The sequence below is a fragment of the Gastrolobium bilobum genome, unplaced genomic scaffold (genome assembly GCF_033153095.1).
Source record: "Gastrolobium bilobum isolate Gb01-03AN ecotype WA unplaced genomic scaffold, APGP_CSIRO_Gbil_v1 utg500, whole genome shotgun sequence".
In the NCBI taxonomy this organism is placed as follows: Eukaryota; Viridiplantae; Streptophyta; class Magnoliopsida; order Fabales; family Fabaceae; genus Gastrolobium; species Gastrolobium bilobum.
This window is the reverse complement of record NW_026896335.1, coordinates 1207590-1270706: the sequence shown is the minus strand read 5'-3', so window position 1 is coordinate 1270706 and position 63117 is coordinate 1207590. Positions and strand designations below refer to the sequence as shown.

The window sequence follows — 63117 nt, the reverse complement described above, 5'->3', positions numbered from 1 at the left end:
AAGGAAAGTAATTATCCGAATTATTTGCTCAAATCTACTAAGGTTATGTTTGGTTGGAGTACTTTTTTTAGTGCAACAGGCACACATACGACTTCCTTTTACTTTTTGACATTTGGATTATATCATTTTTTTAACTTTTCATCCATATGATTTGCATCCTCTCACTCCAATTTTAATTGGTGGGTCGCATCGAATGAATGGTGCGTACAATAAAAATTTCGTGTTTAGTTGATTGTCAAATATTATGATATTTTGAGCAAAATAACCCACCTTCGCTTCTTTCTTCAAGGACAATTCTTCTTCGATACGTCTGGAGATATCGCCTGCAATCTTTATTTGTGTTGATTCGTTTATTTAACACAAACTTATTTATCATTGTGAGTTTAAGGAAACCAAACATCCAAAATCAGAAACTAACACGTTCTTATCCCAATCATTCATCACCAAAACAGATTACTCCAATTCGAACATGCAAATTTCACCAATAGCTTCAACTGAAACAACAACACCAAACACACAAAAAGCAAAAATAATAATAATAATAATACCAACTTGAACGCTCAACAAAGAAAACCAATCTTCAATCCGATCATCCAAAAAAATTAAAAATTTCAACAATCGTCATCAAGCTTACTCAACGGTGACAACAATCTCAAAACGATTGTCGAAAAACATTCAATTTTTTTTAAAAAAAAAAAAAACAATAATCCAAACAAACACCAAAAGAAAAACAAAAACAAAAACCAAAACCAAACAAAGAACCCTCACAGGTCGAACCGGGCGAGCTTCGAAAAAGAAGGATCCGGAAGCGATTGGGTAAGTGATAAGTCTCCTAAATGAGACTTAAACTGTGTAAATTGGTGATCTTCAATTGAAAAGAAATGAGTGATTAAATCTTTAGTTGCAATGAAATTCATGATAAATTGGTTTTGATGTTTGCTTGTGTATAAAACTCTTGTACTTAGTTGGATTGTTTAATGCAGGACTTTTAAAAGCCCAAATGTGTCTATGTGAGATAAGGCCCAAGCAAGGAATGATGAGAAAAAAATCAAAGCCCAATGTTGCAAGACCCAATTCAGATGACAAAAGAAAGACAAAAATAAGGGAAGAGGGGAATCTTATTAAGACCATCAAAAAGGCATATCTCCTTAACAATCTCTCAGCAACTGAATCCTAGCCATTTCTCTCATTGGAAGCACCTTTGAACCACACCTCACACTAGCCATCAGTCCACACTGACCATCTTTTCATCTTGATTTTTCTTTACAAATCAAACCACAAGCCTTCCCAAAAAGTATGCTCGAACACAATTTTTCCACAAAAGTGTAACCCAAGTTAAATCCATTTTTCTACATGTGTAGAAGGCACACTATAGAAGGAGCAATTAGCACCATGTAGGGGACTTCTTCATCTTCTTCCTGGTCTTCTTCTTTTCTTTTCTTTCTGCAATTTTATTTTGATGAGTAGTTTTTGATTTTGTTTCTGAGCACTCTTGCAGAGCTATTTTGTGGTTATAGCTTCTACATGGAAATTTCCATTTGAGTTGTAATTTTTTTTTTAATTTTTGTTTACTGTTTATGTAGCTCAACCCTCGTGGATATGAGCTAAACATTTGAAGGTTGAGTCTAGGTTACCTGAACCTCAGTGTTGAATGCTTGTTTATTATTGTTGTTAAATTTGAATTCTCAGTTGTTTAATGACATACTTGTTGTTTAAACATTTTGCATTTAGACATGACGTTAGATGTTTAATTAGGAAGAAATTATCCAGAGGTAGCTGCTTTTAAAAAATGCATTAAGCACATGGGCTTGAATAAGAGATCATTCAAGGGCTGTCTCTTAGAGATAAGGGCATCCACCATGTAACTGTGGACTTGAAATACAAGAGTCCTCACTGCATTTAGCACAGAGATATGTGAATAGAGGTTGTGGATAAAATAATTTTAAGAGATTAAAATCAACAAGAATGATCCGTTAACTGAGAATTTGAATTGAGCAATTTGTAATTAGCATTTCTTTCAATGCTGTAGAAAGAATAACCGAAAGCTCAACATGATTTTTTTAAAAAATATTTTTATCCAGTCTTATCTCTTGCTATTTCTGATTTTAATCATCTAAAAATTTTCCTTAGAATAGCCCACAAAGCCAAAAAGAAATTTTAGATTGAAGTTATTTTTGTATCTTTATTTTCTTTAAACATAAGTCAACAGTTTACAAGTAACTTACAAATATTCAAAAAGAAGTTTATACGTTACATTTCTGTTATTTTTCTTTTTTTTCCTCTTGTGGACAATTTTTATTTTCTTCAATTTAGCATTTATAATATTTGCAATTATTTCACATTGCCAAGAGTCTTGTGAAAATGATATCTCGGACTCAAAAACCTTATATTACTTGTACTTAGGTATACTTGTGAATAACTTACATATTCTTTAGCAAGACCAAGAGTAAGCAAACAAAAGAGAGAGTGTTGGAAATTTAATAAAAAAACAGAATAATAGAAGAAAACACTACTTGTACGATAAACTTGACAAACTTCACTTTCTAGACCCACACAGCGCTTCAACGATTTTATGGCCCACACTATTGAATAATTTTGTGCTCCCTTTCACACTTATTTTTCATTTTACCCCTCTATAATACCAAGGGACCACATATGAAAATGAATCTCCAAGCTGACATTGGAGAAACCAACTAACCAAGCCATATGGGACCCACATATAAACTAAATAAGTTTGGTATGGTTTAAGACTTAGAATAAGACTTATAATTAGATTGATTTATTACCATATTATTCATGATGCATTTTATCAACCAGACGAAGTAAACAAACAGATGAGTACAAATTTTATTATTATTGCAGATTTAAAACAAGGGAAAATGTAAAATACTAAATTATAAGAAACCCTTCGTAAACTAGAAGGACGACAATGGAAGTTTTTTTCACTGGTGAAGAAAATCAGCCACGATTTTTATCAATCTTTTGGCTTGCTCAGTTTCCGGATTGAACATATAATAAACATGCTCCCCTTCTTCCTGTTCAAACTGTTCCAGTTGCCCTTCCCACTCACTCGTTTTCACAGCCTCACAATACAATACTGTTCTGTCCCTAAAGCGATCCTACCAGCAATAGTAACAAGCATTTTAGAACACCCAAGTGTAGCCAAGCTGGGTGCCCCAGGAGCCGTTGGATTGATCATGGGGTTATCTAACCCACCAGGCGCTGAAGGGTACGAGAATTTCCAACCCAGAGACGCCACGGTATCGTCGAACCCAGTAACAGGTTCAGACCCAATTGGCTTTGAACCCCAGAAGTAGGGGTGATTAAGATAAGCACCAGATAGTTTGACACCACCAGGTAAAGTTTCAACCCCAGCACGCATGGCAATGTTATGAACAATATTACCACCACTGCTGTCACCCCCTATGAAAACTTTTCTGAAATCACCATGATTCATCAGCCATGTGTCTCTGTTGTTGAAGTTTTCGGTGGCATGCGAGACAACCCATTGAAGACCAGCCCAGCAATCATCATACGCTGCAGGGAGAAAATGCTCCGGAGCTTTCCTGTGCTCTATGGAAACAATCAAAACATTTCCTTGAGAAGCTATGAGGTTGCAGTATTTGTGGTGGTGCGATGCAAAGGCTGATTCACAGCAGAATACACCGCCATGAAAGTAGACTAAGATGGAGAATTTTTTGTTGTGATTGGATTGTGTTAATTGTGGAAGGAAAAGTCGAGCAGAGAGGTGAGGATCGTTAGAGAAGACAACGTCTTTGGATGAGACACCAGTTGCAGGATCTTCTGGTGAGGGTGGAATTCTCGGTTGGTCTCTTGGGCGTTCTATGGTGCCATCATTGTAGACATATATGAAGGAGGGAATCTGTGAGACTATCTCCTTCTTGGTGCCTTCATTGGAAGCCATTTTATTTTACCTCTGCAATTGCAAAATGTGGATGCAAATGTGTTGTCCAAGAACCAATTTTAATGGCCCTCAAGGCTCACGGGGGAGTTATATATATGAATTCATACAGTATTATTGTATGACTCAAGAAAATGTTTCAAAAAGACGAGAATCATTACATGGTTTTTTAATGGGTTTTATTTTTCTCATGAGACAAATTGTTTCGTGCAACACACGAAAACATTGTTTCGTGCAACACACAAAAAGATAAAGATGAGACCCATTAAAAAAAATAAAAAAATAAGTCTCATCCACTTTTCTATGTGTTGCAATAGACAATTTGTCCGTGCAACATAAGAAAAATAAACCCTTTTTTAATACAATTATTGAATGATGGTTTTTCAATAAAACAAGAAGAATAATGGCAACGAGATTACAGATTTAACGTGCAAATGCTGGACTAGTCCACCATTTAAAATAGCCAATATCATTAAGAAATCATAAGACAAGTCGCATGGGAAAGGAAAGTGGTATCCTATGTAGCTACCAATATTCTTCTCCAATTCCTACAACTTATTTACATAGTGGCTTCCTTCGCACCCTCGCGGAGACGGCTCCGAGCATCTTTCATTGAAATGCAGCAAGACTGCTACTATTGGGGACCAGAACTAAAGAATGGTACGGAAGGTATGACTGTATTACACTCTGGTTACATGCCAAATTTTGATGATTTAGTTGATAACGTCATAGAACTTTATACAAAAATTGTAAAGCAATGCTTGTGGTGAGAGAGTTGCCCCGATTTATGTGGGGGCAGTCAATGGGTGGAACAATTTATCTAAAAGTTCATTTGAAGGAACCTGATAATTGGGATGGAGTAGTACTAATGTGTAAAATTGCAAAGTGCATATTACCATCAATTACGGTTTTGAAACTATTAAATTGATCTTGAATTATCCCACGCCCGATATAAGACTCAATTCATAAATGGTTAACAAGTCCAACAATCGAGACTTTGAGGTTAAGGAAACATGTTGTATCATGGATTGACTCGCATGTCAACTTGCAAAAAAAAATTTGTCCAAAAAATAAATAAATAAAATTGAAACTCTGGTGATTTTGACACAGCCTGCATATTTTATTCGGTTTTTCTCTTCTATTTTTATTTTTTTAAAACAAAATCAAATTTTAAACTTTTACAGGTCAACCTGTGTAACCTACTACCCACGGAGGGTCATTCCGGGTTTCAATTTTCGATCATTAACCTGTGGGTCAAACTTAAACACGATATGAATTCAACCCACCAACACGTTTTACCACCCTATAATAAAATGGTTATGACTTGTTATGTCTAAATGGTGTAAGATGATGAACCTATTGTTTATCCATGTACATCTTGACGCTTGTAATTTACTAAGTTATACTTATTAATTAATTATTAATTATTATTAAAATTATAGTTGTCAAATGCACTTAGAACAATGTGTATTGTCAAGACTTCAACTTCTGAAATACTTTTCTATTCATCCATATCATTCATTTACAGAGAATGAGTATTTATACACTTTATCTTCAAAACTAATTCCTAAAAATATTCTAACAACTTCTTAAACAAGAATTTGTTGTAAACAGAAACATAAACAAAAAGATAATCTAAATCTTTACAACAGTAATTCAATTTCAAATATCTCCTAATCTAACACTCCCCCTCAAGTTGGTGCATGGATGTCACACATGCCTAACTTGCCACTTGTATTATCCAGAGCTTTTCCTGAGACTGCTTTAGTCAAGATATCTGCTAGTTGACTTTCTGATCTAACAAACGGTGTAGTGATGATTTTCTGATCAAGCTTCTCCTTTATAAAATGCCTATCCACTTCAACATGTTTTGTTCTATCATGTTGGACTCGATTATGAGCAATCTCAATAGAAGCCTTGTTATCACAGTAAAGGCTCATGGGAAGTTCATAATTAACTCCCAAATCACTTAAAACATTTGTTATCCATAGAAGCTCACAGATACAATAAGCCATACCTCTGAATTCTGCCTCGGCACTTGATCTTGCAACAACCTTTTGTTTTTTACTTCTCCATGTGACTAGGTTGCCTTCTACAAATGTGAAATAACCTGAGGTAGATTGTCTAGTAGTTTTATCCCCAGCCCAATCTGAATCAGTGTATCCTTCAATGTTCTTTTTGCTGTTTTTCGAGAAGAGGATACATTTTCCAGGTGTTCCCTTGAGATATCTCAAAATACGATATACAGCTTTCATGTGATCTTCACTGGGAGAGTGCATGAATCTGCTTACCACACCAACTTCATAGGCAATGTTTGTCTGAGTATGTGACAAATATATTAGCCTCCCTACTAGCCTTTGATATCTTCCAATGTCTGCTTCTACTTGATTCGGATATATACCAAGTGAGTGGTTCATTTCAATGGGATTCTCAGCTGGTTTGCAAGCCAACATTCCTGTTTCTGATAAGAGATCTAGAGTATATTTTCTTTGAGTTAGAAAGATGCCTTTCTTTGATCTTGCAATTTCTATCCCAAGAAAATATTTTAGAGGTCCTAGATCCTTCATTTCAAATTCTGCTGCTAAATTTTGTTCCAGAGACTTCATTTCATCAAGATCATCTCCTGTTAATACCATATCATCTACATACACTATTAAAATGGTTACCTTTTGTGCTCTGTGTTTATAGAACAGAGTATGGTCAGAATTACTCTGTTTGTATCCGAATCTCTTCATTGCCACAGATAAACGCCCAAACCATGCTCTTGGTGATTGCTTGAGTCCATATAATGCCTTTCTTAGTTTGCAGACCAGATTTTCATTGGACTGGGTTAGTTGTACCCCTGGTGGTATGTCCATATAAGCTTCTTCCTCCAAATCGCCATTTAGGAATGCATTTTTAACATCAAATTGTTTCAAAGGCCAACCCCTATTGGCTGCCAAGGAGATTAGAATCCTTATAGTGTTGAGTTTAGCCACCGGAGCAAATGTTTGCTGATAGTTGATCCCATACTTCTGTGTATATCCCTTGGCCACCAGTCTTGCTTTGTATCGGTCTATGCTTCCATCTGCCTTTAATTTGACTGTGAACACCCATTTGCACCCAATTGGTTTTTTTCCATTTGGCAAAGATGTTAATTCCCATGTTGAATTGCTTTAGAGTGCTTCCATTTCCACATTCATTGCTTTCTTCCAATTTGGATCATCCAGTGCTTCCTGTACACTATTTGGAATTAACACACTAGATAATTGATTAATAGATAATGCATATGATTCGGACAATTGTTGAGTGGATACATAATTGCTGAGAGGATATTTAGCTTTGACTTGTCGGTCAGGTTCATACAATTGTTTCGGAATACCTTTGTTTATTCGAGAGGATTTTCTGATGTGTGTGTCAGGAGGTGAAACAGAAGGAGGAATAAGATTTACCTCGGTATTATGTTGAATTTCTGGGGCAGCCAGAGAAAATCCTTCGGTTATATGTGTTAGATGAGGCATCTCACTTTGTGGACCATCATTTACTGCAGTGGAAACTGCTTCTGGTTGGTCATGTGGGGCTGCTTCAGGCTGAAAATTCTGGACAGCCACGGACTGATTATGTTCTGGTGTAGCTGGTTGTTCATTTGCGGCAGGAAGCAAGTTGTTAAGTGGTACGATGTAAGTAGAAAGCCAAGCTTCTTCTTCTCTATTAATTACTGGTAATGGATGCTCCCCTTGAGAAGGAGAAGTGGAGGCTCCCCCTAAGTAGTATGGTTCATCTTCTCTGAAAGTGACTTCCAATGTGACATAGAATTTATGAGAGGAGGGATCAAGGCACCTGTAACCTTTTTGAACATCTGAGTAACCAACAAAAATACATTTTCTGACACATGGATCTAACTTGGATCTCTGGTTTTTGGGAATATGGACATATGTGGTGCAGCCAAATATCCTAGGTTCAAGATTAGAGGGGTGAGGGATAGAGAAGTGAGAGAGAAGTGTTTGGTAGGGGGTTTTGAAGTTGAGGACACTAGAGGGGGTCCTATTGATGATGTAGGCAGCAGAGGTAACAGCCTCTCCCCAATACGAAGAAGGTACATTCATGCCAAACAGGGATGCTCGAATCACTTCCAATAGAGTACGATTCATTCTTTCAGCCAAACCGTTCTGTTGAGGAGTGTAGGAGCACGAAGTCTGATGTTTGATTCCATGAGAAGATAAAAAATCATTAAAACCTCCATCCATACATTCCATTCCATTGTCAGCCTGAAGAACCTGAATTGTGTTGTTGAACTGCGTTTGAACCATATAAAAAAAATTCTTAAACGCAGAAAACACATCTCCTTTGTGTTTTAAAAGACTCAACCAGCACATACGAGAGCATTCATCAATAAACGTTACATAGTAATAGGATTTAGAAAGGGAAGGGACCTTTGCAGGACCTCATACATCTTAGTGGATAACTTGAAATGGAATAGTGCTTTTATTAAAACTTGGAAAAAAAGGAATTCTGTGGCTTTTAGCTAATGCACAGACTGAACAATGGAAATCACTAACATTTATCCTTGGGAAACAACTTATGAAGATATCGGAATGAAAGATGCCCCAGTCTGCGATGCCATAACCAGATTTTTTCTTTTGCTTTGTCCACAGCAGAGGTAGTAGATGCACGAGGAGAGAGTTCGTTGCTACAGGAAGAGACATCCAAGAAGTAGAGCTTGCCTTTTCTAACACCATAACCAAGGATCTTCTGCCTTTGGTTGTCCTGGAAAATACATGAGGTAGGGAAAAAATGCACAGAGCAATTAAGATGAAACGTAATCTGACTAACATAGAGGAGATTAAATTCGAGTGAGGGAACAACAAACACAGATTTAAGATGTAACAAAGGAGAAAGGGATATAGAACCTTGACCAATTATGGCGGATGAACCACCATTAGCAGTTGAAATCTCAGTCTTAGGGGAAGGGGGAAAATCAGTCAGCAATGTATGATTTTTAATCATTTGATCAGATGCACCACTATCTATTATCCAGGAATCAAAATCAGATAATGTAAGGAGCGCATTGGACTTACCAGGAACTCCTTCATAAACAGCATTGGCAGAAGGGAGAGGAGAGTTACCAAGGACTCCTTCGTACACAACATAGGCAGAAGAGGAATTAGAAGTCATATCCAGTGAGGGTGTGGGAGCTTTGTGCAGAATTTTCCGGCGAGGCTTTTTAGTAAAATCTCACCAATCAGGATACCCAATGATCTCATAGCATCGAGCTTTGGGGTGACCAACATCTCCACAGTGAGAGCAGAGTGGTTTCGTAGGAAAAGAATCTTTGCGAAGCTTTGGAGGACCAGATGATGGACGGCCGCCTTTGGCCACCATGGCTGAGGACTCAGAGGAAGGAGTTGGACGATTCATAGTGACGCGTTGCTGGTATTCCCTACGGACGTAAGCATAAGACCCCTCAAGATCCAATTTTGGGTCTTTGCGGAGGATTTCACCGCGAACCTGATCAAACTCAGCATCAAGACCGCTGAGAAAGATGTGAACACGTAATCGAACGATAGAGGACTGCATGTGGACAACCCCAGCAACGGTGTCAGCCTGAGAGGAGGTACGATGATCTATATCTTGAAATATGGAAAGGAGTTCATTGTAATAGACAGAGAGTGGGCGTCCATGCTGTTTCGTTGTGAAGGAACGTTGATTCAACTCAAACAAGCAAGTTTCATCGGAAGCATCAAAGAAGGTTCTTCGTGCGGCATCCCAAATGGCCGCTGCCGTTTCGAGGCGCAGGAAATGCTGCATCAAAGAGGGAGTCATGGAGTCTATGAGCCAGCTCTTGACTCTCTTGTTGTCAGTAACCCATGAATCGTACGAAGGGTCACCAACCGGTGGTTTCAGGGACGTTCCGGTGAGAAATCCGGACTTATTACGCGCTCCAATGCGCATTTCTAGCAACTGGGACCAAAGAGGGTAATTGTTGTCATCTAGAACAACGGTGATGGGGAAAGATGAGATATCTTGTTGGATAATGATGTTGGAGGGTGGAGGAGCAACAGGGGAAGACGCGGCGGTGGGGTTGGTTTCAGGGGATGAATTCGTTGTGTCCATTGAAATGGATTAGGGATTTGGAATGGGAAAGGGAAACTGGTTTGGGTTCGAGTAAAAAAAATGGGTCTGGGTTAGGGGAAAGTAAAAAGACGATGGAATAATTGGGTTCGGGTTTAAAAAAGAAAATAGGTCTGGGTAAAGGTAAGAAACGATGGAATAATTAATGGAAGATAAAAATTCCCTTGGATCAGAACACAACTGATACCATGTCAAGACTTTAACTTCTGAAATACTTTTCTATTCATTCATATCATTCATTTACAGAGAATGAGTATTTATACACTTTATCTTCAAAACTAATTCCTAAAAATATTCTAACAACTTCTTAAACAAGAATTTGTTGTAAACAGAAACATAAACAGAAAGATAATCTAAATCTTTACAACAGTAATTCAATTTCAAATATCTCCTAATCTAACATGTATGATAAAGTGTAAGATTTATTATTCGTACATCGACATGAGAATAAAAAAATTTACATTCATTATTTTTTCATTGATCAAGTCATATCCAATGGTTCATATAATTAAAAAATGAGTTTAATGTTTCTTATTTTGTAGGAAATAAGATTATCTCCTACAAATACGTAAAAGTGTTTGAGAGTATATTAAAAAATAAGAGTCATTAAATATAAGTGGAATCATCGGTCAAAATTCAGAATTTATGTTACGTTAATATAAAATGATCATGACATGAACCCCAAGGGCTGACAGTGACACAGTTGGTAAGTTGTTTATACCCAAGGAACGTTGTGGCTTAAAGGTCACTACTTCGATTTCTATGCAAAGCATCTTAGGGCTAGTAGTAAAAAATTTCACGCTCAGTACTTGAAGGGGAAAAATATAATACAAATGGATGGAAATACTCTTGGGAAACAAAAAAAAATAAAAAATAAAAATGATCATAATGTATATATAAAGTAAAGTATATAGCTAATTATTTTATAAATAAATTATTTCACAGTAATTTTAAATATGGGTGTTCTCTTATACATCATAAGATTGTAAATATATATGTTTATATTACTAAAGTTTTCAGCGAAAATTTTTCTATTAAATATTCGGATGGAAGAGGTTATATTTACCATATTTTTTTATCACCTCTCATCATCAATTTCATAATCATTGGATAAAAATCAAATCAACAGTTATAAATAATATCAAATAAGAACTATTAATTTAAATTTGAATCAACAATAACAAACTTGATAATAAGATCTGATAAGAAAAAAGAGATAACTATAACCTATTACTCTATTCTTCTGATAATGTTTTTTTTTTAAATTATTAATCAAATCATATGTTAAATATTTATTTATTAAATAAAAATATTATTATAACTGATAAATTATAAAAGCCACGGATGTCTACCGAAAAAATAAAAAAAAAGCCACGTATGGATGACCTAGCTAGTGGTATCAAAATAATTCTTGATTTAATAAAAAAATAATACGGGTAAATTGCATTATATAATCTTTGGGTCATGCAACGTGGACTCAGAAAGAGAGATCCCGCCTACTGAACCTCGTGGGTGATGTTTTCGAAGCCACCAACTCGTTGACGGGAATCGGGGAGATAAGTTTGTCCTACCATATTTTTTTTTTTTTTTGATAACATTAAGGGGCGAAGCCCCAATGTCCTACCATATTTTTCTCGGTAATATGCTATCAAATATGGACAATGTGATTCGGTGGAGTCTGGTTAATTTGCAACCGCCGCAAGCAAAAAAATTTCCGCAATTCCGTGGAGCGCATATTTAGCATAGCACTAGTACTATTGTAATTTAAAATGAGACACTTATATTGTTTTTCTCTTTTTTTTTTTTTTTTTTTTTTTATAGCCTATTGTTTTTCTCTTGTAGATAGCATTAAAAATACCCTTTTTTGTGGTAAACAATTAAAAATACTCTTATTTTATTAATGTCTCTGTGGTTTGCTTCAGCATCACCTATACCCCTGTGGTTTCTATCACATATGCCCCTGTGTTTTGTAAAAAATAAAAAATCATAGGGGCATATGTGATAGAAAAAACAACAGGAGCATAAGTGATTCTGAAACAAATCACAAGAGCATTGGTGAACTTTTCCCTTGATTTTAACTTTAAAAAAAACAGCAAAAGTGTGAAACTTTTTCGCGCTACGCCGGCACGCCGCCTCCAAGGAATTAGAGCCTGTTTGGATAAGCTTTTTTTTCTTCAAAAGTTACTTTTTTAAAAAAAAAACACTTATCGAAAAAAGTCTGTTTGGATGCCTGCTTTTAAAAAAAACAAAAGTCATAAAAAAGTCAAAAATCTACTTTTTTCATAAGCTAAAAATTTTAGCTTTTAAAAAAAGCAGAAGTCAAAAGTCAAATATTTTTTTCAAAAATCAAATATTTTTTAAAAAATCTAAATAGCTATAACTTTTATAAAAAATACTTTTAAAATAAGAAAGTGATAAAAAAGACTTTTTTGAAAAGTCAATACAAACGCACCCTTAGTCTCTTACTCTAAGAAAATAAAATACGAATAAATAAAAAAATAAAAAATCTACTTACTAACTGGATTAACTTCTATATGAGCCGTGTTTACAACCACTGCACTGAATAAATTTCTCCCCATACTCATCGACCTCCAAAGCTTTGTTTTCGGCCTTCACCTTTTTTCTTTGCAATGGCTGCTGCGAACAACAAAGAGATAACCATGGATATTCCGAACCTTGTCCGAGTTTACAATGATGGCACCATTGAGCGCCTCCAAAACTCTCCAATTGTGCCACCCACGCTTGAAGATCCAACCACAGGAGTATCATCCAAAGACGTTGTCATCTCTATCAACCCTCCTATCTCCGCTCGTCTATACCTTCCAAAATCGATCCTTTCCCAGAACCATAAAGTCCCCATCTTGGTCTACTTTCATGGCGGTGGATTTTTCTTTGAATCTGCCTTCAACCAACTCCACCATAACTATTTCAACTTGTTTGTCTCCAACGCACATGTTCTGGTCATTTCTGTTGAGTACAGGCTCGCCCCAGAGGTTCCTCTTCCTGCAGCTTATGATGATTGCTGGGATGCTCTTAAATGGGTAGCCACCAATTCTGAGCCATGGCTTATCAAACATGGTGATTTTGACAGAGTTTTCATTGGTGGTGACAGTGCTGGTGGTAATATTGTCCATAATATTGCCATGCGTGCTGGGGTTGAGGTTTTACCTCGTTCTGTCAAAGTCTTAGGTGCTTTTCTTTCTCATTCTTATTTCTTCAGCTCAAAGCCAATCGGATCTGAACCTGTTGAAGGGCATGAACAGAGCGTGCCCCTTTTGGTATGGGGTTTGGTTTATCCATCTGCGCCTGGTGGCATTGACAACCCTATGATCAATCCATTGGCTCATGGGGCACCTAGCTTGGCTGGGCTTGGGTGTTCTAAGATTCTTGTTTGTGTTGCTGAATGGGATCCGATTAGGGATAGAGGGGTTTGGTACTCTGAGGCTGTGAAGAAGAGTGGTTGGAAAGGTCAACTGGAGCTGTTTGAAGTCGAAGGCGAGGGACATGCTTTTCATATTCACAATCCAGAATCGGCAAATACTAAGAAAATGCTGAAACGCGTTGCTGATTTTCTCCTCCAGTAAAAAAAAGAATTTCCATTAAGCATTCTGTTGAAGTTGATTTGAAGTGAACACAAATGGTTTTTCCTCCGTACACTTGTATTTTACATCTGTACGTTATCAAGTTTTTTTTTTTTTTTTTTTTTTGATAACATACGTTATCAAGTTTTTTAACTGAGTGATCGATAAAAAAAATTAGAAATTTGCTATGAGTTGTTTTTTTCTTTTTCAATATTGAACAATCAAATAAAGTATAATGTAATGTTTTGTGTTGTATACATTTTCTTTTCTGTATTGTCACTTTCTTTTGTGCATTAAGCATTTTTTTGTGATTAATTGATTTATTATGCGAGTCAAACGGATATGAGGTGCTGTTTTGTTTATATTATCTCATGATGAAATTAGCTTATTATATAGTAAGCCAGAAACCACGTTAACTAGCCACGTTTGTGCCGCTACAATGTTCTGCTTATTATACAATGAGGGGAAAAAAAAAATTAATTTATTGTTTTTTTAATAAAAAATTATGAAAATATAGTCATTTTGAAATTAATTAAGAAAATATAGCAGTCAAACACGCCCACATGGGACGTGTTCCAATAAAGGGAAACACGCCCATGTGGGGCGTGATCTAAGCGTGAGTCACGCCCACATGAAGCGTGACCAAGTTGAAGAGAGACACATCTCATCCGGGCATGACCGAGGAGAGAGACACGTCTCATCTAGGTGTGTTTCACCAAGTGCTGCCACGTGTCCCAAAAGTCAATAATTTGACCGTAAAACTTTGGAAGTCCATAATTTTTGACTCGGGTATCCGAATTAGGTAATTTTTTTTTGATTCCACATAACTTTTTGAGATCTACGTAAGGACACCTCATTTGACATATTTTATCTCACAAAAGGAATTGAATTTACAACAATGATACCATAATTATTAAAAATGACATGACTTTGTTACCTTATAATTATTACTAAAAATAATCTAACATTTTTATAATCATGAACAAAAACTTAAAAATCAAAATAAAACGAAAAGCACTCACTTGACTTTTTAATATAAATTATTCGATATTCTGTCACCGACAGATGTTAACCGAATAAAATTATAAATTTCATAAAATTCTTCATTCAAATTTTTAATATATATCTCAATAACATACATAATTAACCTTATCATAACTTACCATAATCATAACGATCTTTATTATGAATGTTTCTAATCATAACAGTAGTTTTCTGCTTATTAATTTGAGTTTAAACGTTCTTATGATATCATTATTGTAAATTCAATTTTTTTTGTGAGAGACAAAATATGCCAAATGAGGTGTCATTACGTAGATCTCGAAAAGTTATGTGAAATAAAAAAAAATTACCTAATTCGGATACCCAAGTCAAAAGTTATGGACTTCCAAAGTTTTACGGTCAAACTGTTGATTTTTGTGCCACGTGGCAGCACCTGGTGAAACACGCCCAGATGGGACGTGTCTCTCTCCTCGGTCACGCCCTTATGGGACATGTTTGACTGCTATATTTTCGTAATTAATTTCCAAACATCTACTTATTCATAATTTTTTATTAAAAAAATAATAAATTAATTTTTTCTCCGACAATGAGAAGCTATTATTGACAGTTTGACACGTCATGATGACATCTCTTATCAAGAAAGGTATCTTATTTTCTGTCGATAAAAAAAGAAGGGTATACGTAATACATTCTATTTAATAATTATCCTGACTATTTCAGATTAAGATTTTAATACTAAGCAACTTATAATTAAAGCAATAATAGTTTCCAAATTTCAATAGTTTATTTCATAATAAGAGTTTGATATAAATTTTATAGTTGTTTTTATGAATTAGCAGTAACTTTAAAAGTAAACTTTATTTTGAGAATAAATTTATTTGAAATTCAAAATAGAATAATACTATATGGTATGGATTGTTTTTAATCATTACATTAAAGATTAATAATCATCTATTCATGTTAAAAGAAATTATTTTCCTTAATCAGAAATGTCAAGTTTAAATTATGATAACAAAAATATAATATTAAAGGTGCTCAAATCAAATTTGACCGGTTTGGATAAAAATAAAAATAAATACACTAAGTAAAAAAAAATTCAAATAGCGTGGCTCATTCTGGTTATATAAATATAATTTCTCAGCCATTTCCTCGTTGGAACAGTTGTTCCGACCCTGCTTCTTGGAGAAAAATTAATTTGGTGGTCTTTCTCTCTTTTTTCTCTCTCTCCTCTCTCCTTTTTCTTCTTCTTTTTTCTACAAGGACTTATGTGATTGTGAACCGAGTTCACCAAATATTCACTGCTCCCGGAGGATTCCATTTCTATTGTTTAGTTAATATACTTTTCTTATTTAAAAAATGAAAATTGTTTTCCTTATGTAATATAAGGTAAAAAAAATTTCCTACACTTACATATAAAGAGATAGGATTTATTTATTTTTTTTTCTCTCTTATATTCTCTTTTCTCTCTCCTCTATATGTGTCTATAAAAAATAAATTTTATCCTATGTCATATAAGAAAACAATTTCCCTTAAAAAATATATATTATTGCCATTCGTTTAGTCATTATCCAAATATACTTTTCTGTTTGTTCTAGTCATATTTTCTATCTACTGAAAAAAAAAAAAAAAAAAAAACCCGCTAAAACTTGACTATAGATACATTGGACACGTACAAAGCGCCAATTAGGCCTGGCCAATAGTTCATTGGATCCAGTACAGTACAATTTATTTTCTTGGATCTATAATAGAGAGGAGAGTTTTTCGAGGTAAAGTTTGTACTTTCCTTTGTTTTTATATACCAATCATAATTAATATTTTAGGTAAGTAAGCTCCTCTTAATATACCTACAACCTATAATTTTTTTAACCGTTTATAAAATTAATTTTGTATCCAAAATTAAGATTTTATGTTCTTCAAAAAGATGCTACTGATGAGCGGACAGTGACTAAAGTATTATGTTTGGATAAAAAAATTATCAGAGACTGCTACGTTAACAGTAAATCTTGTTAAAATACTACGTTGTATAATTTGTTACACAGTGTAGCGAATTATGCATGCAAGTAATTCGCTACACAGTATAGCGAAATATGTCACGTCAGAATGCACAGAAACAAAAATACCACATGTCAAATTTTGAAAAATTCGTTACATAGGGTAGCGAATTTCTCAAAATTTGACATGTGACATTTTTGATTCTGACGTGGCATATTTCGTTACATGTGTAACAAATTACTTGCATGCATAATTCGCTACATTGTGTAACGAATCATGTTGCATAACATTTTGACAAAATTTACTGTTGACGTGACAGTTTGTTAATTTTTTCGTCCAAACGTGACAAAATGATCACTGTTCCACAACGATGAGAATGAAACTCAGGTTCTTCCACCCAATTTGTACTTTCCTTGTTTCATCATATTCTGCTATGCTCTGTAGCAATCCTCCCGTGTGCTTCCATTGCTCTTGTTCTTCAAACCCTTCGATGGCTAACGCAACTCCCAGGTTGGCAACACTTGGGGTGCTCGAAGCTTCTTGTTTGTGTTGCTGGCAAAGATAAGATTAGAGACAGAGGAGTTTGGTACTACGAGGCTGTGAAGAATAGTGAGTGGCAAGGTCATGCGGAATTGTTTGAGGTTGAAGAGGAAGATCATGCTTTTCACATTTACAATTAATACTGAAACTGAGAATGCCAATAATATGATCACACGCTTGGCTTCTTTCCTCCTTTGACTAAGAAACACTTTGGATTTTATACCGTAGGCTTGTTCTTGCAAATTTTATTCCTGAAATGCTCCTGTTGTACGTCTTAATCTTAATCTTATGATGACTGGTGAGGCTTAATTGGAGTGCTATTAGCCATGTTATGAGTTTTATCTTAAAGTTTGTTTTGAGAACATGTTTGTTTAAATTTCCAATATCCTAGCTAGCTAAAAAGATATCATTTCTCAACAAATAAAGGGACTAACATAGCACTTAGGAACATAAGAATATAAGAATGCAAGTTATGTTGTTGTAGGAGAGCTGCAGCTTCTGGTATGCAAGGGCTTAGTTCCGGAATCATTTGGTAAATTGGTTGCAAGAAGGACTTGGTTAAGGAATCATAGCTCTTAGTCCAAAATGTAGCATTTATAGTAGTACTACTCAATCACGGAAAAGATCTTTACAATTTTTTTTTACAAATTTTTTTACAACTTACATTGTGTATTTTTGGAAGTACCTAGTGTAACTTACTGAACTTTCAGATATAGTTTGTAAACAAAAAAATATAAATAAACAACTAAAAAACCTTGATCACGTTTCTATGAAAGGGAAATTATCACATTATCTTAGACCATTACAATTTACTCCATTTATATTTTAGTATTTTATTATAGTAAAGTCTTTTTTAGGTCTCTAACAAAAAATATGATCCTCCACTTTCATCTTTTATAAAAAAAAAATTAATTTTTGGTCTCTCTACAATTCTAGTTCTTTGAAAATATAATTCCTCGAAAATTCAATAAAGATGATTCAATTTTTTTTTTTTTATAACAAGATGATTCAATTTAGTTCCTAAAAAAGGATTAATATGATTTTTTTTAAGGAACGAATGGAGATCATATTTTTTTTGGGAGAATTTTATTATTAATCAACGATGAAACCTACTATTACTTACATATTTATTTTTAATTTCTAAAAAATAAAGCTGAAATAAACATGTAAATGAGTAATAGACGTTTTTTATTAATGAAAGCATTAAATATCAAAATATCGATACAGTAACTACAATCTTAAGGAACACTTCAATAAATAGAATAACTTTTAACACTATAGTCCTACAATCCAATCTTAAGGGCCATGTTTGTAGTAGGTATGATTTGATGGCCGTGTATTCCAAAATAGGTATGAGTATGACTTGCACCAAAAGCAATCGTAGGTACCGACTCACATAGGAATCGGCAAGGAAAGCAACGGGCGTAAATTTAAAGGTGGCAAAGTGGGGGCCGTGTCTCGTTCTGCCCCACTTTGTCATCAACTTGTTAAAAAATGAGTTTTCGTCCTGTTTTTGAAAGTGAACTGAAAAATTCAGCCCGTCCCACCCCGTCTGGCGGGTTGGGCGGGTTGGTCCGCCAGCCCGAGTCTATTTTATACTGACCCACCTCGATCCGTCTATGCTAGTCATCAACCTGCTAAAAAAATGAGTACGTCCCACTTTTGAGATGAGTTGAAAAACTCAGCTCGCCTTACCCCGTTTGATAAATTGGGTGGGTTAGTCCGCTAAGTCGAACCCGTTTTGCCGACTCTAGGCGTAATAGCCGCTTGTCCGATTTATTTGAATCCACGTGAAATAGAAATGAATCGGTTATTGCATATATCCAAACTAATTTAATAATATCAAAACTGAATTATATCCAAAATATATAATCTGGTTCGGTTTCAAAAACCAGTTCTTATAAAATGGTTTGATTCGGTTTTTCAAATTTTGACCTGATTATATATCTTTGGGGGAGGAAAAGGTGTAAGAGATTTAAATATGGCTAAGTTTCGATTCAAAATTAATCCTATAGCCAATTTAAAGGATTAAAGCTTGTGAAAATATCTTGTGATCAATTTGTTTCAAAAAGATAATTATGATTAATATAAAAAAAAATTACTCGATTCTACTATTTTTATTCGAGGTTTTTTCTTTTTTTCTTTTTTGGCGATTAGTTTAGTCAGCAGAGATAAGTTGTATAATGTATTGCTTAGGCCTGGCCAATAGCTCAGTGAATCCAAGAAAACAAGTTTTGAAATTTAAAGTTGGTTTGAAATCTGTTTCAAAAAATAAATTTTTCATTTTTTTTATAAAAAACTCATTTAATAAAGCCTATTTTGTAAGAAAAATATATATAAAATTAATTTTTTTATTTATTAAATCAAATTTAGAGAATATTTCTGTAATATAATTATATAAATCCTATTTTTATTTTGTAAAAATATTTCTGTTATTTTTGTTTGTGTTTTGATTTTTAACTTTCAAAATAAAAAAGTGTAAAAAATATCTATTAATTAATTATTCTATAAAATAATTTTAAAAATAAAAAAATTAAAATACAATCAAACACACCCTAAATCACCTATATTGAACTATTTTTAGGTCATTACTTATTTTGGACATTTGAATGTAAATCAATGCTTCGGTAATACAATGATTTAGTACTATATTGAGTTTGTAAGATAAGACACTGGGGGCATCCATCAATAGTTTCGTTTATCGTCGTTGAAAATAGAATCAGCAAGAGTTAACAAGCTAGTCGGTAGGCTTGCTTCGAATGTAGTCAAATGTCTCCTAGGCACTAAGTAAAGAATCAGAAGTAGCAGAGCACTTTCGGTACCATGGGATACTGATTTTATTGGATGTGACAAGAGATTTTATATTATAATATAAGAGAAGAATGTTTCTCATTTTAAATAATATAAAGTTATCTTATTTTAAAAAAGAAATAGACATAAAAAATATTTTTTATTTAAAATATAAATAAAAAAATTACTCACTTTCTCTTCCATGATTTTCATTTCTTGTGTTTATCTCTTTCTTAAACATAACTTATGTCATTTAAAATGACAAACACTAAATTCATAATATAAAATACTAAAATCATTTTTTTTGTTCAAAAAGAAATATCAATTAATGTGAACTCCGATATAACCTACGATAGTACTATAAATTATTCCCAGATGTTGGATGACCCATAATTTTAGGGGTAGGAAAGTCTCCATATTGACAACATTGTGACAACACATCTGTATTTTTCTCTGTTAAATCAATATTCAAAACAAAAAGTGTGTGTCATTTTAAAGAATGTAAAATTGTGTCATTTTAAGAGAGAGAAAGAAATAGATAAAGAAGGAGAGAGAGTTGACAAAAAAATAAAGGTGTAGATAAAGAAGGAGAGAGAGAGTTGACAAAAAAATAAAAATATAAGTCTCATGTCTTTGTGAAAATGAAAAGATATAACTGTTATTTAAAAAGATAAACATTTTTTTTCATATTCAAATGCCGTCCACAATACGGATTACTGTATCCACCACTCTTAAAATATAAAATTGGAGGAGAGATACTGTATCAGGTTTCATGCTTCCATCAAAGAGTGGACCAGTTTGGATTTGTGACCAAAAATGTAACATTTTATCAAAAAAATTATTTAAATGCTACGTGAACAATATTTTTTATCAAATTGTCATGTATCATAATTAGCTACCACTGATAGTGAATTTTGTGATCAATGATTTCGTGACACATGTTCGTATTGCAGACCAAATTCGCTACCAGTGATAACGAATTATGACACGTCAGTTTTTTCCTGCGAAAATGTGCCACGTCTCATAAAATCATTGGCGAACATAATATACTATAAGTCGTAGCCAATTTTGATCATTGTTCCCGAGTTTTTGGATTTTATTCATTAAAAATTATTTTGACCCCGCATCAGCTAACTATTTGAAAAATAATTGTTATAAAAATTACTGCATGCTATATTAGTTTCTTATTTAAATAAAATAATTAAAATTTTATTGAAAGAATTTTAAAAGTGTGTTTTTATTAAATTAAAAATCAAACATATACTATACTTATTGCTTATTGGATTTAGTTTATTTTAAAGGCAAACAATTTTTGGACAGCTCCACAGAATAATATTTTTAAAAAAGTAAAAAATTTCTCTAAAATAAATTGTTACCAAACATGTCATAAGTCACATGTTTATGAGAGATAAATGTTACTTGCATTATTTTCTTTCACACACACGGTAAAGGTTTAGTTTTCACACTTTATTATTTTTATTTTTTCTTCTCATAGATGTAAGATATTTGAAATGAATTAGTAAATGTTTATTAGTTATTAGTTTTTGTCATAAATATCTAAAAAATAACGAATAATAAACATTTGACAATTTACTTATAATAACAATATTTCTTGAAAAGTAAATAACAAGGGGATTTCCTTTTTGAGTAGGAGCGCGCAATCTTCTATTTTTTTTAATATTTTTTATGTAATAGAAGATAAATTTATCTTATATACTAATAAAAATATGTGTGATCTATATTTTATTTGTATCGTTCTTCTATTTATATGAATTCATGTGAATTTTATATATGTATAAGAGAGATCAGAATTATTTTTTAAGGTAGGATATTCTTATTATTTCATTTTTCACTACTAATCTACTACAACTTTTCAGCGGTTGGATCTCATTTAACTGACAATTTCTTAAAAGTTTTTCAAAAGAGAAAAATGAAAAATAACTTTTAAAATATTCTTTCATAATACATAATTATATTAGGATGGTAATATATTGGTAATGAAAAAATTGGGTAGGAAGAATAATTTTTTTTATTTTTTGTTTTTACTGTGAAGTGTGATGAACTATAACCTATAAAATACAGACACGCACTTTTTTGTGAATTGTGCATGTCGGACACGTGTCCGACACGGATACGTTCGTACACGCGGTTAATATTTTGAGACACGTGGTCAACTCTTCGACAAGTTCCGACACGTTTTTTCGACACGCGGTCAATTTTTTCGGACACGTGGTCAACAATTGGACACGCTGGGACACCTTTTTTTTGTCTTAATTTTATTTTATTAACTAAAATAAAATCATTTATAAATCAATTTTTTTCTGTTATGAAATTTGAATTGAAAAATTAACAAAGTACGAAAAATAATTTTTTTTTATATTTATGTTATGAAATTTTAATATTTGATTGATTATATGACTTATTATGGACTGTTATATCTATTAAATATAAAATATATTATATATTGAAAATATTATTTAATTTCAAAACGTGTCTCAATGTATCAAAATATACTATTTTTTAAAATTAACGTGGTAACGTATCGTATCTCGTGTGTTCTCCGTGCATCATAAACTATAACTATAAGGCGGAAAGTCAGGGTTAGGTAGTGTTCGTTGGCCGCTAAAGTCTCTGGGGCGACGCGTTTGAACACATGTATAAAATGACAATCGTGTCCTATAAGACTTGTAGGAAGCAACCATGTTTTTAACTTGTTTGGCAATAAGTGAGTGCATAATAATGAAAGTGTTTTATGTCCGCTTCAACTTGTTTAACATGTCTGCTTTTTAGCTTTCTTTTTCTGTCCTTTTTCTATTTTTGTTGGGGCTATGCCCATGCTCGTACAAAAATAAAATAAAAAATATGGCTGTGACTGTGACTCCGTGAGGATTATGAAAGTCACTCTGTGCGGGGATGCTATTGACCGGGAATAGATGTTTTCATGTTAAAGTTTTACATAATTTGATTATATAAATTTTTTGTATTTATTTTTTATTAATGATAATTGGATTCTATTTATTTAATATATGTAAAGAAAAAGATAAATATAAAAATTTCATATAACTATATTATGTGAAATTTTAAAATGAGAGAGAGGATTCACTCCCCTAAATGACCTGAAGAAACTAAAATCAATGTGGTTAGGCTGAATTTTAAAAAATAAAATAAATTTTGATATAATTTTATTATAGATTTAAATCATATTTTAGTTGGATTAAATTTAATTTCAAGTCATAAAATCTTGTAAGAAAATTTATCTAAAAAGAGTGATAAATTATACATTTATCTAAATTTTTGAAAAACCGAAATAAAATATCAAATTATGTTTGGACAATTTAAATAATTAAAGAAAAAAAATATGTATTCAGTTATGTCATTTCATACACGGGAAAAAAGTTTTCGATGTTATTTTAGATAAATTTATTTAATGTTCATCGAAACGACGTTGTTTTGGAGTTGAAAAATTAAAAAATTAGAGTGATAAAGACTAGTATAACCTTGAAATAAACTAAAATTATAAAAATACCATGATTTTTGTCTCAAAACGACGTCATTTTGATAAATATTAGATAAAATTATCAAAAGTAACATCAGACAAAACAAACCTTTCATGTACACCCAAAAATATAAATTTCATTAAAAAGAAAAAGAAAAAGCAAAGATAAAATAACACAACTATGTATGCTTTTCCCATAATTAAAAGCATAAAAGCGCAATTATCTAACTACCCCGACACGGTTCACGATTCCACTTGCATATTCCCGCGCGTCCAGCCAATTGGAGTAGTGCTCTTCGACGACTTGAAGGATATGATTATAACGAGGGTAAAGTATCTCAGACACTGATCAATGTGTCACGCTTTGACAAACAAATTATCAGAATGTCACGCGAACAGTAAAAATTTTCAAATTGTCATGCGGGATAATTCGCTACTTAGTGTAGCGAATTACGTTTGAAAATAATTCGCTACACTGTGCAGCGAATTATGCCAGGTCAGATTGCTCCGTCAGTAAGAATGCCATGTGTCATCCCAGGAGTAATTCGCTGGGGTATATAGCGAATTACAGTGAGCAGGAGTCATTCATGGCAGTCTCTTGTCGGACACATGTCACAACTCCTGTAATTCGCTGTACCTTGCAGCGAATTATGTGTCAGTTTGCCAGTCCTGTCCAGTCATTGTCAGGACACGTGTCAATACCCCAATAATTCGTTGTACTGCCTAGCGAATTATGTACTAATTTTGCCATGACTCATAGCGAAATAGGGACCACTCTGATTGATAATGGACAGGTGTCAGCCCCCTAGTAATTCGCTAGGGGGCATAGCGAATTATGTTGCATAAAGTACAACCTCATGTAGCGAACTTTGTTACTATAAATCAGCTCAATTCCATTTCAGGAACGGACTCTGAGTGCGAAAATTTGCCATTTATATACAAACATTACTACTTTTGTGTTATCTTTTGTGAATGTTAGTTTATTTTCTACTTTGGTAAGATGAGTGAGGGTAGGAATGATGTAATCGCCACAGTTTATTATAATGGGAGAAGATATTTGGGGCCAAACGGGCAAGTTTTTGAAGGTGATGCAAAAATGTTTCGCATGAGCCCAACATGCAATCTTCACGAGCTTAAGAAGATAATCTACAAGAAGTTGAGATTACAACGTGGTCAAACTCTTGCTCGATTGACCGCTAGGTGTGCCTCTGGTAACCACGTGCAATGGGTTGGCGTCAAAATTGTTGAAGATGACGATGTAACATTAGTAGTAGATGCAAGCACTTCAGAACACGGCGAGTCAAGATTTATTAAATTTTATGCAGAAGTCAACTATGGTGGACAATCAAGCAGTCAACTTTCTCCACCATCCACTGACATCATCGACATAAACATGGTTCCAGTGGTTAATCCGGAAGATGAGGACGCGTCCCCCGCGCTTGCACCACAAACTCAACAACTGTTTGATGAAAGCTTGCCGGTCCACGACATGTACGATCCATCATGGCGTACCGATAGTTCGGAGGAAGAGGTTGATGAAGGTCTTGTTCCGGACAGTGAGTCCTCGGATACAGATGTCGATGGTGATTTTGATTGTTGTCCGTCCACTGCAGTTGGTCTACCAATTCCGTCGCCTGGCATTGTAGGAATGCAAGACCCTCCAGTTGCAGGTATGTAGAATCGATTAATAACCGTGTTAGTGGTGTATGTTATGTCATATAAACAAATTATATGATTTTGGGGTTTTGGATATGTTATTGAACAGGAAATGATAATGTACCATTTTGGGATGGAATCAGCCATTTCACGAATGTTAATTGAGAATATCCAGATCAAGAATTAGAAGATATGCGTGGAGCACAAATACCTAACTGGTAGAGAATGAACCTTAAATAATACTTTAAATATAAAACTAAACTAACTTAACTTTATATGAAAGAGAATGAACCTTAAATAATACTTTAACTAACCTAATGTTTGAAATATCTACATTAACTAACCTAATGTTTAAAATATCTACACTAACTAACATTAAACATTAAATAATGCATTAAATAATACATTAAATAAAATGAATTCAACCAAAACTAACCCAAATAACTACATTAACTAACCTAATGTTTCAAAAATCTATACTAACTACTATTAAACATTAAATAATGCATTAAATAATAAATTAAATACAATATTGAAACAACATAAACTAATCAAACAAAAACATTAACCCAAATAACTACATTAACTACTACTAAACATTAAATAATAACTTAAATAAAATTTTAAAACAAAAACAACTAAAGAAAAAATAAAACTAACCTTTAGAGAGAGAGACCACACTTTGAGAGAGAAGGGTGAGGATGGAGAGGTGGGGAAGGGGTGGGGGGCAGAGGGGATTTATAGAAATTTTTTGAGGGAAGTTCGCTGGGGTGTCTAGCGAATTTGTGTATGATTGACACGTGTCCAGCATGCTGCTGTGCATCAGGTTTCCGTTTAGAGTAATTCGCTACATACCCTAGCGAATTACTCCTGAGATGACACGTGGCAGTGATGCTGACGGGGCAACTTGACCTGACATAATTCGCTGCACAGTGTAGCGAATTATTTGCAAACGTAATTCGCGTAGCATTTTGGTAATTTGTTTGCCAAAGCGTGGCACATTAGTCACTGTCCCAGAGTATCTCTTATCTTGAAAGACGTGAAGTTATCTGATTTTAAGAAAGAGAAAGAGATAAATAAAAGAGGAGAGAGAATTGACAAAAAATAAAATAAAAGTGTGGATCACACTTCTTTGTAAGAATGAAATGATATAAGTTATGTCATTTAAAAGGATAAACACATTTTCCTTATATTAAACATGTTATATATACATATGGTTGATTCATCATATTATTCTTGTTTTAATTTAGAGGGACAGTAGTGATATATAATTTAAAAATGAGATAAAATAATAAATTAATTTAGAAAAGAGGGCATCAACGTAGAAATATCCACTTTTGACAATGACAAACTAATAACGCACATTAAGCACCAAACCCAATTATTAATTATACTTTGACAGCTTAATATTAATTAGTATATAGCCCTCTCTCAAGTCTCAACACAAAACCGCACCTTCCATTCCACCCCATAGCCCCATCCTCTCTGTTTCCTTCAATTTATTCTATCTGTACCTTCAATGGCTTCTTCCATTTCCACCGACAAAGAGATAGAAAAAGAGCTTCTTCCCCTTATCAGAGTCTACAAGGATGGCACCGTGGAACGTCTCCTAGGCTCTCCAATTGTGCCACCTTCCCCTCAAGACCCTGAAACTGGGGTCTCATCCAAAGACATTATTATCTCAGATAACCCTTACCTCTCTGCTCGCGTTTTCCTTCCAAAATCCGATCAAAATCAGAGCCAGAAACTTCCCATCTTTGTCTACTTTCACGGTGGTGGTTTTTGCGTTGAATCAGCCTTCTCTTTATACTGTCACCGCTACCTTAACATCTTAGTTTCTCAAGCAAATATAATAGCTGTGTCTGTGGATTATAGACTCCTTCCACACCACCCTCTTCCAGCAGCTTATGAAGATGGTTGGAGTACTCTCCAATGGGTTGCTTCCCATTCAACCAATAACCCCACAAACACTGAGCCATGGTTACTCAACCATGGTGATTTCGACAAACTCTATATTGGGGGTGACACCAACGGTGCAAACCTTGCACATAACTTAGCTATGCGTGCTGGCACTGAAACCTTGCCTGGGAATATTAAGATATTGGGTGCGTTACTCTGCAACCCATTTTTCTGGGGTTCGAAGCCAATTGGATCTGAACCTGTTGAGGAGCACCCTACGAGTTTGGCCATTAAAGTTTGGAACTTCGTATACCCAGATGCACCAGGTGGAATCGATAACCCTATGGTCAACCCTTGTGGTCCTGAAGCCCCTGGCTTGGCTACACTTGGTTGTTCTGAGATTCTGGTTTGTATTACTGGGAAGGATGAGTTTAGAGACAGAGATATTTTGTACTACGAGTCTGTGAAGAAAAGTGGATGGCAAGGTGAAGTGGAACTGTTTGATGCTGGAGATGAGCTACATGGTTTCCAGATCTTCAATCCTGAAACTGATAAAGCTAGAGTCATGATCAAACGCTTGGCTTCTTTTCTCTCATGAGTTAGGATTGATTTTCATCTGTTGTAATAATTAATTCATGGATTAGGATTGATTTTCATCTGTTGGAATAATTACATGAAAGATATTGGACACAATATTTCAGTTTCGAAAAACAAAAATGTTGTACTCTCTAGTTTGAGATTTTAGTTATTGCTACATCATTTACTCTTTTATTGTTTGGGAAAAATGTGTATTCTTTTACACTTATATTCTTTTAGGAGAGATAAAGAAAGTAATTTGGAGAAGAGAGAATGCAGAAAAAAATTTATAATTTAAAATTTGAAAAAACATACTTCATTTATCTAAAAGGACCATTCTTTTGAAGGACAAACAATAAACCCTTATTATTTTTTGTCTTGTGTGCTTATTATTGAAGGAAACCCGAATACCCCCCTCTGCTTTCTCTCTCTTGCTCTAAGTTGTTTTAGGTTAGCAGCTTGGATCCCCAAATGTCTTTTTCTAGTTACAATTCCAGCCCAAATTTGTGATAGCATCAAGAGTTGGTACAGACATGTTTGACTTCTAATTTGGGATAGAAATTACATGTGGTCATTTATTCCATATCAAATTTATCAAAAGTACTTCATACTCATAAAATAAAATTGTATTAAATATAAGGTACTCTGAATGTGACTAAGAGTCTTTCTACTTTGAATCCGACAAAAAAAAAAAAAAAATCTTTCTACTTTGCGTAGAATTTTGTTACCTTTTGTTATATTTGAAAAATAAAAACTAGCATCAGTAAGGTTAGCCTAGTGGTGTTGGGTGTGTATTAAGTTTGCAGTTTGATTTCTATGTAATATAAAAAAGAAAAAGAGAAAAAAAAGCTGGAATTTGATATTGAATTTTCAGTTAAAATGGTTTTATTTATAATTACAAAAATGTTATTTTATTTCATATTTTTGCAGTGTTATAAAGAAGATGATAAAAATTACCTTTGTATCATTTTTTTTTTTACAAAATTTTAAAACAGAATTAAAATAATATTTTTATAATGAGATAGATGTTTGTCCTTTTAAAGAATATATAATTGTATCATTTTAAGTGAGAGAAAAATACACAATAAAAAATATGGGAAGAGAAAGTAAAAGATTTTTTTTAAGGGAAAAATATTTATCCTTTTAAAGGACACAACTTATATCCTTTCACTCTCACAAAGAAGTAAGACCACACTTTTATTTTTTTTTTGTCAACTTTCTCTCCTTCTTTATCTATCTCTTTCTCTCTCTTAAAATGACACAATTTTATATCTTTTAAAATGACACACACTTTACCCTTTTTTTTAATTTAAATTTTAAATAAAAAATATTAATTTTAACTAAAATAAATATTCTTTTAAAAGAATAAATATTTTTTTATTTGTAATTGGGGAATAACTAAAAATACATCAAAATATTATATTAAAAAAGAAAAAAAAAAGAAAAAAGCGCTAAAACACTTCGTGTAAAGTAAACTTGGGTAGGAGTAAGAGTTCACCGAATCTTAGTAATCATCTTCAAATCTTATTAGAGTTGCATCATTTTAAGATTTTCCCTCCACAGAGACATTCTCTCACACAGAACAATCGTTTAAATTCAAGAATCAAGATTGTGCTAACTGCACAGTGCCCATTCTCAGTTTCAGATCAAGATCAAGATCAAGAGGTACACTTTTCTTCTTTCTAGGGTTTCCCTTGTACTTTATTTCTGTTTCAATTCTTCTCTATTTCATTTTATGGTTTCCACGGTTCATTGCGCTTCCGACCCTATCTTCTCCCCTTTCAAAGTTCAAATTTTTCTGAATCCCTTTATATCTCATTTCAAGTTTGTAGCTTTGCACTGTCTCAGATCTGTTGCATTTTTCGCTTAAGCTAAGATTTTTGCGATAGATTTGTGGGTTTTCACCGAGGAAACAATCCCGAATTTTCTTGACTTGTTGGCACCCTTGCTTTTATAAACTTATTTTCTTTTTTAATGTCATCTAAAATGGAAATGCGTCTTTCCCCGTGCTTCGTGTGACTGAATCGATGCTATTTTATCAGTATATCTGGGTCTGAAGTTTGTTCTTGTGTTTGTGGGTTTACCTTGGTCCTATATATTCCATGACATTGTATTAGGAATGAATATATATACGCTGTTGGGACAAATTTGTTATTTTACTTTAGACTGAAATGTAGGAGTGCGAGTGACATTGGTTGATTGTACTGCACATTAGAGCGGATAATTAACTTCAGAGCAAGTATGTATATATGATTGTCTTTGCATTTTTAGGAAAGTAAAGGGAAAGTGGATATATTTTGGAAAAAAAAACAAAGATAAAAAGAGAATGGAGATGCCAACAGATAGATCTTTAGCCTGTATTGGGTCATTCATTGGTAGATATTTTGAAAGATAGGTTTATTGACATTAAATAATCTCGTATGCTTTTTCTAGTTTTGATAGCAATTTTAACAAAATCTTCTTGTAATACCAATTTCTGTACTTGGTCATGTTATTCATAAATTAGTGGGATAAGGCTTGGTTGTTGATGATGTCTTTCATAATCTAATCATTGAATAGAAGTGTTTAAGGCTTATTTGCATGGTGAGAACTTTTGACAAGCTCCATGTAGATCTTATTCTGGTTCTTCATAAATAGTAGAATCGGAAAGATGACAAAGGTAGATTTATATGAAATAAAATACATGGAAGAAAAGTCAAATTATGTGCTATGCATAATTTTGGGGCAAATACTTAAGTCTTGCCTGCATATTAACTGTTGTTTTTGTTATAGTTGTGCGTTAGAGGCCTGGACATGGGCACCTTCAATTTCCCCCCCCCCCCCCCTCTCTTTCTTCTCTTGTAAAATATCCAACATATTGAAACTACTTACATAAGCACTTCTTGTAGGTTTCATTGCAATGGATGCTATGGAGCTGAACTCGCAACATAGACAATTTTCTATTAAGTTATGGCCTCCAAGTCAGAACACCAGACAGATGCTTGTGGAGCGAATGACCAACAACCTAGTGACTAAATCTATTTTCACGCAGAAGTATGGGACTTTGGATAAGGCAGAGGCGGAAGAGAATGCGAAAGGAATTGAGGATGCAGCTTTTGCCACAGCAAACCTTCATTATGAGAAAGAGCCAGATGGTGACGGAGTTTCTGCAGTCCAGCTTTATGCCAAAGAATGTAGTAAGCTCCTCCTAGAGGTTCTTAAAAGAGGACCTGGTAAAATGGATACCAAAGAAATGGTGACACCTGATAATACCACTGCTCTTCATGAATCTGTTTTTGATATATCTAAAGGCCAACGGGCCTTCATTGAAGCAGATGAGGCTGAGGAACTCTTAAGGCCATTAAAGGAGCCAGGAAATTCTTTCACTAAAATATGCTTTAGCAATAGAAGTTTTGGATTAGGAGCAGCACAAGTTGCTGAGCCCATTCTCGTTTCCCTCAAGAACCAGTTGAAAGTAGTAGATCTATCGGATTTTATTGCTGGAAGATCAGAAGCAGAAGCTCTTGATGTCATGAATATATTTTCAGCGGCTCTAGAGGGTAGTGTGTTGAAATCTTTAAACCTTTCTGAAAATGCTTTAGGTGAGAAAGGTGTTAGAGCATTTGGAGCACTCTTGAAATCTCAAAACAGCTTGGAGGAGCTTTATCTGATGAATGATGGAATCTCAGAGGAAGCTGCTCGAGCAGTTTGTGAGTTGATTCCTTCCACAGAAAAGCTCATAGTTCTTCAATTTCATAATAATATGACTGGAGATGAAGGGGCACTAGCTATAGCTGACATTGTGAAGCGTTCTCCTTCATTAGAGGAATTTCGTTGTTCCTCTACAAGGATAGGTCCTGAAGGTGGAGTTGCCTTGTCTGATGCTCTAGGGAATTGTACCCATCTGAAAAAGCTTGATTTGCGAGACAACATGTTTGGGGTAGAAGGTGGAGTTTCTCTTAGTAAAGCTCTGATCAACCATGCAGGGTTAAGAGAGATATACCTGAGCGAACTAAACTTGGAAGATGATAGCGCAATTGCTATAGTCAGTGCTCTTCAGGAATCAGCACCTCACCTTGAAGTTTTGGAGATGAGTGGAAATGAGATTACTGCTGATGCTGCTCCTGCAATAGCAGCTTGCCTAGCAGCAAAGGAATTTCTTACCAGGTTGAACCTCTCCGAGAATGAACTCAAGGATGAAGGTGCCATCCAGGTAAGCAAGGCAGTTGAAGGTCATGTCCACATGAAGGAAATTGATCTAAGTTCCAACCAAATAACAAGGATTGGAGCTCGACAATTGGCTCTGACTGTTGTGCAAAAGGCTGATTTCAAGTTTCTGAACATTAATGGAAACCACATTTCTGATGAAGGCATTGATGAGGTGAAGGATATATTTAAACAATCTCCTGACTTGCTTGGGCCATTAGATGAAAATGACCCTGATGGAAGAGACGATGATGAAGATTCTGCTGAAGGAAGAGGTAGTGAGGCCGAACTGGAATCCAAAATGAAGAACCTTGAAGTCATTTAAATGAACTGGAGGAGTGATTCTGTTGTGTTAGTTTTTTTAATTTTATTATTATTTCTCTTTAAAGAGTAAACTTCTATTTCGATATAAAATTCGTGTCTGAAAATTTCAAGCCTAAAGATTCATTACGCAGCCTCCAATTTTCTTGTTTATGATCGAAGGTATTTATTAGGAAATAAATGGCTAACCTTTTACGATATGAGTGTGTTCTTCACAAAAGACCGAAATGTCAATAACAGTCTTTCATCATCCCTTCCTACCTTTATTTTCATTGTTTATACAGTTGAACTTAGTTTTGATAATTAGATGATGTAGCTAGCCCTCCAAACCTTCGGCGGTGTGTGGTAAAATATGGAGCAATGCTACGTCCATAATTAATCACCAAAACAGATTTGAAGACAACATTCGCCATCCGACATCTGCACTTCCTTTGGGTAAAAGAGGCATACATAAGTTTGTGTATTCACGCAAAGGAAAATATTTTGGTGAAAGACGCCCCTCTTGTCCATGGGATTCGTGTATTCGTCGTATACAGGAAACAAAATCCTGTGTAAGCAGACTGAATTTTGCGTCCTTTTACCCAATCGCGTTAATTTTACTAATAATTTTTCTGTCAGTTTTTTGTTTCGTTTAGGTAATTTCGTTGAGAAGTGTTCGCCCACAACTGTTATCCACGGAAATCCATTGCTTAACCATCCAGACGGAAGCATGGACACGAACCAGGGAAATATGCTTCATCAATTGATTGATTTTACATTAATGCATATAAACATGTTACAACAGCCCGAAGGAATTTGCTGGTATCTTCATTTGTTGATCGAGTGCAATCTACCGGTAACTCGTTCGTGACAAACTCACAGAATTAAAAGCAGAATTACAGTTCAAATGTTGGGAAAGTTTCTGGTGTCCATGACTAAACTGAAACTCCGATCAGTTCAAGTTCTGCCCTCTAGTATCAGATAATGAACCCTGGCTAAGATAGCTCGATCTCTTCTTTCTGTGAGTATTCCAGGAAAACACATGCTCGTTCAAACCACTTACTCTGACATCCTCGTTTTCGTGTTTCTGGGAATTTATTTCTTCAGGCTTGAGTCTCTTAGAGGCAGGGGTCACATTGAAAGTATCTTCACTTGATCCCTCATTGGCCATGGGGACACTTTCACTCCTTAACTCTAATACCCTTTCTTCTGCCCCCATGTCATCACTGGCTTGTGCATGATTGTCTACAGGGAGGTGGTCTCTTCTTTTCCCTTTAATTGAAAGCTTAGATATGTCTTGTCCGTTCTCCATAGCCTTCATCCATTGTAGATCACTTAATGTATCTGCATATACCACTTCTTTTCTTTTCCGCTTTCCAGTAACACTACCGCTGTCAAAAGCTTTGACCTTATCATCCTTATTTAGTGGAGAGTATACCCAATCTGGCAGTTCATGCTCTTCCAAGAGTCGAGATCTGTAATTCTCCTTTTGCCTTCTCTCTTCATCCATTTTCTCGAATAGCCAAAATTCCTCATCAGATCGGGCTGCAAGGCGGTTAATTTCTCTCTCACTTGGCACATCTGTCCCAAGTGAGCTTGAACCTCTACGCATAATCTCCTCCAACATTTCTCTTCTGTCCTGGGCTGTACAAATAAAAATACCACTGATTCAAATGTTAATTTTTAGTAAGTCTTAGAAAGCTCAACACAGGAGACTGACATGGTGGCACAGTTATGTTCTAAAGTCGAATACGACTTCTTTCTAAAGTGTCCATGCTTCATAGATATGAAAGACATTGATTCTTAACTCTTAAATCTCTAAAATAATACTCAAAATCATACGAGAAAGTCATATACAATTAGGACTGCAATATTAATCTTAACCAACTTATTATTCTCTAACATTGCTCAAATCCTCGACCAAAAAAAAAAAAAAAAAAGCTCAAATGAGAAGATAAGATGAAAACGCAGGTAAACATTCCGGATGCATGTTATGCCTGTAAGGATGTAACTTTCATATAGATGTGGCATTGGGTGAGATTCTCACAAACAATGTATAAGAAGAAGATTTAAGTGTATAAAAACTTGCTAGGTTCAGTATAAAAGGACATCAAATCCATGACTATCAGTTTGGATCAAGTATCGACATGTCATGAATAATACTGTGGATACCACTTCTGTATTTTGATAATAGCTGCTGTAGCAGTTTGACGCATGATGCATATTACATAAGAAGAGTTGTTCAGGGAAGGTTATACAAAGAATAAGCAGCAATTTGCAAGCATAATGCTTGCTCTTAAGTCCGAAACAGTGAACACAAGAAACCTCCTCTCCCTCATATTTTACAACCTGCAAAGAAATGCTTTCCTCCACCCAAAAAATAGCTACTGATAGATATTCAAAGGATATAGCAAAAGTATCAAGAACAAACCTGTTGAAGTTGTGTTGAAAAGCCCTGCCTGGATGACTTTGGCATCAATGCCCATCTTTTGTTTAGCGCGCTCTAAAATCACCTCTTCAATAGATCCCACACTAACTAACACAAAAACTCTAACTTCCTTTTTTTGCCCAATGCGATGGGCTCGATCCTCCGCTTGTTGATCCATTTGTGGGTTCCAATCGCTGTCAAAAATTATAACAGTATCTGCTGTTTGCAAGTTCAAACCAAGACCTCCAGCGCGGGTGCTCAAGAGAAACATAAAGTATGGAGAGTCAGGAGCATTGAATTCCCGTAGTAGGGAACCTCTTTCCTCAGTTTTTGTTGAGCCATCAAGCCTAAGAAATTTATAATCATGAAGTCGCAAATAAATTTCAAGAATGTCCATGAGACGAGTCATTTGTGAAAAAAGGAGGACTCTATGACCAGCTCTGCGAAGTTTTGGAAGTAGACGGTCAAGAAGTTCAAACTTCCCTGATGCTCTGACAATCTCCTCACGTTTATACACATCATAGTCTCCAACAAAGAGGTAGGGATGGTTACAACACTTTCTGAGTTGCATTGTCAAGTTCTGTAGACTTTTTGATTTTCCAGAACCTACAGATTGTCCTCTATTTAGTAAAAAGTTTGTAACTCAAGTTCCCAAGAAATCAGATAAGCAGAGAAGGCTGTAAAAATTAACTAATGTTACGGGGGTTAATTTTATTTCTGTTTTTTGTTTTTTTGGGAACAAAACAGGGGTGGAAGTTTTTCTTTTGATAAAAGAAAGACAGAATAACACCAGCACCAGGTGATTGGAAATCACATTTACATAGAACTAACAAAATAATCTTATTTCACCAATTTATTAGAGCTGCAACTAGTAAAAATGGCAAAAAGCTTCCCAAAAGATGGGAAGAGCTGATTCATAAGCATATTGAAAATATAACTATAGTCATGGGAAAAACATTTGTTTTTTATGACGTTAAGAGAAGTGGGTTAGCTGGAAAACAATTGAGATACAAACCATTGTCTAAGCCAACTCTGCCCACGTCTGTGACTTGTTGATAATATACTTTCTGCCAGGCTGACATATCACATTTGAGTATGACCTGAGATTTCCCGGGAAGATATTTTTCCACCTCATCCTTTTTCCTTCTTAATATGAAGGGCCTTATTACCTAAAATAGTGAATGATATATATCAGAAAGAAGTTGACAAGAGCAAGAGAATAAGAAACAAGAAGCGAGAAACCCACTTGATGCAGACGCCGAATGATCAATAACTGTTCTTCATCAGTTAGAGAGACATCAACTCGGTCTGCAAAGGGAGCATTAAACCAGTCCTCAAAATTCTGAACTGAATTGAAAATGTTTGGAAGGAGGAAATTGAGCAGGGACCACAATTCCTGCAAACTGTTCTGAATTGGGGTACCAGTCAACAGAAGTCTTCGTTGAATGTGATAGCTGCACAGGAGTAAAAATTAAATTAGAAAAGTCATCTATATTAGAGTATAGTAGTTTAATCCTAATAAAAATTGTTTTAAACAAACCAAGAAAGTCAACAAGATATATTGCAGAACCTAAGCAGCTCTATAAGAAACATATGACAGTGATGTAGCAGACAAAAAAATAATACTTCTAAGTGAAATTCTGCAAAGAAGATGGTTGACCACATTTGTGTTTTGACTAAGCAATTTATCTAAAGACTTATTGAAGCTGAATAACCATCGCACAGGCCAGTCTCAAAATTCAGGTTTTGGCCAGGGTTGAGGTCAAATTGAGTCCAACCAACCCATGTCCCTTTACAGAGATTAAGATTAAGGAATTAAATGAAATTTCTGTGGACATATAAATCCAAACAAACATGGAAACATGAAATAAAAGTGGGGAGCTAAATTGGCACCACACTGACAGGTAATAAACAGTGTTGTTGACTGCTTTGACAATGCTATGCACAATTTTGAAAGCTATATTCTACTTTGATTTCAGCATATATATATTTTTCTTCAGTCTGGTAGAGTATCAGGCTGCTTAGTATTTTTCTAAAGAAAATAAAAGAACAGCATAACCAAGAATTTAGGGAAGTAAACATATTAAACATCCTCGTAAAACCAATATTGGTGAACATATTAAAAATCACCATAACACCAATACTGAACACGTAGAATCATACCCAGAGTCCAGGGTTCTTGCTAGAGCACACTCATGATTCTTCAAACGATGCCCTTCATCCACAATCAAGTACTTCCAATGAATTTTCTTGAGAAATGCTTTGTCTCGTATTATAAGATCATAGTGCGTTATCAAAACATTAAATTTCCCCTCCCCTGACAACTCTTCCTTCATTGCTTTCCTCTCATCCAGCCGTCCATCATAAAGAATAGTTGTGATGCTGAATCAGAAAGAAAATGCACAAGTGATTTGAAAATGAACAATGTTGTGAAGAAGCCAGAATATTTTACCCTCTCCCCACCAGGAGAACAGGTTAGGAAATAATTTTTCAATGTCTGCCTTGGACATACCTAGGAGCCCATGTTGAGAATTCACTGATCCAATTTGGCAGAACAGCCTTTGGCGCCACAATCAAGTAAGGACCAGTCACACCCTTGTGTTGCAAAAGATACGCTATCAACGAAATGGTTTGTATAGTCTTCCCAAGCCCCATTTCATCGGCTAAAATTCCATTCAAGTTGTTATTAAACAAAGAAAGCATCCACTGGAGCCCTTCTAGCTGGTATGGTCTTAATTCCCCACCTTGAAGACTAGATGGCTGCTCCGTTACCTGTAAAAAAAATTAAGCTGGTTAGAATTCCAGTGTACTACAATTTCTTTGAATTTTGAATGTATGACAGAATTACAATAAAGTAATTCACAGATACCTACCTTTTCTTGAATTGAATGTATGGCAGAATTGTATTGCCGCTGACCTTCAAGTAAATCACTAGTGTCACCATTATGATCAGAATCTATCAACTCCACATCTTCCTCAAGAGGTGATTCCTTAAAAATTTCATTCTTCAAAGCAACTGATTCTGATAATTCAGCTACTGAATCTTCCAAGGGTTCAATACCATCTGATTGTTTTAAGTCCTTTTGACGTTGAACGGCTGCTCCCAAATTTACAAGTAGTTTATTTGTTTCTTCAAGAAGAATAGTTAATCTTTCATTCTTACTCTCTTTCACCATTTGCATGTAAGCTTCCTGATCATCAGCCTTTAAGGCTTGGAATCTCAATTTCTCAGCCCGCGTTGCACGTTGTCTTTGCCTTCCATGCCATGCCTGCAATATTATTTATGAGAATTCATAATCCATATTGAACCAATGAAAAATGATCTTTCAACCGACAAGACTAGCAAAAATGACATCTAAAATCACATAGAAATGTCACAAGAACCAAAAAAGATGCTATCAAAGTCAAACAGTCCTCTTCAACATATTGACATATTTGAACATAAACAAAGTTCTCTTTCTTGTATAACCTAAATTATCGAAAGCACATACACACTCTGATTACATTCTCTGCCAATGCATCTAATTATCATAAGAAGAGTAGTTCACATATATTTCTAATCCCAATAGGCCAAAAAGTTATATCCAAAATTTATATATAAGTTTCCCATATATACATACATGCTTTGCAACAACATGGGGGAAGAAAGAGTGTACCTGGACACCGTCATTCCTCTGTTTTCTCCTCTTCAAAGAAGCTTGAATTTGTAATTGGAACTCACGGACAGCATTCAGTATTTCTGCAAAAAATCTTCTCTTTCTGGTCTCTACGTGATTTTTTGCCTGCACTTCTAATCTTGATAGTCTCTGCATTTGAGGTTCTATTTATGAGAAAAGCAATATAAATAAATTTCATTCCATGTCCATACACTCCTTGCATCAATGAAGCCTCATTATCAACAGATGTAAATTGTAACCGATGATATCCATGCATGATATGAAAAATGAATTTAAACCAACCAGGGGGTTACGACCAGTAAAATAGAAAATCACCTCAGCATCCCGTTTCTTCCTTATTTGATCATCAGCATCCATGGCAAATGGATCTCCAACGCCATAAAGTGGACGACGCAACCGCATCATGCCCCAGTCAAACAGTTGCCTGTCAGGATATGCACATATAACATTGAGCCAGTATTCAGAACTTACGTCAGTCCGAACCTTCCTCTGCAACTCTGCTAGCTGCCAGTAAAAAGGTCCTTGGCAGACAAGGACACAATTGTTGTCATTTATCGGTTCCAGTTGATACAAGCAAATATAGATATAATAATTTCTTCACTGGAAATAATAACAAGTAAGCTACATACATATTATTTCGCCTATCAGAACCTAAGCACTAAAAATGCCAAACTATAAACAATTTGATAGCTAATTAGCCAAAGTTACACAAGATTCACAATACACTAAGCTAGGAAGAAAGATTAAAGAATAAATTTTACATTTAGTCCATAAAGCTCAAGCAGGCACTTGGTCTGTAGGTCTTCTCCCCTGCTTGAAGGCAATCCTGGTTGAAAACAGTAATCAACACTTTTATTAAGGATCACTTCAAATTAATCCATATGAAAACACAGCATACTAGTGAAATAGTGAACCTTCAAGTTGAGCTAAGCGATGCTGAATCTGAGTTTGAAAACGGCTTTCGATTGCTTTGTTTAATGTAGAACTGGAGACACCATTAGGGCGTTGCTTCAACAGTGCATCTTGAAGGTCTGCCAATGTGGAATCCCGTGCATCGGCCTGCATAAGAATAATCTAGAATCAAAGAAAACACACAGAATTAACGAGAGAAAATGAAGCAAAGAGTAATGGTGAAATAGGTAGCGTACGAAGGAGTTGAGGTGGTTAGATCCGTGATAGATAGAAGAAACGGCGTCAAAGAGATCGGAAGGAAGAGGGAGGTTGCGAGAAACGAGGTTGAGGGCACCGATCAGTGTTTGCTCCATCGCTCCCTCTTTCTGCTGGCGGGAACACTCCTCTCCTTTTTATTTCATTACCCAATATTTGAATTCATCTGTGTGAGTGCCAATTGCCAAACAAAAACACACACTCTCTCACTTCCCTTCCGCGATATATAGATAGATAGATATCTTACAACCCTCTCTTCGCCGCTTTCTCTCTCTTAACTCTTCGCTATGCGTAACATAGTTATTACGAATTACGGAACCAATTATTTTATATTCTTTGATGCTTTCTAAATAACATACAACTTATATACAAGTCATAAATTTATAAAGACTATTGAATCTTATCTCACATGATCATATTATGTGAAAATATTTTAATTATTTATGTGCAAATTAATGATGATGAAAAATGAGAAAGAAAAATATTAGAATAAGAAAATGATAAGATTACTACTATTGATTTACTCATGAATAATTATTTAATTAACATATGAGAGGATTTGCTCTCATTCCACTTACTTAATGTTAATTATTTGAAGTTAACAATGATAATTTTTTTATTAAAACACATAGTAATATTATTTAAATTTAAAATATATTATAAAAACAAAGTTAAATATATAAGCTCATGATAATATTGTAATTACATACATTATATTAACCAATCATAATATATTCTTGTATTTTTTAGAAAAAAATCACTATAAATTATCTTAAACTTGATTTTTTTGTAAATAAATATTATAGATTTTTTTTTTATGAATTATCTCTTAAAATATAATTATTTTTATGATACAGTAAACTACAACCGTACATTTTTATTAAATCTCAATTATATTAATTAATTATTAAAAATCATGTTTTTTAATTATTATTATTTTTATGATAGAGTAAACTTGAACCGTACATTTTTATTAAATCTCAACTATTAATTAATATTAAAAAATTATTATTATTTTTATGATAAAGTAAACTTGAACCGTACATTTTTTATTAAATCTCAACTATTAATTAATATTAAAAAAGTATTTTTTTGATTATTATTATTTTTTGAATTTTTTTTTTATATCTCTCTCCCTCCTCCAACAGACCGAATGATAGAGGAATACACGTGCATCGTCTTGTCCTAGATTAAGAAGAGAATTTATTCAGTCACGTATCAGTGGTGTAGCCACATTGAAACCAGAGCAAGTGCTTTGGCACTGGTTGATTTTCAAAATTAGAAATTTTTTTTGATCTTCAATGATGGTAAATGATTTGCTTCCTCTATAGCTGCTGGTTTTGACATTTTTTCATGGTTAGCTGATTTTTGGCACTAACTTTCAAATTTTTCTGGGTCCCGAGTGTCACGTATATCTTGCAAAGTATTGGAAAGGCATTCTTTCTATTAGGTGCTAGCATGCATGGTACTTCTCGATGGAAATACTAAATTATATTAGAAGCATTCTTTATATTAGATTGCGTTTTGCTCTTAGCAGTTGGGAAGTAGTATTAATGTTCATGTTGGACGATCATGTAGGTTAATAAAAGTAGAATCTTGGATCATCTTATTGTCCATCAATGGATATATAATTTAATTTCAACGAGTACCAATTTCTCCAAGCTGCCTAGAGCCCTAGACCATTTACCATCAACTTTTTGAATGTGTTTCTTTGCAACATATAGTCAGCTATTCAAAATGAAGTGCTTGATTTGTGGTTCGTATCCAACAGAGCTTATGATTGAACAAGTTCTCCTCTTTGTTGTGTTTCCCTATGTGATTCGTCACGTTTACTCAAAGAGGAAGAGGATGTAGCAAGATTTTTTTTTTTTTTAATTTACGAAATTCAAATAATCAGAAAGCATTATTTTTTAATAATAAATTAATTAACGGCTAACATTTAACAAAATTTCCCAGTTGAGATTTATTTACCGTTATGAGTTAATAATTATTTAATAGAAAAACCTATTAAAGCAATTACTAGACTTTAAAGAATAATTGAAACAAGCCATTGTATTTGTTTGCAAAAGAAATAAAGTTTAAGATAACATAGTGATAGTATACTTTCTTCAAAATATATATATATATATTGAAATGGTAGTCCCCTGTGTTAAAAGCTTAAAAAAATTATTAGCTAATATTTATTAATGAAACTTAATTCATAATTACTATTCTACAAAAAAAAAAAAAAAACTCAATATAACTTAAAGCAAAGATTAAATTGAGATGATCTAGTTTATATAACTATACGTCTATACCAATAATTTTTTTTTCCAAGAAATGCAAATAAAACGAGAGTGAGGTAATAATTATTGTCAATTAATTTTACTAAAAAATTTACATCTTAAATATAAACAAATCCGTGCTACTCAGAGGCACTATAGTAGAATAGTAATTAGATGAAATATTTTCTGTCCTAACATATATAGTGATTCAATGATATTTTTATGTAAGCTATTAAGAATCAAGGTAACACTTTCGATAAGCGTAGGTGCTGGGTTATAAATTTGTAATCTACATTTTCTACTACCTCTTATAATGATGGAACCGTGCCTTAACTTACATGGGAAAGAGGTTTTTGGCTACATATTCAGCTTTAAAACATAAGTTACACAAAACAACGACGCTATTCTCTATCGAATATTGTATTTTTTATTTTATTTTACCTATTTTACGTTTACTTTTTTCAAAATTTATGAACCCACACAAAGTGTTTTACATTAATAATGGAAATTTCAGGCGTGCTTTGGTGTTTTTCTTTATTTTTTATTTGATTCCATGAGGTGAGCCCGAGAAGAACAGAAAAAGGATCGAGTTCGAGATAACAACAATTATATATTACCATAACTGTAACACTATTCCTAATTCATACTAGGATTCAACTTTACAAGAGAATCTGTTAAAGGTATCAAAATCTAAGAAAATTACAGAGGTATTATCCTTTGTTTTGAGTGTTTTAGCCTCACTCAACAACAAACTAGCAATCTTTTCTGCTGTATTCTCTCTCTCTGTATAATATCTCTCCCTCATCTGTGCAGTTGAGAAAGCAGACTGTCAGAGCAAGTTGGTAGGAAATAGAACAAAATAAACTACAACAAGAACAAAGTTTTTTTTATATATAACCTGGAGCACTAGCTGAATTGCCTTCTTGACGCTGATGACATCCCATAAACCATCACTGAAAATTTTGTAGATGCCAAAGTTATATTCAGCATGGTCAAAAGCAAAACGTGAATTTCAAACAAATAAACTAACAGTTCCTAAAGACTGAACGGTTCAAGAAAAGAAAAAAAACACCAAGTATTTTGCAAAATGAAACCAGTAATTTCACCAACTATCTCTATAGAAGGGACAGGCTCTTCTAAAGTAAGCAAGTAAGGATATGTTCACCCTTCATTTAGTTTAAAGTGCATTGTAATTTTAATCCAGTAAAATTTAAGGGTGAAAACACTAAAGCTTACTTTCGAAACAAACTCACTTTAGAAAGAAATTTTTTCTTCTAGAATGAAATTGAAAGACAGTGAATGATAATTTTCAAAAGATACATTTTGCCATGAAAAATTATATATGTCAGAAGCAAAATCACCTAGCTAGAACAGCAAAAGCGCTGTTTGATTGATCAATGTGCACGACTTCACTTATATAAGGTTCTGAACTGAACCGAGAATCCTGCTGTTTCAGGAATTTATCCCCAAGCATCCTTGCAAGATTTAAACCTGTATCAAGGTCAGAACCAGAATCAGCAATTGCCAAGTCAATATTGTAACTCAGGAACATGAAATTTCCTCTTTCTGAGTGAATAATTTTTTTCCAGTCATACCATATAGACGTGTTTCCCCATCTTTCAATGGTTCACCTGTCCCTTCAATCCTGAGTCTTTCAGAATAATTTGCTATCTTGTGATCTTCTGTCATCTTGATTTGTTTCCCATTGACACTGCCAAAAATAATTAATAGTGAGTTTCATAAAGGCATAAAAAAGTATACTACAAGAATTCCAGTATATTTAAGTGAACATATCCACATGCAGCAATTTAAAGTCAATCGCTACAATTAAAGTCACTCGTAAGAATTGGAGATCTATTATTCTGCTTCTGACAGCTCAGTTGTCATCTTGCCTCCTCATGAAGCATTCAAAATTCAAACAAGCCATCCCAATCATTCCAGTTGGTTAGAATAACAGACCTCATAACACACGCGGAGTCTCCAACATTTGCACATTGTGCAAAGAAATTTTCATCGCCATCAGCCCACACCAAAAGCACTGTTGCTGTACATCCCTGCAAAGAGTTTGTTACTAAATTTTACAAAGGGTTATATTTATCTCACTCATTTAACATGAGATAAATCAAATTCCTACACACACATAACAAAGGTGGATCTCACTTCTATTTTTTTTCTCTCCAATTATTTGTGGGTCCCACTTATAATTTTATTTCACTAACATAAGATAACTCATCTCCAACAACATAAGAAAAACATTTCCCTTTTACAAAACATCAACATCTTTATCCCAAACTAATTGGGGCCGGTGTAGATGAACCAAAATGAAAAGTTCGAAAAGATTGAAAAAAAAACATAAAAATAAAATTTAAAATATATATATATGATATGAGCTTATCGTTTCTCAAGCTGCTTAAGATAACTTTATCTCCGGCCACTAAATCATAACTGTACAAAGATGGATCAATGGTGATAAAGGAAAAGATAAAAAAAAAAGAATCATAATCATTCAAAGGTAAATCAATTAATATAAGGAAATAAATAAACAAAACGACGTAGTTTTGGAATAACCGAAGATAAATATATCTCAAGCAGCTTGAGAAATATATATTTTTTCTCTCTCTCTCTATATATATATAACATTATCCAAAAAAAATAAGCAACAAACAATTAAAAAGGAAAAATAAATTAAAATAAAGTTATATAAAAGGATCAACAAGAATAAGAAAGTAAAAAAAAAAAAAATACATAAATAAATAAATAAGAGAAAAAAGATTGAAAGGAAAAAAGAAATAAAAGAAAAGAAGGAAACAAATTAAAAAGAGAGAGAGAGAGAAGGTAGAGAAAGAAAAAGAGGGAGATGAAGAGAAAAATGACTAAAAAGGGACCATCTAGAATATAGGAAGAAAAACGGGTCAAACCCTCCATCAAGCTAATAGCTTTGCTCCAGTACGTCCTAAGATACTCGTTAGCCAATATATGTCTCACTCCATTAAGTTTTGTTTTACTACCTTTTCCCAAGTAAGTTTTGGTTTACCTCTTCCTCTCTGTGTCAAACTCTTGTTAACAAACTTTAGTTCTTATGGGAGCACCTAGGTGTCTTCTCATTACGTGACCAAACCACCTCAATCTATGTTCTCTCATCTTTTCAGCCATCGGTGCTACTCCTATCTTTTGTCCAATATTTTCGTTTCTTATCTTATCCATCCTCGTATGACCACACACCCACCTTAACATCCTCATCTCTGCTACTCCCATCTTGTGCTCATATTGCTTATGTGTTGGCCAACATTCATTGGAGGCTTTAATGTTGTTCTATAAAAAATTCCTTTTAGCCTAAGAGGAATTTTGCAGTCACCTAAAAACCCTGATGCACTACGTCATTTCATCCACCCTGCTTTGGTTTTATGATTTACATCCTCATCAATCTCTCCACATTTTTGCAAATTGATCCCAGATATCTAAAAGCATCTTTCTTGAGTAACTCTTGTCCAAGTAGATATACGTAATCTTGATCTCCATCTCTTACCAGAAAAAACTTACACTTCATATACTAAGTCTTGCTCCAGCTTAACGTAAATTCTTTAGACTCCAACATGCTTCTCCACAATTCTAGTTTTCTATTAACATCAGCCTTGGTCTCAACAATAAGCACAATATCATCTGCAAAAAGCATACACCATGGCACTTTCTCTTCAATATCTCTTGTTAGTTCATCAATAACTAGGGCAAAGAGGTAAAGACTTAGAGAAGAAACTTAGTGTACACCTACCGTTGTAGGAAAATAACTTGATGTGCCATTATGAACTTTCACACATGTAGTAACACCATCATACATAGAGGTGGCAAAGTGGGCGGCCCGCCACACCCCGCTATCAACCCGCCAAAAAAGAGCCAGCCCGCCCCACCCTAATTTTGAAAGTGGGCTAAAAAACTTGGCACGCCGGTCCAAACATGTTCTACATTGCCCCGCCCCGCTTTTGAAAGTGGGTTGTAAAACTTAGTCCACCCCGCTCGGTTTGGTGGCAGGGGCGCCGACCCGAGCCCGTTTTGCAGGCTCTAATCATGCATATCCTTGATTGTATCTACATACTTTGATGATATTTTTTTCTTCTCAAAAACCCACCATAGAACCTTTCTTGGAACCCTATCGTATGCCTTCTCAAGATCTGTAAACACTAGTAAGTCCTTCTTGTTTTCTAGATATCTTTCCATTAATTGTCGCATTAAGAAAATGGCTTTCATGATAAATCTTTCTAGCATAAACCCAAATTGATTTACAGAGACCTTGGTCTCTCTCCTCAAGTGATGTTCAATAACTCTCTTCCACAACTTCATAGGATGGCTTATAAGCTTAATATTTCTATAGTTAGAACAATTCTAAATATCTCCCTTGTTTTTGTAAATAGACACAAGTAAATTTTTCCTCCATACATTAGGCATCTTATTTATTTGAAGAATCTCATTGAAAAGATTGGTCAACCAATTTATTACCACATCCCCCAGACCTCTCCACACTTCAATAGGGACACCATCATGTCCCAAAGCTTTACTAGTCTTCATCTTCTTTAAAGTCTCCTTAACTTCATGTGCTTTAATTCTGCGCACAAATCTTCTATTCAAATCATCACAAGCGTCCTCCAAATCCACCTCGTTTTTATCGCCATCTCCATTAAAAAGCTTGTTGAAGTAGTTCATTCACCTTTCTTTAACCTTAGTATCTCTTACCAAAAGTTTTTTATTTTCATCCTTGATACATCTAACCTGGATGAGGTCTTTACCTTTCTTATACCTTATTTTTGCAAGTTTATATATACCTTTTGCACCACCCTTGCTCCCAAGATTTTTATATAAATCGACGAAAACCTTGCCTCTAGCTTCTTGTACTGCTTTCTTAGCATTTTTTTTAGCCAATCTAAACTTTTGTAAGTTCTCATCATTAGGAATTTTTATGCAAACATCTAAAGCATTCCTTTTTCTGTTTAATTGCCTCCTGCACCTATCATTCCACCACCACGTTTCCTTTATTTGAAATCCATTCCCTTTGTTTTCTCCTCACACCCTCCTTTCCATATTTTGGATACACATAGTCATCTCATTCCACATTTCATTTGCTCCTCCATCAAACTCCTGAGGTCCTTCATGAAGCATTCTTTCCTTGAACTCTATCTGTTTTTCCTCTTTTAGCTTCCACCATCTATCTTTGAGTTTTGAGCACTCTTATGCATTTTGTGTACTTTTTTTATATTTAGTTTTACAAAACATAAATATAAATAATTTAGAACAGAAAATAAGACAAAAAAATTCATATTTATGGTGTAAGGAAAAGCTAAAAAAGACCAGAGTGGAGCAAATAATACCTCATAATAGTGATTCATACATGCTTCTGTTTGAGAAAATGCATCTCGAAGAATATCTGAAGCATCACGGAGTGATAAAACCCTCTCCCTTTTTAATGAATCCGATAATATACTGGCAATTATCTCAGGAAAAAGTCTGAAAAAATAATTACAAGAAGTTAGTTGTGTTTCGCAGATTAAGAACAGCAATGACCTTGGATGAATAAATAAAATATGCACAGAAGGTTTTTGCAATTCTGAATACTAATTATTAAGGTGGGGGGGGGGGGGGGGGGGGAATTGGTAAATTTTCCCTTTTACTAGAGGTCCCAGTTTTGCTTTGCCAGTAGCAAAATTCTTCACGTTCAAAAATTGCATCATAATATATTTAGTATCAACTCACCATTATTATTAGTGTATAATCAAAATAAAACTAGAGCCCCGGAACATATCAGTCACGTAGTTTGGAAAACCTGAGAGAAAGGACTCAACTATTGCAGAACATATGCAAGTATGAGATGGTGAAACTGACAGTGTTCAACCCAACTTTTTGGGTTCTTATCTACATACTTGGTCTAAAACAACTTTTTCATACAACATAGTGCAGGATAAAATTCTCAGGTTCAATAAGAGTCTTAATGTCCATTACAACCTTAATATTATTGGTGCAGGATAGACAACAATGGAATTCAATTTACAGCAGGTCAGGAATATTGGAATACAAATGACAAATGACAAATGACAAATGACAATCAATGTAAGTAGGTGTTAAGATTATAGAGATTTGGGTACTGAAGGAAGAAAAAGATAGAATAGAGACACTGAATGATATTCTCCTGTGTATAATGATTATCATGAGCCGATTATCCCAAAAACTTATGCGATTAAGTGAAAACTTGTGAATTGATTTATATCTAATATGCCCCTGTAATACGTACAATTACTAACCCCTATTTACACTAGTACTAGAGTCCTAATCCTAATCAAATTGAATAAGGAAATATAATGACATATGGAAATCACTACTATGAGATCATTCAAGATACTTCAAACTATTCTAAAATACAATAATGATGAGATATTTAAAGATTAGTAAGCTTTAGCTTGAGGGGAAATGGCAGAATATCTAGAAATAAAAACCACTCCCCGTTAAACCCCACCCCACACTCGCTAGTCGGGTTTAGCAGGTAGTGGTTTCTATTTCTAGATATTCTGCCATTTCCCCTCAAGCTAAAGCTTACTAATCTTTAAACTTGTCACAAATAAACACATTAACAGAAAATAAACTAAAAATATAATGCAATGGCAGGCGACAACACCTGAGACGGGAGACAGGGCAAAGAGTCTAGGACAAAGACAAGGTCAGACTGCATGAAGGACAAAGATGCGCCCGGTGTAAGTCTCGAGCTCTCGGCCAAAATAAGTCACCTTCCAAACGATCATGGAAGAAAAGTCATCACTGGTATGATCGTTAGTGGACTGCTGGACTGATTGTTAGTAGGAAAATAACTTTATCTTTTTCACTCTCCTCGCTCTCCCCCTCAATGCCATGTTGATGCTGCCATTGGAAAACCAATAATAATACCAAAAAGGGAAGAGAGCAAAGATGAAGATTTAACAAGAACCTAAAGTTGCTGGAAGAAGAACAAACACCCAAAAAAGGGTCAAGAGAAAGCTGGATCAGAAACGGGAAAAAAGAAGCAACAAAGTGAGTTGGACAGGTCAAGAGACTATCAAACCCAAAATGCAGCTAAACACATTCAAAGAGGCACAAACCAAGACGACAGAGGCTGAGTGTCACTAGACTGGTCACAACAAGATGAGTGGAGGAGACCGAAGTCGCAAAGAGGACTTCATGTAATTTCACATGCATGGAAGGACTAAACTGATCAAATTTTGGCGAACGGCACATGGTGGAACGTTGTCAATGAGAAGAAAATGGAGATAATAAAATAGTTACAATAGAGTTTTATATTATGGGGAACTTGACAACTGAATAGTAAGAGGACACTAAGATACCATGTTGAAGTTATAGGGATTTAGATAAGAAAAGAGGCAAAGAGAGAACAAAGAAACTAAATAATATTTTCTTGTGTATAATGATATGATACAAAGACAAAGCACTAACTCCAATATATAGTAGTATTAGAATCCTAATCCTAATCAAATAAGGAAATATAGTGAAATATGTAATCCATTCTTCCGAAATCATCTAAGATACTTTAAGATAGTCTAGTCTAAGATACAATAATGATATTATGAGATATTCTAACAGTGGGCAAGTCAATAAAGTCTACTAAATATATTTCATATTCAATAGTTTGATCATTTACAGTATGAAAACTCACTGAAACAACATAAACCTATATAGAACATATATTTAAGTTACTTAAGGATACAGGAGAAAGTTGAAACAGAGTAACAGACAGGACATATTATAGAACAATCAATAGAAGATGTTCAGATATAACTAATCTTCATATTACTGGATTATGGTTGTTCACCTTCACAACTATCGACAAATACTGTGACAAGATTAAATTATTTCTATTCATCAAGTGCACTGCCCACAGTCACCACAATAGGGCAGAGTACGGAAATCGCATGCATTAAAATGTAAGTTTCACAAAAATGGAAACAACAAATTTGGCCAACCTAAGGCAGAAAATACTAACTTGCTTGCAGATTTGGCAGCCCCATCTCCTCCATGCCCATCACAAATGCCAAAAATTCCAAACTGAAAATTAGGCATAGAGATGGGTTAACTCCCTCGGGAAAGTGAGAAATAAAACAATAGAAGAGACCTTGATTTAAGAAGTGCTATGAATAAATCCAGAACCTGATCCAGCCCGGGTAGAGGCCATTGACAATAGCAAACATCTTCCATAGCAAGCTTTTTTCCCCCTCGACGCAAAGCCATGGGATCTGATGCCATACCAACTCCAAAGGGAATGTGATGCTGATTTTGCGAAGTAATATGAACCTGTCATATATTAAATCGTGTAGCAGATTATATAGGAATGTTTTTAGACAAAAAAGAAAAAAGAAAAAAAAAGGCAAACACAAATTTATAATAGCATAAAAAAATAACCGCGGCAGCATACTCACTCCAATCCATGTATACCATGTCAATGTTAACAATATAGAGCAAAACAGGGAAAAATTATCTGAAAAATTAATACTTACTTGCAAAAGAAACTTTGGTAAAGCATGTATAGAACTTTTTTTTTTCTAACTGAACACAAAATAATCACATTTACCCTTACTTATATAAGACATGTTATTTCCTATCTGGGAGGAGGGAGGAGATTGATCATTGAAAGATTAAAAACTGCAGTCCAGAATCAATCTAGCTAAAATCATATTCGGGTTCAATCTATATCAACAGAAACCAAGGAAGCACGGACACTTGTAAAAACAGGAAGAGTCGGGTCCGACACGCTCCGACACGGCGACACGCTCCGACACGGTGTTGGACACGCGGTTGACTTTTTCCGACACGTTGACTATTCCGACACGCGAATTTGACCGTGTCCGACACGGTCAAATGGCATTTTCGTAATTTTTTTAAATTTTTTTTTTTTTAAAAAGTTAAAATATATTAATAAAGCTTCCACCTGATCATATCAATTTTATCTTTTTGTCTTTTTTCCCCTTAAGTAGATAAGAGATCATCTCAGCATCATTGTTGTCAATTCCCATCACGCTCTTGTTGTATCTCTCTCTAATATGATTTGATCTCTCTATCTGATATTATATCTCTCTCTCATCCCAGTTCTTATTTTTTTTATTAAAGCTTCCATCTTTATAACGTGTTGATGGGTATTAATAATTTAATTTCATTTTTTTGTTAAATTATTAAATATTAAATGAAATATACACTATATAAATTAAAAATATTATTTAATATTAAGACGTGTCCCAACGTGTCGAAATCCATAATTTTTTAAGATTGACGTGTCGGAGTGTCGTGTCGTGTCACGTGTCGCGTGTCGTATCGGTGCTACATAGACAGAAACAGTCGCATTCTGTTTTATATCAATAAAATTGCCCTCCTATACCTGCATGCAAGAAACAGGACAGGAGTGGGCATTCAAATAAATTTCTGAACAATATACTTCCATGTAAAAAATATTCTTGGATTGTAAAGCAAAGCAGAACACTGTAATTATAAATTACTAATTAAAATTTATTCAACCTGTAAAATCTGCAGACAGTCTCTTCACAGCCAAAATCATGCATACATACAAGTATAAGCTTAGCATCTATGATAATCAAAATTCAAAACATAAAACAAGTGGCAGCGGTTTTAACTGAGATTCATTCATAAAACTCACAAGTACTTTTGATGTCGTTCCAAGTGTTATAATATCTCCATTTGCAAGATTCATTGGATCTCCCCAATGCCTACTTCCAGTGTCTGGATGGTTGATTGGGTTGGAATTCAGAAATGTTCCATTTAGGCTACCCATATCGACCAACTCCCATTTCATTTTCTGAAAATTCAATTTCAACAATAATTATTGCACACGATACATCTTAAAAATCCAATTGCATCTCTAAGAGAAGAGAAAGAGTTTACATCTAAATTCCACTTTATCAATGCATGCTTTCCTGAAACTTCTGAATCCTTTATCAATAAATCACTTGGAGAAACTCTTCCCAAGGTTAACGGTAGACGAGAAGAGCTTGTTGACTGTACAGAACAACGAAGTCCACAAGAAGGACCACTGATAACCTCCAGAGTGAGGCAACTTCCTGCACATCTAACAGAAAGATATGTTGACATGTTTGTCACATCGAGGCAATGCAAATACATTGAGCAATAGCAACTCAATGGAAAAAGAGTTAAGAAATTACTTTGATCAATGATATCTCTTTGCACAAAGTCTTGCAGCCTATCATTTTGAAAATTGGGAGTGCCATGCTTTTGAATTTGAGCATAGTGAGCTGGAGGAAGCTTAAGTGTTTGACCAAAATCAACATCTTCAGAAGGATCAGAGATTACATTAATAGCCAAAGTATCACCTTGGGGCATATTAGGTGAAAGCCTTTGCTTATGAATAAGTCCATGGCCATGGGTTAGAGGTGAGCGAAAATGAGATTCATTGGGATAGCAAGCACCCTCAAGATCATAATCTCTAGGCAATTCATTGTTCTGATTAAATGATACATTTACATTATCATCGTCTTCATCTGCGACAAGGGGCCTCTCTAGCTCACCCTAAGATTCGTAAGATATCAATTGAGTTTGAGATATCATAATTCAGATCAGAAGTTTGTGATTAGGGTAAGAAAATGAAATACAAAATTCATTATAGTACCTTGATGGAGGAGCGGGAACGCGAAGAAAATAAGAAGCGCCATGGTTTGAAGAGAAACAAGAGGAAGATGATGATGAGAAGAAGCATAAGGAGAAGAACCACAGTCACAATGGTTTGTAGCATCATAACCACGTCTTCCTTCTCTCTCTTCTCTTCGCAAGAGAGTTAGAGATTGGGTTTGGGTTTGCGATAACCTCGCTTTGAAACGGTCACACACACTCCCTTTTTATTTTATTCTTATTTTTTCCCCCAAATCTTTCATCGAAATTAACTTCTACAACTTATAAATCACAATACACTTGCATTAAATTAAGTTTAAATTTTAATTAAAATTTTAGTAAGTAATGTTTTTAATATAAAATTAAATCAAAATAACTTTTATTTACCCAAAAAAAAATCAAAATAACTTTTTACAATATGTTAAAAGGTTTATCACAATATGCTTAAACACTTATATATTGTTTTTTTATCATATGTAATATTATCTTATCTGTATAATGTTTAAGTTCATAACTATATACGATCATTACTAAAAAAAAAACTTATTTCAATTCATTGGTTTCGCTTAATTATAATCAATTTTTCCATTATCTCTAACCTTGATACATCTAACAATACAGTTGCAGATATAAAGTTAACAATTGCGGAAGTAGCATTGATGTTGATGCTTTTTTATTCACTATGTATTAAAAAAAATTCAACCAAATGTTGATAGCTTAGTTGACGCCAGAGAATTAAGCAATTAGGAGTGAAAGTATGTGTTTGATTCTTTTCGATATTGTCTTTGGAAGGGTTCAAAGCCTTAATTCGAATCGAACTAGTCGCAAAATGATAAATCGATTAAAATATTTTCAAAAAAAAAATTGATATATTGACTGATATATTTGTCTCGATGAAAAATAAAAGACTTTGAAATATATCTTTCTTTAAATTTTAATTTAATTTTTTATCATTTATCTTTCTCATGATTTTTTTTCCAATTCCGTCTAAATCAATTTATTAAAAAATATATATCAAAAACACCATTCGATCATGATATATAATTCAATTTTTGTTTTAAGGGTAAATGATTCCTGTTTCAGTGGCGAAAAAAACTCTCTCTGCCACTAAAATAAAATAATAGAGAGAAAGCAAAATGAAAGGGAGAGATAAAACAATGAAAGAGAAAAGGGGTGATATATCTCAATGGCAGAGAATTTTATTTCACTAAAGCAGAAATCATTTCTTTTTTATTTAATCTTCAACGATTTTAGTATAGTTTCATATAAGTTTATAGAGAAGGGTTATATTTACAAAATTTTTGTTTACAAACTACATTATATTCTCTCGGGAGAACACTAAGTTATACTATGTTCTCCCAGAGTACATAGTGTAATTTGTAAAAAATTGTAAAAAAAATTTGTAAACGAATCATTCCCCAAGTTTATAATTTAGTATTTAAAAATAAGGTACAGTTAAAGGAATAGAAATAATCTTATGTTTTATCTATTATTTACAAGAGATTTTAGTTAATTTATGGCAAAATGACATTATTCATGCAAATTTAAAAATAAATTACCCAAAATCCAAATAATATAAATTAAGTGATCTTGTCATGTGGCATAATTTGATAGAAGAAATAATTGTTTTTTAAATTTAAAAATATGAAATCTATTATAATCAATCACAATTGGATAAATATTTTTTTCTGTGAAATAAGTTACTTTCAGGAAAAAAATAAATATCAAATCGTATGGTTGACAATAAATTTATTATTATCAATCATGATTGAATAATTGATTTTTTTTATTTTCAGCAAAATAATAAGAAGTTTCCACTAACCAATCTTTAAATTATTTCATAAAAAATAAAAAATCAATTTTATAATAATTTTTTTATTTTTTAGAAAAATAATTCGAAGTATCATTTAATCAAAATTTATTATGTTAATTATTGTTCAACTAAATAAATATTTATGACAGTAATTATTTTATATGAAGCGAAGGGAAAAAAATATGTGTGACAATAAAATTTGAGATAGACTATCAAGATGTGTCACGTAACATGATCTCGTAAGTTTGTGTATTGAGGTGTGCACAACTAATTGTGCATGAAATATGTGTGTAACTTAACTATTTATATCACAATGACAATTAGGCATCTCCCTATATACGATTAGTTGTGTATTCTTCTCGTAGTACCTGTTTGTCTTAATTTAAAAAATAATTTCAAATATATATTATTTAAGTAATTTGTGTTTGTTTACTATGTATTAAAAAAATATTTTGTGTTTAAATTTATATTAATTATGTCATTTTACCCAAATTTTATTGTTTCATATTTGGAAGCTTATTAAAGTGAATAATAATAATCATTGAAAAATATAAGCAAGATTTCCTTCAAGATAAGGCAATATCCAAATATTTGGTGATAAAAGTGTGTGGTTAAATATGGGATAAAACTGTTAACTGTTGTAATTATATTTGCCCAAACCTTAAGAATACTCTAAATTGGAAAGTGGTGGGCAAGTTATAATAACAACAGGGGCGGTGGTTATAATAACAATAATGTCGGCTTTGGCTTTTGTGATGAATTGTAGTGGGAATTATCTTGCGTTAGTGGTTATGGCAATTGTTAGTTAACTAAAAGGATGTTTGATTTTTTTTTTTCTGCACATAATAATAACATGGCGAAGGTTGTTGAGCTCAACAACCTTTAATTAGGCATAAATAAATAAGATACTAATCCTTTTTGCAAATCAAAAAGTCCCCTGCTAGGCTTCTCTAGTCTCTCAAACGGGGTTTGGATTCTAGGACATTCAATGAGGGAAGAAAAAACTTAGTTGAGGAGTGATTTACCCTGGCCATCAATATCAGTAACTTAGCCTTTCTTCACTACTTAGAATAATCGAGTTCGATTTTAGGTAAAAAATCATAAACTTGAGTTGTTATGTAAATATTAAAATATATATCCAAAAAAAATTATCGAACTAATTAAAGCATAATTATATGAGAGGCCAGCGAAATTTTTAATGTTTTTTTTTAAATTTAGATAAAATAAAAATGTATAAATTAAAATAAAAAATATGTACGAGAAAAAAATTATAATAATATATATTTATAAAAAAAATAAAAATTACAATAACTCTGTATATTAAATATACCCTAATATAAATACAAAAGTTGACGTGGTTAATACTGATAGTTGTTGCAAGAATAGAATGAACGCACATGTGGTTAGACCCGCATAACCCTTTGTGATCAGAACATCCAGCCTCGCGGCAAGGAGGAGATTTAATAGCATGGAGGTTTCCAGACCCTGGTTGGCACAAGATTAACGTAGATGGATCCTGTCACAACGGTGGTGGTCGAACTGGTTGCGGCGGCGTGATTAGGGACGCGTAGGCATTAGACGAGGGGCTTATGTAAGAACCTTGGGTCTGGGACTTCCATGAGAGCGGAACTCTGGGGATTCCTTACTGGGATGGAGGTGGCCTGGGAAGAGGGAATTCGACAGGCTTGGTTTGAGGGGGACTCTCAGGTAGCCATTCAGCTTATCATGAAAGGCTGTGGTGTTCAACATCCCCTGGCTCCTCTGATCAACCAGATTAGGGACAATGATGGGAAGACAATGGAATATCCAAGTTAGGGACATGGTGGCTGACAAACTTGCAAACTTGGGCTGCTCCTACCCTGATTGGGATGTGCATATCCTTGATCATCCTCCGCAGGATTGTTCTACCTTTTTGTGTAGTGATTTGATGGGTGTTACTATACCCAGAGTCTGTACTTCAGCTTAATTTAATTCCATTTTGTTCAAAAAAAAAAGAGCACGTGGACAAATGCGCTGAACTATTTTCTGTTATTTGTTAGAGTTTGTTTTGGCTGTTAATGTATCAGTTACTATACTTTGGTTCTTTTGCTTCGTTTCGTGTATAAGCTTTATATTAGTTCTTCACTTCGATATATATGGTAAGAACATTTTTGTACATTTAGATTTGCATAATAAAGAATTCCAAGATGGTATCAGGACTTTGAAAGCTTTGGGCCATCTACCACCTTCCGCAAACATTTCTTCTTCCTCAATTCTTTTTCTTAGCCATAGCAGAGCAGAACCAACTCTCATATCCTTACTATCTCCACCCTAATGAATCAAATTCACTATTTCTTATTTCTCCATTGATGAATGGAAATAATTAGTATGCATGGTCACGGTGTTGGGTTTTGCTCTTTCACTAAAGGTCAATAAGGCATAGTGTGTAAGAAAAGCACAAGAAACCTAAAGCTCATTCAGCTTAGGGCTAGGGTTTCTTGGAGCCCATATATATTCTATATTTATAGTCATCAACCTCTCTAGTCTTCACTTGGTAGTTGCAGAGGCTGAGATAAGGTCATCTCCTTAAAAGTGAGAGAGTGCCCACACACTTCCTATTTTCCCTTGAAGCATAGTCGGAAGATCTGTCACTGTCCAAAACTTTAAGGAAGTTGTTTGTGTTGCGGCGCTGGGGTGAGCAAATCGTAAAGAGGAACCATACATGGGAAGATTCTGCACGAGATCTGCGCACCAAGAGGTAAATCAGTAAAACGGTGATGATCCGTTTGCATCCCAAACCGCAATGGTCTAAAAAGCTTTTGCTGATCCAATAATTCCTACACACAAGCTATGAAGGTAGCCTTGATCTTGAATAACAAATTGGTGTTTGTTAATGGCACCATCATTGCTCTTCTAGAAGATGATGCAAGATATATGTCTTGGGAAAGAAGCAACACGATGGTGCTCTCTTGGTTCCACCGCTCTATTGCTGACTCCATCGTTCAATCCATCTTTGGATCGAGAAGGCTTATGAAATGTGGAGTGATTTACAAGATCGATTCTCTCAATCTGATACATTTTGTATTTCAGATTTGCAAGAGGATCTATATCAAACAAATCAAGGAGACAAATCAGTGTTTGATGACTTTACAAGTTTGAAGGCACTTTGGGAGGAACTGAACAATCTCACGCCACTTCCACCTTGCACCTGTTCCTAAATAATGTTGATATCTCCTCTCCCGAACATAAGAAGGACCTTTTCTTTGGTTCTGCAGCAAGAACGACAACTTCAAGTAGATCTACATGGTGGAAATATGAACGAGACGAAAGTTTTTGCAATTTCCTCAAAAAATTCACGTGGTCGTGGTTTTTCATAGAGAGGAAAAGAAAAATCTAATGGTGGACGAGGACAAGGTGCAGGCAACAAATACTGCACTCACTGCAAGAAAACGAACCACACTATTGATACTTGTTACTTAAAGAAGGGCTTCCCTCAAGGCTATCGTCCAATAATTTCCAGAATGCTAGTAATGCAGTTTAAATCAAAGAATCTAATGCTACTCCTTTGAAGTGTGATAATAAGGCTTTAGGCTCATAAATATGAGTTTCGAAAGAAAAAAATGAAGAATTTCTCAACTACATGCAGCAATCCAACTCTGCACATGCCACCAACATGGCACAAACGATGCTAAATGATGAAATCTCTCAAGTTGCAGGTACAAATTCAATACAATGACTCTTGGACACTAAAGCCACAGACCATATTACACATATTTGTTCCATATTTTTATCTTTTCACAAGATTGCACCTATATCTATAAATTTGCCAAATGGATCTTCTGTTGTTGCATCATATTCTGGTATCGTCAGCATCTCTTCCTCTCTTGTTTTAAAGAACGTTTTATATGTTCCAGAGTTCAAGGTCAATCTTGTATCTGTAACAAGGCTACTAGATAGCACTGATTGTTCTCTAACCTTGAGTGCTTCAAAATGTTTTATTAAGCAGAACACCACTTTGAAGATGATTGGTATAGCTAAAAGACAAGGAGGATTGTTCGTAATGCGTACTGGATGCTCCCTTTCGAAGTCAAGTTTTCAGAGTTACAGTAATTCATTTCAATGTAATAAAGATGATCCATCATTATGGCATCTTCGTTTAGGACACATTTCAGAAAATGTTTTGAAGCATGTTGCTTCTCAATTCCCTTTCATACTGAATGTACACATGAGGTCTTGTGATATATGCCACTTTGCTAGAACTAAAGAAGCTTCCCTTTCCTACTAGTATTTCACAAGTAACTAAGTTGTTCGAAAGATTGCATGTTGATATCCGGGGGCCATTCTCGGTCCCGACTGTCCAAGGATATAAATACTTTTTAACTTTAGTTGATGAATTTTCAAGATTATCACCAGTTCCTTCCTCGGAGCAGATATCAGATCTCTTCACCAAGTCGTTATTTATCACTGCTTTTCAACATGTTATCTCCAAGTTGGGACTTATGAATGTGCATAGTCCCACTTCTTCTCTGTACATTTAGATTTGCATAATGAAGAATTTCAAGATTTCCAAGACTATACATAATTAATTCCAAATAATTTAAATTTAAAAACTAAGAATAAACTTGTCATTCTTCAAGAGAGAAATTTATAGAATAAATCATTTTAAAATAATAGACTCTAATTTAATATATATATATATATATATAAGGGGAAAGTTATATTTACAAACTTTTTGTTTACAAACTACACTAAGTATGACCGGTTATACTTCAATCAAGAGTGTATAACCGGTCATACTTAGTATAATTTGTAAAAAAAAAAAATTATAAACGGATACTTCCCCTATATATATATATATGTATATATATAGAGATCTATTTATCTCATGTTGCATAGGATAATTGTCTCGTGCAACAGAGATAAGATAATAGGGTCCACTATTTTTAAAAAATTGAAAAAATAGTGTAAATTGAAAAAATAGTGTACCCCACTACTTTATCTCTATTGCATGAGATAATTATTTCCCATATATATATATATATATATATATATATATATATATATATATATATATATATATATATCTCTCTATATATATAGAGAGAGGTAGGATCATTTGACACCGGTGTCAAATTTAAAGTTTGACACCTCATCTGAGAGCCATTAAATAAAAAAAGATCAACGATATATATATATATATATATATATATATATATATATATATATATATATATATAAAGGTAGGATCCTTTGACATCGGTGTCAAATTTGAAGTTTGACACCTCATCTGATAGCCGTTAGATAAAAAAAGATCAACAGTGTCACATGCTTACAAATCAGAGTCGTTGATTTTTTTTATCTAACGACTCTTAGATGAAGTGTCAAACTTTAAATTTGACACCGGTGTCAAAGGATCATACCTCTCTCTCTCTCTCTCTATATATATATATATATATATATATATATATATATATATATATATATATATATATATATATATATATATATATATATATATATATATATAGGTCAAGATCATTTTACACCAGTGTAAGTTACACCCTCAATCTTGTCCGCTGATTCTATTTATATCTAAGGGCTCAATTTTTTTAGTAATGTGAGTCATTGGATACAAGTGGATCAATGATCAAGATTGAGTGTAAGACTTCTAACTCTTACACCGGTGTAAGAGTAATAACTCTTACACTCAATCTTAACCGTTGATTTTCGCATATTTAACGGTTATAATTAATAATTAATTAATGGGAATAATCTAATTAATACATTCGTTTGATGAACGGAAATCAACGGTTAAGATTAAGTGTAAGAATTATTACTCTTACACTGATGTAAGTTGATCCTGTCTCTCTCTATATATATAGTTTGGAAATACTTTAAAAAGAGCCATGTTAATAGTTAAAGTGATAATATTGTATGAAAAAGCTTCAAAAGGTTTATTTTTTAAAATTAATAAAATGCATGTGAAATAATATAAGATATTTAAAAAATATATAAGACTGATTTATATTTATAATAGCGGGATAATTTATTCTTATTAATATTATTTTGTAAACTTAAACATCTTGTATCATTTTCACCAAAAAATAAAAAATAAAAATAAAAAAACATCTTATCACAAATTTTTTTTTTTATTCTTGAGCTCTAATGTACTTATGATCACTTAAGCTGGGCAAGACACAAGGCATTTTTTTTAATAAATTAGTAGTTGTTATTAGTTGCCCTAGTTAGTGCAGTTTATAAAAGGCTGAGTGCTATGTTAATACGCGTCATAGTGGATTAACTTCGTTTATGAATTCAAACCTTTTTTAACCAAAAATAAAATAAAATACCTTTTTAATTTTATTGGATAAATGTGCATGTGCGTGTCGGCTGATTTTGTTCCTTCTAAGAATTAGACTTTTTTTTTTTTATAACAAGAATTAGACTTCTTAGAACCCTCACTATCCATTACAAAATATCTGTGACATCAACCTGCATATTGAAAAAATAATCCAAATGCTTTTAAAGAGTGGCATTTTTGTCACTAGTTAAGTCACTTTCATCCCCACAAGAATTTGAGTTTATGACTTCATCAGTTATGTTGAGCAATATATTAGTCAAAATAAAATAGTAATGAATCATGATGTGCTAGTTTATAAAGAAATTATATCATCCCAACTCAGGTTAATTGGAGAGGTTCCCAAAAAGCTAGCAAAACTAATAAATTATAAGAGACTTCCAGAACCCCACAATTTCTTAAATCTTAACAAGCAAACTTCTGATCTTAGTGTAGCTGACGTTACTACACTTTAATGCAGTTGCACAAAAATCCCAAACTATATTGCATGTTATGATTTAATTACTAATAATGTTGTGTTTACCAACAAAAAAATAAAAAAGTACTAATGTTGTTATTCAGATTTGTCAGTCCCCTGATCATTCTAATGGGCCGGTTGCTCTTTTCAAGGCCTTCAGGCCCTTTACGACTACATAATTAACATGGACAAAGTCATACAACGCGAGAAAATTTTATAAGGGGCGAAATAGCTAATCTATTCTTACGGTAAATTATTATTTTTTATATGATAAAAAAAATCTGAAATAATAAAATTTATTTAAGCTTAGAGGGGTGATCATTATTTATATAACAAAAAAATAAAAATCGTGTTCATAACTATAAATTTGTATGAACTTAGAAATTGATGCGTTATATCCTTCGCAATATTGGCACTTCTCACGATTCATAGTTCATAGTTATTCCTGTAATAATATAAGTGATCTCATATGACAGTCAACCCAATGTTCCATGCTCATGAACACATTGAGCTTGACCATTTATCTGTGAAAAGGTAGCTATGTGCATCACAATTGATAGACGTATTTGCAAAACTATCAGCTAAGGATGCTTGTGTGAACTCAGCTTCATAACCGACGGCGGATCTATGAAATTATATGATGGGGTAAAAGCAAAAAATCAAAGTTATAAGTATTGTTAAAATTAATGGGAGGAGTTAATTATTATAAATATTTTTTAAGGAGAGACTAACTATTAAAACTAATAATTTATTATTATTATGATATATAATAAAACAAATTAAAATTTACGGATATATAACCGCCGCCCATCATTATCCATTCATTATGCACCAACCCACCCACTTAATTAAGGGGCCACGTTAAGGGAAGCAATCCCTTTGATAATGTTATTTATAATGCTGCATCTGTCCAAAACCAACATCAATAGCAAAACATCATGAAGATACGATAGATACCCCTCCGTATTGAACCTATATATGTTTTAAGGAGGATCACAGACTATCAAGAAATCAAGTCAACAAATAAATCCCGCTAATTATGCAGATTAAATAGTGGAATTTGTTACTCTCATTTTTTTTTTTGGCACAGCCATTGATTTCTGCCTATATTCCCGGTATATAGAACACTTCAGCGTACATAAATATTGGCAGTTTGTTTATGTAAAAATCATCTAAAAGATTTACAAAAAAAAAAAAAAAAAAAAATCATCTAAAAGAGTCTTAACATGACAATAAAGTTTTATCTTCGTTAATCTTTAACAATCTTTATTAAACTTCTTCAAGTCAATTGCACGCAATTACGCAACAAAGTTGAACGGTAGTGCGAAGCATGTGTTGTGTTTGATCCTTTCCAATATCGTTTTTGGAAGGGGTTCAAAGCCTTAATTTTAGGACCTGCTCTGAATTAGACTAGCCGCGAAGCGATGAACCGATTGAAATATCTCTCAAAAAAAATATTTAATTTCTTTTTCCCACTGCCAAATTGTTAATTTCCCTGGTGGATAATTCTAAAAAATAGAGCACACACTAGTAAAAGTAACATATACTAATCAATGAATCATTTATGCCAGTTGAGATAGTAACTGATAGCTATCTGGACTTGTGGATTATTAGTTGTTGTCTATAAAAGATAGTTAATCTTCAACCGTGATATTTATGTGCGGCCTCCAAACCTTTTCGTGGGCTCGATATGCATAAAGTTATAGTTCACTAATCTTGCAATTAGCAATTTGATTAATGCATTCCACTAGTCAGTTGTCATATTTTCATTTGTTACGTACCTAGCAGTCTCATCATTTTGTTAAATAAGTTGAAAAGGAGGAACAGGGTTTTAAAAACAACTACAATTATTAGAAAGGCGACGCACACACATGGTCGAAAAGATAGGTTGGGGGAACATTTTAGTCCTTGTTTACTTGCTTATGTGAGCCATGAATTGGATTCTGTTGTCCTTCCCATTAAAGTTCCTACTAAATAATACATAATTTATAGGGAAACAACTTGAAAGCATAGGTAACCTTAGGCTTCACTTAATTAATTAAGGCAAAAGAGCCATGACGTCAACTTCATTAAAGATTCTCCATTACTAAAAACAAAGTTAAAGAAGATGCATTTATGTATGGATTCTGATGCAAATATCATTTTTTTCTCTCTCTAATCAAGGATCATGTGGTCATAAGTCTTTATGCGGAAAAACAGAGACCCGTGCAGGTATTACGCAAAATTTGATCATATCATGTTCTTCCTCTCTTTCCCAATCAGTTG

General features: G+C 33.8%; 5 protein-coding genes and 1 pseudogene across 8 annotated transcripts; 3 read left to right on the top strand and 3 right to left on the bottom strand.

Annotated features, from left to right (window-relative positions):
* Positions 1-2942: 2942 nt before the first annotated feature.
* Positions 2943-3925, bottom strand: LOC133299198 (2-hydroxyisoflavanone dehydratase-like; annotated as a pseudogene).
* Positions 3926-12663: 8738 nt separating this feature from the next.
* Positions 12664-13617, top strand: LOC133299095 (2-hydroxyisoflavanone dehydratase-like). Its single transcript, XM_061498519.1, has one exon. It carries the CDS (start codon positions 12664-12666, stop codon positions 13615-13617), a length of 954 nt encoding a protein of 317 aa, XP_061354503.1.
* Positions 13618-26609: 12992 nt separating this feature from the next.
* LOC133299094 (2-hydroxyisoflavanone dehydratase-like) lies at positions 26610-27587 on the top strand. The gene has a single exon (XM_061498518.1). The coding sequence runs from the start codon at positions 26610-26612 to the stop codon at positions 27585-27587; it is 978 nt and encodes a 325-aa protein (XP_061354502.1).
* Positions 27588-29133: 1546 nt separating this feature from the next.
* On the top strand, positions 29134-32290 carry LOC133299028 (RAN GTPase-activating protein 2-like). The gene is made up of 2 exons (XM_061498420.1): positions 29134-29230; positions 30454-32290. The coding sequence occupies exon 2, from the start codon at positions 30465-30467 to the stop codon at positions 32073-32075; it is 1611 nt and encodes a 536-aa protein (XP_061354404.1). The 5' UTR covers positions 29134-29230; positions 30454-30464; the 3' UTR covers positions 32076-32290.
* Positions 32291-32811: 521 nt separating this feature from the next.
* LOC133299027 (probable ATP-dependent DNA helicase CHR12) lies at positions 32812-39491 on the bottom strand. Of its 3 annotated transcripts, none has more exons than XM_061498417.1 (12): positions 39249-39491; positions 39070-39186; positions 38917-38981; positions 38471-38659; positions 38135-38284; positions 37352-37747; positions 36991-37250; positions 36642-36860; positions 35725-35932; positions 35494-35647; positions 34482-35084; positions 32812-33694 (listed from the first exon to the last, which is right to left on the bottom strand). In XM_061498417.1, exons 1-12 carry the CDS (start codon positions 39418-39420, stop codon positions 33003-33005), a joined length of 3225 nt encoding a protein of 1074 aa, XP_061354401.1. In that variant the 5' UTR covers positions 39421-39491; the 3' UTR covers positions 32812-33002. The 3 variants fall into 3 exon arrangements, with proteins under 3 accessions (XP_061354401.1, XP_061354403.1, XP_061354402.1); XM_061498419.1 differs by having other exon boundaries at positions 39070-39229; positions 39304-39491; XM_061498418.1 differs by having other exon boundaries at positions 39070-39214; positions 39304-39491.
* A 2692-nt stretch (positions 39492-42183) lies between these two features.
* Positions 42184-52429, bottom strand: LOC133299076 (protein phosphatase 2C 70-like). 2 transcript variants are annotated; one of them, XM_061498495.1, is made up of 12 exons: positions 52247-52429; positions 51783-52146; positions 51505-51680; positions 51260-51418; positions 49762-49905; positions 49598-49659; positions 46944-47079; positions 43539-43640; positions 43182-43320; positions 42948-43077; positions 42485-42539; positions 42184-42391 (listed from the first exon to the last, which is right to left on the bottom strand). In XM_061498495.1, exons 1-12 carry the CDS (start codon positions 52370-52372, stop codon positions 42233-42235), a joined length of 1752 nt encoding a protein of 583 aa, XP_061354479.1. In that variant the 5' UTR covers positions 52373-52429; the 3' UTR covers positions 42184-42232. The 2 variants fall into 2 exon arrangements, with proteins under 2 accessions (XP_061354479.1, XP_061354480.1); XM_061498496.1 differs by having other exon boundaries at positions 43182-43297; positions 43546-43640.
* Between the last annotated feature and the right edge of the window lie 10688 nt (positions 52430-63117).

Excerpts from the sequence above, each read along its gene's own strand:
- LOC133299095 (XM_061498519.1), top strand. The coding sequence starts at position 12,664 with ATGGCTGCTGCGAACAACAAAGAGATAACCATGGATATTCCGAACCTT.
- LOC133299094 (XM_061498518.1), top strand. The coding sequence starts at position 26,610 with ATGGCTTCTTCCATTTCCACCGACAAAGAGATAGAAAAAGAGCTTCTT.
- LOC133299028 (XM_061498420.1), top strand. The coding sequence starts at position 30,465 with ATGGATGCTATGGAGCTGAACTCGCAACATAGACAATTTTCTATTAAG.
- LOC133299027 (XM_061498417.1), bottom strand. The coding sequence starts at position 39,420 with ATGGAGCAAACACTGATCGGTGCCCTCAACCTCGTTTCTCGCAACCTC. Across the intron at positions 38,660-38,916 it reads TTGAGCTTTATGGACTAAAT|CTAGCAGAGTTGCAGAGGAA; the intron begins GTAAAATTTATT and ends TTTTACTGGCAG. Across the intron at positions 37,748-38,134 it reads AGAGGAATGACGGTGTCCAG|GCATGGCATGGAAGGCAAAG; the intron begins GTACACTCTTTC and ends ATAATATTGCAG.
- LOC133299076 (XM_061498495.1), bottom strand. The coding sequence starts at position 52,372 with ATGATGCTACAAACCATTGTGACTGTGGTTCTTCTCCTTATGCTTCTT. Across the intron at positions 49,660-49,761 it reads CTCTACCCGGGCTGGATCAG|TTTGGAATTTTTGGCATTTG; the intron begins GTTCTGGATTTA and ends CCTAATTTTCAG. Across the intron at positions 43,078-43,181 it reads TGGGGAAACACGTCTATATG|GTTTAAATCTTGCAAGGATG; the intron begins GTATGACTGGAA and ends ACCTTGATACAG.